Source organism: Saccoglossus kowalevskii, chromosome 22, assembly GCF_978046115.1.
Source record: "Saccoglossus kowalevskii chromosome 22, keSacKowa6.1, whole genome shotgun sequence".
In the NCBI taxonomy this organism is placed as follows: Eukaryota; Metazoa; Hemichordata; class Enteropneusta; family Harrimaniidae; genus Saccoglossus; species Saccoglossus kowalevskii.
In genome coordinates this window covers 14631393-14701806 of record NC_140662.1, presented here as the reverse complement: position 1 = coordinate 14701806, position 70414 = coordinate 14631393, and the positions used below count along the sequence as shown (strand labels likewise).

The 70414-nt window shown below is 36.4% G+C and overlaps 2 protein-coding genes across 2 annotated transcripts; one reads left to right on the top strand and one right to left on the bottom strand.

The window, feature by feature from the left end:
• Positions 1-14096: 14096 nt before the first annotated feature.
• On the bottom strand, positions 14097-61378 carry LOC100372229 (DNA topoisomerase 2-alpha). Its single transcript, XM_085496006.1, has 31 exons — positions 60814-61378; positions 57114-57299; positions 48152-48254; positions 47084-47147; positions 46539-46684; positions 44395-44492; positions 41470-41682; positions 40774-40947; positions 40228-40329; positions 38934-39071; positions 37677-37973; positions 36568-36804; positions 35737-35842; positions 32229-32431; positions 31060-31174; positions 29752-29873; positions 28949-29097; positions 28159-28390; positions 26222-26421; positions 25930-26065; positions 25010-25205; positions 24536-24774; positions 24096-24179; positions 23361-23543; positions 21702-21825; positions 18964-19140; positions 17138-17407; positions 16664-16783; positions 16293-16403; positions 14873-15024; positions 14097-14365 (listed from the first exon to the last, which is right to left on the bottom strand). The coding sequence occupies exons 1-31, from the start codon at positions 60883-60885 to the stop codon at positions 14117-14119; spliced, it is 4998 nt and encodes a 1665-aa protein (XP_085352132.1). The 5' UTR covers positions 60886-61378; the 3' UTR covers positions 14097-14116.
• A 2268-nt stretch (positions 61379-63646) lies between these two features.
• Positions 63647-68817, top strand: LOC100371471 (ubiquitin-conjugating enzyme E2 G2). Its single transcript, XM_002737236.4, has 5 exons — positions 63647-63821; positions 64666-64747; positions 65437-65555; positions 66793-66933; positions 68360-68817. The coding sequence occupies exons 1-5, from the start codon at positions 63779-63781 to the stop codon at positions 68470-68472; spliced, it is 498 nt and encodes a 165-aa protein (XP_002737282.1). The 5' UTR covers positions 63647-63778; the 3' UTR covers positions 68473-68817.
• Positions 68818-70414: the final 1597 nt, after the last annotated feature.

The following is a 70414-nucleotide window of genomic DNA, read 5'->3' as shown; positions in this document are numbered from 1 at the left end:
ACTTTTGAGACCAGAACATGAATACAGACTCGTTTGGGACGCCCCCAGTGGGAGATACTAAATACACATAATACGACCATCGCCGGCAGGCAGCCATAAATCTGCAAAGCACGGTGTAATCAAATAGTAAAAATGTTGACGGGAAAGTGGAATGCTATGTGAGTTAAGAAATAAAATGCAAACTAGAAGAGTGTAAACCGATATGATTGAGTGGTTGTAGTTCAGAGGACGGAGTGGAAGTAACATCGCTACCCCTGTGAAGTACACCATTAGCCGAGAGACGCAGTTACTAGTACTTTACACGACTCCGATTAATGAGCATGGTGTACAGAGGGTGCCTCAATATGAAGCCACCCTACGTCACCACACTGAGATGGTGTCTGTCATAATTATATAACAGTTAAATTATATATTTACAGTAATAACACGATTCATTCAAGTATACTCACAGTAATTTGTTTTCATAGAGCGATGACATTGCAATAATTCATTACACGTGTGTACTGGTGCATGATACTGAAAGTGACGTAATCACACAAGACTCATGCCGATACTACCAGTATATTATATGGAGAAATGTTACACGACTTAACGTTACTGTTACTCCATGATATATGTGGTTCGAGTTATTGAAGTCAAAAGCAAAAAGTACATTTTGTCCAAACCACCAAACACGCGGTGTTGGATTCGAGGGAAACGAGACGGCCTATCAGCCGAGGAGAACGAAAACTATCGACCCCGTGCACTGTTCCAACTGCCAGTGCTCGTTAACGAACTCGTGCAAAGATTTCCCAAAGGGACTGTAATTGCGATGTCCGCTAAACATTCCCGGGTAGGGGTTGCAGGCGTAAAAATGCCTCCGTTACATACTGTAAAATGACTAATTTTCACTGGGTTTAAATTTCGCTGATTTGCCGTTTCAGGCATATTCATTGGATTTTAATTTCACAGTTTTACCATTTAGATAATGTGTTCTATGATCAATTTTACATATTCACTTGTTTTTAATACAGCACATTTTCCAGTCAGCGATATAAGCAAAATTATAACCCAGTGAATTGACACTTTAACAGTAAGTCGTAATTAGTCATGAGTGTCGTATTATTTCAATTTTTCGAGTGTTGATGGCAATCATCAATTCTTCGGTTACGAGCCCCGGTAAAGTTACATATACAAATATATATACGCCCACAATTTCAATTTGTGTTTCTTTATTGGTGTTAGGCGAATTTCTGTCTGCCAGTATGCACATTATTACAAACATTCACAGTCAATGTGTTTTCAATGAAGCGCTTGTTGTGATATTGATATACTGTAAAATAATTTATTTTGGCTAGATTTAATTTTTGCTGAGAGGGCTTTTTTGGTGTTATGTATGGAATTTATTTTCACTGTTTTTTGAAGAGTTGATTGTAAAATATAGGAAAATAGTATATTTGCTGGATTTTATTTTCACTCAATCATCCAAATAGTGAAAATAGCGAAAATTAATTCCAAGCGAAAATAAAAAATTTTACAGTATTACAAATCAACCAGAACGCCGTGTCAGCTTATGAGGAGATTTCTGTCTATTCTTCGTGTTTTTGCATATTCGACTCTTATATCTTCATATATTTTCAAATTGATTCGATTTAATAATTATATTTTCGACTGATTAACCATCGTCGTTATTCAAAGTCCATATCTAAACACTATTGTAACAAAACAGTTGTCTCGTGTTTATATTTGTGCATTGTTAGATCGACGATCATGTTAATAAAACGTAACTGTGTTTAAACATGTATATTTCACTTTCTAAGGTGTGTGTTTTAATATATGCATACTGGAGCAACATATTTCAAGTTTGTTTGGTAACTTGGCCCTTGAAAACTATCAAAGCTTAATATGGGAATATGCAAATTCTAAGTCTGATAACTGAAAATTCGCGGACACGTGACTAGATCAATGCAACAATTATGTAATATATATGTGACATAAAATACTGTTTTAATTGAGAAATAATCTGCTATTCCAAAACAGGAAGTCAGTTTGTGTATCAAAATCAGCGCACAAATCACATTCTGCTCAGGCGTTTTCTTCGTCGACCTTTATTCCATGTAGTATGTCTTTTGAAGTGAATTTCCGATACTCATTATCGATCCATGAAACCGGAACAATACTATTCCAAACATTTATTATGTTCAATTTCGTAAGCAACATGTAGCCTCGTTCGCAGTTCTCCTAACGAATATGCCTACCGTCTCGTGAATACAAACAAATAACAAACACATAGAGAATTGTTGTGGTGTTTCAAATCAAATATTTAGCTGCCATGAAATGGTTTGGTAGATAAATATTTGGAGGACGGTTTTACTGATGCTGTCGCACGATTGTATGCGAACGAGACAGCATATTATGACGTACCCTGACTAAAATTATCGCGTGCTACTGAAACCCAAAAATCATTAACTTAATCTGTTGATTGATAATCGCGTTATGATTGAGTAAAATAAATTTACTCAGGGGTGTTATGATTCAACCAATGCTTAATGAGGGTATATATTAGAGAAGGATTATAGCGATCCATCATGGATTACGTCATGTTGTTTACCGCGATCCAATGACGTACAATGAAGTTAATGATTGACTTTATCTTATCATTCATTGTAATATCTTGTCAATCATGAGCTGGAGTTCATCACTATATGGTTCGTCATCTCATGAGAGAAAGGGGTTCGGGTTTAAGGAAATGGCTGAGATAGGGGAATCTGGCCGATGCATTGCTCTCCAAAAAAAGGCGCATTGCGGGTAAAGAATGTGAATAGACGATGGTCGTTTCTTAGTGCGCGTTCGAATGTATTTTTATGAGCGTTGTGTATGTTACATGGGACCCATTTCGAATAGGACTCGCCTCGAAGACCACTGTCCATTGTACACTGAATGGCTCACTGCCGCAGCGTTCAAACCATGTTCATTATATATTTCAACGTTACGTACACCACAAAGCACAATGTGACAGCGGATATACGTTACCGAGCCGCCCTGTAATAACGTTAACGTGTGTAGGTGTTAGCATAACGTCGTCATTTTCCATTGCATATATATGCAGTAAACATGCAAGGCAGTGCAACTTTTGAATTTGGCGCTAACTACCTTGAACAATTGTTCTATTCTATTCTATTCTCTCAATCGGCCACTGAAAACATACTGTAAACTTTTCTGTTTGATAAGTTTATTGATCCTGATTTGGGGAACAAACTCCGGAATAAATGTCGACAGAAGTGTGTTATAATCGTGTGATTTTTGTCGGTATCGTCGATGAAAGTTGTGATTGACTGATTGATTGATTTGTTGGTTGAATGAAGGATTGATTTATTGATGGATCAATTATAATTAATATTGATCAGATATGGTACACAGTGTTTTAAAATCAGCCAACCTCTTTCCCCGAGGGAAGACTGTTATGCAGCAGGTCAGGAAATCAATATTTGTTCCAAAAATCCATTTTAAAAACACTATAGAGCAAACTGATCCCCCTCATGGACGACCCCTCCCCGTTCGCAAGAGTATGATTACTCAAAAGTGGGTAAGTAAAATCGTGCGTGTCCCAGTTGAGCACTAAAACTTGACTTATCGCCTTCATGTCACTATATTCAATGACAGATTTACGGATTGTCCGTCATTTATACGCTTTCCGCCTCAGATCACGCACTCTGCGAGACCCAAGAGAACCATTTGAAATAGAGAAATGTAAAAGTTGGCAGCTACGGTGTTTTGATTTAGCGGGAAAATAGAGGAAACGTTGGAGGTTAACTTGTGGGCTCAAGGTGTCTGCAAAGTTCGAGGTTAACTTTGAATCATAGGTAGAACATATTCAGTTGAGGTCAATGTTGAGCTTTTTGGATAATAAGCTTTGGTAACATATATTTCCCCTGACAGCAACTTAATCCATAATAATGGGAATAAAGAACTGGCCGCATGAACTAGTTAAAGGTGGCATCGTTGGAACGCGACGTGTTCGATATTGACGTCACATTAGTTAAATGCAAGCTGAGGGTGAGCACTTCTGTTCTGTCGTGACCTTGTGAAACACATAGTTCCAAAAACCGACAGAGTGAAGTAGATTTTGTGCAGATTTTGTGAAATTCTCCGAAAGTGCGGTTTTAGAGAGGACGACCGGCCATGCCACGATTCCTTCGCACGAGTACACCGAAATCACCAAAAATGTTCGTATAGTAATTTACAATATGTATACATGTTATATTTCTGCCAGTGTTTTTTGTTTATATGAAGTTCACAATCAGTGTTTTGACAATTTTCCACACTGTTTCGAACACTGTTTAAAAACTTTATATCGACAACCGGCATGTCTTCGTTTCCTGTGATATGGGTAATTAATCACTGCAGAAAAACATATGGGTAAATTAACATGCATGGGAGTAAAAACAGTTTAATCATATCACAAATGTAACAGCAGAATCATTTCATTTATTTATCTATATGGTTACCAGAAGGATGACAAACAAATGACTTCTGTTGTGTATTTACAACGACAAAGTGTTGAATAAAATCAGTCTAAAACTTGCCGAGCTCAATTTGCACTGTGTCTATTTGGGAATAGAACCGTAGCGTACATGTCGCAACAGAAACACGTTTAATCGGAGTCTGGTCGTGGATTGTTAAAGTATGGTATCAGAGGCCATATTAAATGTGCATGAAATAATTGTTAACATTTGAGCGAAATAAATCTGCAAACATTTATGGTGGACCCAATAAACAATAAAAACCCAACGTCCAACTTTTCATAGCAACAGCCATTAAACATGATTCATTAGTTGGGTACGTTTTACTGCAAAGCTATCAACTCCAGTAATTGGCTCCTATTTTTTAAAAATGTCAAACCTTAGACTAAAATCTTTGGGGTGAACTTAAGTTTACTCGTCGAACTTTGCTGAGTATGGCAACATAACGGTGCAGTCGGACACAGAGCTGTTTTATACCATATGTTTAAAGCAACACCGTCGTGTACGATGCGCGTGAAACAACACAAAATTCAAACATGTATTCATAGCGCAATTTGATTGGCCGGAACTTTTTTCATGAAGAGTGGCAGTGTGCCACGTTAAATGATCCTACCGCAACTGGCGTGAACATCATTCTCCTATAAACAAAGGCCGTACCTGTTTGCAGTCTCACAAAAAAGGATAAAATAAGTTTGAAGCGAACAAGTGATTATACTTTAAATAATTAGTACGTACCAGTATTTAAAAGCGCATGCGTATGGGGGATATTATGTTTGTGAACAACGTGTGCATATTTTAAATACGAAACAATAAGTATTGACCGCAACTGAGAGGTATATACAGAATTGTCTCTTTGGTGTGACAAAATAGACAGAGCGAAATAGACAAATGCTACGCTCATGGTCAATCAATGTGTGTTCGTGATTTCATTCTACGTGACTTGATCCCTTTCAACATCTTGCCGTATCTTCGGGGCCTAGCTACGTCACAGAACGCTCTATGTTGCTAAGGCGCGCACTACTGTAACTTGTATTTCTATGGACTGTCATCTTCGCTAGCCAAGGTCTAAGTTTATTCGGCCAAGCCTATAGGTCGAAGACACGAGGCCGTGCGATTCGAACGATGTGGACTCTGGGCGAGCTACTGTGGAACACCGGTCAAAGACCCGGTGAAAATAGCTAAAGTCGAGAAAACAGCACAAACTCAACTTTAAAGTAATCCTGAGCAACCGGATCTATATATGATCAACTATCCCAAAGTTTTCGACCTTTCTTTTTACCGTAATGGTTTCCAGGCGGTGACAATACCTGGATGTCCGCCCTTCGAGGATAAAATATGAGAGACCACAATCAAAGTTACAAATATTGTCTCCTCAGTAATCAACTCGGACGCCGCGCTTGTTCGGCGTCTGTGCATGTTCGTTTCATATTTCTACACAATCTCACCATTTCAATATCCAGTCTGAACAACTAAGAAATAATTACGACAAATACGATGCGGTCAAGTGCATGGCAAAAAGGAAGCAAGGTGTACATTCAGTGAATGATGCTGATTTATATTCTTTATTGAACTGACACGCATCGAACATCGATAAATTCCAATTCTAAACACCTCGTTAAGATTCAATTACGCAGTTAAAGAGACCAATAAAGCGTTCACACCTGATGTGTTTTAACACAGATTTATGTGTCTGCTAAGTCGATCCAGTATGTATAAATATTCGTTTAACGCCCCCTAGCGACGACGCGATTCACTGTCGCCAAAATGGCGTCGATTGGTGTAAATAATGCCGTTTAAATACGCACCTCTGATTGTCGTTCGTTCGTCATTTAGAATATATAGCAAATCTCTTGGGGTATTTTTTTACGCTTGTGTGTACTCTAATGTATTCATTTGTATAATTTAAAATAAATATTAGGATTAATTTAAAATAAATATTAGGATTAGTCTGCATGTTACACGAAGAACAGCAAGATCTTCAATTTAAGTTGTGTATACTGAGGGGAGGCAAGGGGGTAGCTGGTGCGGTTTTACGGGAAATAAAAAGGGCTTTTCACAATTTACGAAGAAAAAAAAAGACGTTTTTACAGTTTACAGTGTTAACAAATGGAACATTGAATGGTCCGAAGAGCTCTCCGGCTCAAATTCTCCACCATTGCTGCGCCGTGTGAAGAGACGCATGCGCATATTACCCTCGTAATGCTCTTCATTCGGCTAGAGGGCCTTTACGTCTTGACATTCAATTTTGTAGTGAATTGTGTCATCTAGTCGTTTTACAGTTTCTAAAATGTAATTTCCCTGGATTATTCTTTACGATTTTTTTATTTGAATGTGATTTTTTGTACGTACGAGAAAAATGACACATTTTTACAGTGTACGAAAAAATATTTGATTGATTACGTTGTACGTTTAGCCTGTGATTACAGAATTACGGAATTTATTTTTTCTATTTACGTTGTACGAACAAAAAAATATTGCAATTACGTTGAACGAAAATAACCCTTGCCCTCCCTCTATACTTATATGGCATTATATTAAAGCGGCAGGGGGGGGGGGGTCGTCACCCGCGCATGCGTCAGATGGCCATAGCGTGTGACCGCGTTGTGTCGTCACAGGAAGCGCTGTTCCAGCACAGACCTGTGCATTCGCTGGTTCCCGGCGTCCTTTGCGAATGGTAGAGGTAGGACGCTGGCATTGACGCTGCAGTTCAGCGTCTTCTACACAATATGGCGATTACTAGTTACCTTCGTCCCGTTGTGTCGTCACCGGAAGAAGACACAACGGGACGCAGGTAACTAGTAATCGCCATATTGTTCCATTTGGGCCGGTTTTCCGGCCGGAAGGCACGTGACTGAGTGACGTAATTTGAAAACATTCTAAGTTCCGTTCTGCGTAAACATGTCTATAATACTACAATAAAGCCTTGCTCAAACATACTGCCTGCTTAGATTTACACATTTGAGATGTTTCTGACATTCCTCGCTGTTTCTGTGAAAATTTTTAACGAAAGAAACAGTTTTTTATTTACCCAACTTTCGAAAGTAAAAGGAAACCCCTGAACACAGGGAGCCCAGGAACTATAATCAACTGTAGTACGCAGTCTCTATGAGCGCGCGGGGGGGGGGGGGGTTATCGGCTGGTATCGAGTGTAAGAAATAGACAAGGGATGAAGGCTCCAGCCAGCTCACATTTTTTAAACTCGAAAAAACAGACGAAAAGAATGAAAAATAAAATCTAAAAAAAATACCAGGTTGAAGAATATTAGTTGCTCCTTCAAATTTCGCCAAAGCCTTGCCTACATTTTCCCGATATCTGTAGAATAAACCAAGAAAACTACACAAATTGACTCCATTTAGGAATTCCTAACGGTTTGCCCGAACGCGCGGCACAGTTGAAGGCGTGGCCTGTTCAGCATTTGTCAACAACCAATCACAAGACTAGTTACGAGGTCACGACTCGGTTAGCCTTGCTCAACTGGTTCGTAACCATTCTTGTGATTGATTGTTGCCAAATGCTACAGGCCAAACATACTTACAGCAGAAGTACTTAAACTTAAAATGGATGTTCTGACAGCAATGTGTGGAGCCAAGAACTGTAACTTCTGAAGTAACCAACTGGTCCGTTTACCTGGATTTCTCCTGGCACTACCACTGCCCTGGGGCTTCTTTGCTTTCGTATAACTGTTTCGCAAAGTTTTAAGTTTTGTTTTTACCCAATCACCTGAAAAATAAATAAATAAAAACCAAAAAACTTTATATTTAGAGAGAACCTTGTCGACAGCAATGGCATTCTAACAGCAAAGCAAATTAGGGCAAATTAATAAAAATATACAAACATCATTCATACAACTGAAAATGAATTACATAATGACTATGGATTAAAAAAAAAAATTGAAAAAAAAATTAGGAACATTGAGATGAGACTCAATTTTGCTTTTGAAACCTACTTTGTAACCCTGCAAAAAATTGAGATGCGTAAAAATTTCACAAAATTATTACCGGTATTATCTAATTACATAATATACCTGTTTTATTGAGCTTCTCTGCAATTTCAGATACAGCTTGGTTCCTCTTATCCCTATTCTTGAAATTCTTCGACCTTACATCATACAGACAAGGGTAATCCGGCCAAATGTCAACAACACTCTCTTCTCAGAGAGCATCATTCACAAATTCCGAGTCCGTGGGCGCAGCCATTTTGTTGTTATGTAAACATTCGCGACGCATGCGCACTTACGAGTACGCATTAGCTGATAGCTTTCATTTCACCGCACACGGAAAGCATTCTGCCACGAGTGGCGAAATTTATTAAACACAATAGATATTCACCATTTCGCCACGAGTGACTAAAATCTTGCGTAAATTTGCGCGCACACGGAAGATTTTTGCTTAAGCAAACAGCCACGAATGAATTTTGCCTGAGCTGATAGCTCTCGTGTGCGCCAGGCTTAACGCGCATCGAACTGTGCGGAGTTCGAATCGACTATTGACTTCGAAACGTTCGAAGTTTCGAACAAACTCCCGACACACCTTGTGCGATATGCGTCAGATCGGTGTACTTCACTGGTTCCCGGCGTCCTTTGCGAATGGCAAGTAAGTGTGGCTTGGTACGCCATGACACTTGAGGCGGGAACCAGCCAAATCGGTGTAGAAGACGCCGACCTGCAGCGTCAATGGTGCATGGTGTGACTGTTTACAAATAAGCGTCTTTGCGCTTTTAGCGCGTGTTATCGTCGCTTGGAACTCAATTCCAGCGCGTGCGCAGGTGACGACCCTCCCGCTTTAAGCATCATGCAAATTACAATATCTTTATAAATACAATGCAACATGTCCAAATCTAGCCCTGCGTACAGTGCTGTGTGTAAGGGGACGCGTTTGGTTGATAGATGTCCCCACCACAGCCCTGCGTACCTCCATAGACAAAGTCCGGGACTTAGAAAAATATAACTTTTTTATCGAAATAACATGCCCAGGTGCCAAAAATGATGATCAATTACCAGATATATCTAGAACTCCCAGTTCGGAGTCCAGTTGTGGATGAAATCGGCTACTTTGCCCTAAAAACAAACGCATTCTCTCGCGTGAATGAAATTAAAAATGGCGGCGTTTGGTGGATAATTCCTCCGGTTTACAATTTGTCCGTCTTTACTAGTTGTTATTTAAAGACATTTCAGTTTCAGATAACTTTGTAATTTTTGTTATGGATAACCATCGCCATTTCAACCGATTTCGGCTGGGAAACTACTTATTAAAAGTTATTTTTAACTTGCGCACCAATTACGGTGCGCTCCCGGACTTTGTCTATGGAGGTACGCAGGGCTGTGGTGGGGACATCTATCAACCAAACGCGTCCCCGTACACACAGCACTGTACGCAGAGCTAGTCCAAATCGGTCACGTTAAGTTGAGTTCATGAAAAAAATCTGGCGTCAAACACTTCGATGTAACAGTTTAAAAAACAAAACTTTAAAAATTCTCAAAACGCGCACGGACGAAACGTTCGCCCACCGTGACTGTTGCGAAGTACAATCGATGAGGCATCGAGAATCTTACAAATATTCTGTGCCGAGGTGGTCAATTACTTTTTGGTGATAATTGCTAGCTTTTACATGCGCATTACTTACTATTGTTAATCGAACTAGTAAAATAATATGGCGTACAATAGTTTGAATACTAGCTTTGGTAATTTTATCACGCGTTTCTAAATTGCCGTGTCTGGACATATGTCGCCGATCACAATCGTCGGATGGTATTAATGGTCATATGTGGGGTTATGATTCGTGACTGGGTTATATCCAAAATAAGTAAGAAATGCCAGGCTATGCAAACAAATCAATCACAGGAAACGAATACGTAAGTAATAAACGCGTAAGAGTAGGTTATTACATCAATATAGTATATCCACTGATATACCGGAGAATTTACCATAAAGAGATATGTAAACACTGGCGCTGAAATACTTGCGCGTCCTATTTATAGGCTCGGTGGGATTCTGAACCCTAGGAAGGAATGTCCCTCATTGGTCGAAAGTTACCATTATAGAAATGCGTAATAAAGTGGTGTTTTCTATCACGTTCGCACTTGTGTCACCAACATGTTTTTTATAGACGTGGTTCAAAACAAAAATGGTACATGTAATCAAATATATAAAAGTACTCAAACACAGTATTTTAAGAAAACTTCGATAATACAATATTAAATCAGTGTTTTCAATAATAATGATCAAATTGCTTAACACGACATCATAAGTGATAAAACAGACATGGACAATTCGTATAGCTAGGTTAGAAAATAGCATTCGGGTGTATTTAGTCTCTTTGAAGAAATATAAAAAATAATAGGAAGACCAACATGAATACATACTTAGTATATTAAAATGTCTTTCGAGGTTTGCGCACATCGCCGCAAAAATTAATTATTATTTACGATAAGTGGTATAAAGAAAGAAGCAACGAAACACCAGCTGTGTATATACTATAGGCGTGTGTGATATAATGTTACTAAGGGATTTTCGATCACACGTAATCTAACCATGATTCAGCGAAGCCGTAACTGGCGATAATGCAAACTAGCGAGGCTGACAAGTGGTATTCACACATATCGCGCCTGAACAACTTTAAATCAAACTGCATCGATTTCATTGGTCAAGCCACAGTCCCGGGGATAGAGGGACTGTAGTCAAGCTATTCAATTGCAAGTGCACTCTTTAAAAAGATGATTCCTTTGACTCCAGTGATGCATTTGTGCACGGTCAATGTTTTTTTTGTTTTTTTTGTGAATTAAGAAAAAATACTCGGGGCCTGTCCATCATTGAGCGTAACATCCAAAATATTGTCAGAGTAAAAAATATGTAATTTTTCACGAAATTTGGCTCTACATGCGAAATGTTAGCCCGACATGTAGGCGTGAGTAGCGCAATTCACGACGCTCGTCAGGCGAGCGAAATGTCAGCTCTGTTCGAAATTCGCGTTCTGAGTTTCTTTTCCCTGCTTTTTAAAAAAGTTTCTTTACTCAATCTTTCTTTATACATGTATTAGCATGGTATATGGTTCTTCATACCGGATGCATGCATTGAAATACAATAATAGTTTCACTTAGACGATTTTATGTCGCTATCTGGGTCTTAATAATGACTGATATAGTCGCTGTAGCAAGAGCGATACCGATTATACCAGTTCATTGGTAACATTTTGATGGTAACAACATAATATGCCACTGAACAGCAATATTGTCTATCACCGTCTTGCGCTCCACGAAGGTAAAACTGGTCACTTTGTGCACAAGATCAGAGCTTGTTGCATCTGTTTCATTGTACATTCTTTGCAATAAGTGAACACAAATTCCAACTTGCGTCCCTTTCCACTTCTAATGCGAGAATTCCTTTTCAGTGGAATAACTGGGCCTTCCCATCAAATCCCACCATTCAAAATGACACCCTCACAAAAGCTAGGCAAGCAATTGTGCATTAAAAACGTTTTAAGAGTGGTCATTTCAATGATTTTCTTAGCTGAACAAGAAAGCTGGACTAATTTGTACACACTGAATGTGGTGAACAAAGCAACTTACTGACATCTCCATCCCAACTGAACCTGTAATGTGACAATTGCATACCCAGACCCATCTTCTCCAGCCAAGGGCCATTTATTCGGCCTCATCATTAACCCTTGGCAGATTTCACAATGAATTACTGTATGTCGCACGCCCTCAAATGATTATAAGATTCACTAGGGCTTATTTGATTTACCCAATCAGAACTTGCGATATAAACGACATATTACATGGTAAAATCTCAGCGCTAGCTCGGTTGAATATAGAAATCAACATGTTGCAAGCTTTTTCTCTGAACGAGCTTACTGACCATCGAAAGATAATAAAAGTGCTGTTTCTAAGGGAAATGATGTTAGTTGCAACGAAGAACTGTTATCCGTTTCGACAGTTTTTGTCAGTTTACTAAAACACTGTTTGCAGAAACATTCAAACATTCCATAGTCTTCATTCACTTGTCCACAAAAAATTTTCAATGTTGGAATAACAAAAATTGGAAACGTGTCAACGAACAGACCTTCTGTTCTTGACTCTGGTGAATCAACGTAGAGCCTACATGCAGTCATTGTTTTAATCTGTGATGACCCCCAAATTTATGATACAGCATCGCTGATTGGTAGCGCTCACTGATTGGTAGCTCCAGCTTCTTGGCGCGCCCAATTAAATGACTCAATTTAACTGCTGTGAAATACAGCTTTTCCTAACACGATCACGCACGGGTTCGTGGGCCGGTTATGAATAGTCGGCTTTAGCGAAACCATGCAATTCGGACGATGGCCCAGACTCAACCTTGTGATTGGCCCCCACCCCCAAAACAATCCATCAAACGCTAGAACGAAAGCACTGGCGATGGTTTAGAAATTGGCGTCTCGAACAGAATTGCGATCCACTCAACCCCTATACTCCACTGAAAATGTTGCAGTGTAACTTTATTATCTGGCACATGACAAATAAGTTTGTCACCCAGTATAGCAAACAAAGATGCTCAACAGCACATTGAGTGTCAATCAGATTCAGGTATCATTTATTGAACAGGCTGATGAAAGAGAAGACAGAATACAGCAAACAAACGACTCTGTGGTCACTTTTCAACACGTGTCTGACAGAACGATGTAGTTTTTCACTTGCCGATGATTTTTTGTCGATACCAATCAAATTACACACACACACCAAAATTCAGACACCCATTACAGTTGGAAAACAAGAAACAATACTCAGTCAAGTTGATATCTAAAGTGATATAATTGCTGTAAAATTATCTTGCATTTGTTCACATAAATCCCAAGAGACAGGAATAATACAAACCACAGACTCTGAGAAGTTTAGGTCTAAACCCATTGCAATAATTTGAACGAAAACATTATGAAAGATCAATCTTGGTGCATTGCAGTTTTCTTTATTGGGGGTGGGGTGACAATTTTCTGAAGTAAAACCACATCTATTGTGTTGCAAACTCGTGAACATGTACATGTACGTGAGCAAACTGCGAAGAATAAGAGTAGTGAAATATTTACATTACAACAGCTGCTCAAATAGTGTCTGGACATACAAAACACAAACAGCACTGTATGGAATCACAATAATCTTAAAAGAATGTATACAAAACAAAACAATACACATAGAGTTTAAGTTCAAGATAAAATACGCTTGTTTTTATCAATTTTAAAACAGCTTAATACATTTTTCACAGTAAATTTCTAAAATTTTTCGTTTTTTTATTGTTTAACTGGCAGTGATTAAAACAGTAAAAGTTAAAAGATGTAACACGCACACATTCAAAAATAGGAAAACGAGTTCAGTTGGACATGTGGGAGCTTCCAGTACCAAATTGTTATATCATTTGATAGACAATAATTTACTCAGTTTCTAAATGCACCAATTCTATCTTTCTTTCACTGTTATTAAATAGAAAAATTGTGATTGGGTACGATAGTATAAATATATATGTGAGATATATACACCACCTCATTTAAGGTGTCCGTAGAAGGGTACAAGTCTCAAACAGGTTCAATTAAATCAATTCAATCAAGTTGTCCCCCCCCCCCCCCCCCCCCCCCCCCGTTTCAAGGTCTTAGAAGTCGCTATCATCCTCATCGTCGTCACCAAAGTTGTATTTGACGGCAGCTCTGGCTCTTCCTGCACGCTCTCTCGGTGGTGGTGCATGAAAACTATCATCTGAATCATCAATCATAAAGCTATCATCAACTTTTTTACTCTTCTTGGCTTTCGCTTTTGGTTTCGCTTTCACTGGGGAATAGTCCTCTTCATCTGAGTCATCCCATTTGGGAGCTTTCTTTTTAGCTGCAGGCTTGGCTTTTGCCTGCAAGATTGTAATAATCAATATCAGTAAGTTTATGCAAGTTTGGAGAAATTTTTAAATATGCTCTTCTGAGCATGTAATAGAAACGTACTAAATTAAATTCTTTAATAATACTGTAGAATACTTTATTTTCGCTTGGAATTGATTTTCGCTGAAGGAATGATTTCGTGAAAATAAAATCCTGCGAATATATTTTTTCCCATATATTTCACATTAAGCTCATCCAAAATCAGTGAAAATAAATTCCATACAAAACGTCCAAAAAGCCTTTTCAGCAAAAATTAATTCCAGCGAAAATAAAGTATTCCACAGTATTATAATTCATTATTAACAATAATATGCAACTTGTCCAACACATGTCGCCAAGCAATATCCTAACGAACAAAAAAAACAGTGCAAAGGTGCCGCAAATCAATAATAAAATCTTGAAGAAAATTCAGGCTGAAGATCTTTGAGAAACGGTGGGGGGCAGAACGTTATCAGAAAAAACTTGAGATATATTCATACCTTCGAAGCAGCAGGCTTTTTTGTGACCTTTTTGGGGACAAATTCATCTGAGTCCGAATCAGATGCGATCTTTCTCGATGGAAGGGCAGGTGCAATATCCATGTCGGAGTCGGAATCTGAATCAAGTGTAACAACTTTTTTCTTTGGAGCAGCTGTGAAAAAAGGGGGGGAGAGAAAATACCAGTTAGAAATGATACATTACAAGACATGTCAAGTTTTACATTACAACTAAATTTCAACAAGTCATTGTCAATGACACGTTCCGTTCATATTTGAGTGACATACAGTTGTATACATTCAAAGCAGATCATGACCGAAATCTCAGACCACTTTCAGTGGTCTGATTCGAAATGCACCTGCATATTAAGGTCTCATGCCACTAATCAACCAATGGCTGCTCATAGCCCTCAATTTAAATGCCTAGCAAGAACCAACGAAATTTTTTAAATATTTTTTTCTCAGGTGCTCCCTGTTTGAGGGCGTAATCACCTGGGTCAGAGGTGAGACCAACATGTGGTCTTTTGTTTACTACTTAGCGACTGTGTACCTGTGGGTTTATTCTGTGTGTATTTGGATGTTCTAACCTTGGTGTTTTTCCAGTGATTTCTCTTGGTGCAATCCAAATACAGTAGGTGTGTCTTGTTTACCTGAGATTTGCAAGAGTTTGAGCTGGCCAACATGTTAGTTTTTTTCTTATGGTTGATTACTGGCATATTAATTTCCCATTTTTGAGCCATATTTTCAACTTTCTTCGTCATTTTCGTCATATGTTAACATTGTCGTCTATGGAAATTCAATTAGTGGTATGAGCCCTGAACAACACATTGTACTAAATCTGAACAAAATCCATCTATGCATGACTGAGATCGGGTTCCGGAATTGTGAAAATACGTGATTTTGATGCATTTTCGGCCTTAAAATGGCCATCATTCAGCTATTGTTAAGCGGATCATGAAACAAATGCACATATCTATTTGTGACATGATGTACCATGTGTGTGTGAAGTTTGAACTCGATCAATCCAGACATGTGTCAGATACGGATCCAGAACTGAATTCTTTAAAACAAAATGGCCGCCAGTCGGCCATTTCGAACTAGATCCCCCCCAAAAAATTACGTCCATCAAGGTCCTATTATGTTTAATGTATGTACCAAATTTGAATGAAATCCATCCATGTATAACTGAGATCCGGGTCCGGAATGGTGAAAATGTGCGATTTTGATGCATTTTCGGCCTTAAAATGGCCGCTATTCGGCTATCGTTAATCGGATCATGAAAAAAATGCATGTGCATATGTCCCATATAATGTGTGATGTATGAGTGAAGTTTGAACTTAATCGGTCCATGCATGTTCGAGATACAGGTGATCACGGACACACGGACGCACACAGGGCAAACCATAAATGGTCAATTGTTTACCTTTCTTTTTCGGTTTACTCAATTCAGAATCATCGGAATCCGAGTTCTTCTTCCGCTTTGAGGTCTTCTGTTTAGACATAGCAGCAACTATACTCGGCTGGGTTTTCGTTTCTGTGATAGAAAAGAAGATCAATTGCAATAATGCATAGGTATAAGGCAAAATACAATGTACCAAATCATAAAAGTTGATTGGTTTACTGTATGCTACACGAATATATTGCATTGTTTTCTCTATGGAAACACAGATATTCATGTCAGAATCTGAATCAATTGTAACAACTTTTTTCTTTGGGGCAGCTGTGAAAAACGCTGTGTTCTCTTGTGTCTTTAGTTTTCACAGGTTATACTGTGGAATTGCTAAATTAACTTGCCTTTTTTAGAACCAACAGCCACTGGCTTCTTCCCAAGTGTTTTTTTCTTTGCCGGTGCAGGTTTCGCCTTTGGCTTCTCGGGCAAGCTAGAATCACTATCCAATTCTACCACTGAGGGCGCTACACAGGAAAAAGAAAGAATTCATTAATTAGATGTCCTACAGCTGCATAAAACAATTTAAAGTAGTATTATTTTATAAAATTTGGAGCAAAAAATATTCACTTTGATGCTTTAGACACATGAGCAACATCAGTTTTGAAGTATTTTACACTTCATTGCAGAACTTGTAATAGTGCACAACAACTCTGTAATCATTATTATTATTGTTGAATTATGCCAAAATAATTTTTGACTAATTGTATTTTTTATTGGGAACATGTTTTGATCAACAATTTTGACAAATTTAGAAAAACTCAACAAGGTTTTGTTTTTTTCCTTGCCAATTCATATAATCTTAATAAACAAATACTTACGTTTCTTTGATTTGCTTGGTTGCTTCGGTTTTACTGGGACATTCTCTTGCTCGGAACCAGAAGTATCAAATGAGTACTTTTTCTGAACAGGCTCGGGACCAAAACTGTCATCAGAATCTGATGCCACACGAAAAGAATCATCAGATACAGCTCCATTGGGAACACCGGCAGTGACATCGTTGTCATCATCGTCCAAAAACTTTGGTTCTTCACTGATTTTGGAACTGTTGTCGTCGTCACTGAACGTATACTTTTTGACTTTAGCAGCAGCTGTTAAAATAAAACAATATTCTTATATCAATAGACCATTTTCCGTTCACTGCGAGAATCGTGCATTATGCATGAAATCGAATGTAAAAACAGGACAAACAAAGGTCATAGCATCGTAGTGGCATCAAATATCGCGTGGGATTCGACAAACGTGAAAATATTTTGGGGTCATTTCCATGCTTAATAATGTGCTGTACACATTTGATGATAGGCAATTTCTATTAAGATCGGGTGGTCGATGTGAGCTACGAAATAAAGAAATTAGAGTTCAAAATCAAATCGTTCGATTTTTGCGGCAGATGTTCAACGCACGTCTTTCATGCATCTCGCGAGATCTCGCAGTTGAACGGAAAATCATCAATTGCAAGCTTTTCAGCAAACCTTAAATGGAGGTTGTCTTACGAGTTGTGTTTGACATTGGTGTCAGACAGCTTATGCAACATGTGAAATAGAATTTTACATAAAATTTGAATAGCAACGCTCAAGCACACACCAATACAAGTTTAACATTTTCACCACCAGACTTTCTTGCCTAATTTTTCTTCAATATTTCTAGCAATTAAATTATGGAGCCAACACAGACAAAATTTGAGTAAATTTTCAGTTTTTACTCAAAAAATTTAGTTACTTTTGGTTTCAATCTTCTTTAGTAAAGTGCAGACATTAAACGGGACTATTTTGTGAGTTTATGATGAAAAGAGGGAACTGCTGGTGTGAAAGGGTTAATGAAGACGGGTTTCTTGGAGGAAAAAAGATGGCAGCCAGTGAGTTTAAGGTTAATGAAACAAGAAAAAAATGCACAGATCAATGTCTAATCATTGTACAACAGAATCTGTTCAGCAGGAATAACTGAAATGATGTAGAATAGACAGAGCCCAAAATACAAATCCTTGTTTTGGATTTTATTATTTATTTTTTTATTTAACAAACTGTAAATGACAGTACCTATCAATAATTTAAATGTCTTCAACATTTTGAAACTGCGATAAAACTTAAAAGGTTTTGACATACTGTAAAACCATTTATTTTCACTCTTCCTGATGTTTTGAGAAATTTCATTGGGTTTACAGTTTACAAACTTTGCAAGGAATCAGCGATTTCTATTGTTCTTTTTGTTATGTCCACATGGATTTAATTTAGTGAATTTTAATTATCTGTGAAAATAGCAAAATTAAAAACCAGTGAATTATGAATATATTTACAGTAGTAATATTGATTCAGATTCAATGAAACTGGTAGGAATTGGGAGGCAGGATTGGAAGGGGAGGGCATCTTAAAACTGATCTTAGAAAAAGAAAGTGCACTTTGCAAGTTTGATTGAAGCATCTCCAGGTTAAAATTGTAAGCATGCTTTTTTTTTTTTGCATTTACTTTTACCATTCTTGGCTAAATTTCCTCTTGATTACCATTTTAAGAGAAATAAGGCTTTATTTTGTGAATTGCGAAGTTATTGCAAAAAAAAAAAAAAAAGGAGCTAATGGCAACATGGCTGTCCTTTTTTATATCACATAGTAACAAAATAAAATATGAAACTAAAAGAAATATGCTGAACATACCTGTTCTCTTTGAAGTGGTTTCACGCGGTATTACAGGTTGGAAATCCATATCTGAATCAAGATCCGAAACACTGCTTTCCTCGTCAGAGTCAGATTCCCAAGGATTTTTCTTAGATTTTTTCTTGGCAGCAGGCTTGAAGCTAAGAGTGGATTGTTTCTTGGCTGGCTTACTAGCACCTGCAAAAATGCATCACAGAAAAGTCATTGGCAATGAGAATGGAAGTAGACTTCCTGCAAATTTTGAAGTCTTGTGTCAATTACACGTTAAGTAAATTGTACACATAAATGCATGTTGTGATATGCTAATAACTAACACCAGTAACCAGTTTTGCGCAGGATGCAAAGCGACAACTGTCCCATTAACTATTGTGAAAAATACTTTTGCTAAAACAAACATAAAAAGAAAAACATTTCTTAGAATCTTTAGTTCTACACTTTTAGTTTGGAATGACCTCTTAAAGCGCGGTGGTTGTCGCGCAGCGCGTGTTCGAATTTCATGTAAATAAACAATGTATTTTACACGCGTTGTATACGTCGCTATGAGTCCCATATCGAACAGGATGCGGCGCGACGACCACTGCAGTTCAACGGCCAATTAAACAATTTCAGCATTCTCATTCGAACAATTCTGCCACCTAAAAATTGAACTACTTGCTCATGGTCTAATTAATTATGGGACATGAAGTCTAAATAAATTACAGCATCTGAATTTTAGAATTTACATTGATCAGATTAGAGTAGAGTTCCTGAACCTCTGGGGGAAAGCCTGAACATGTACAATTCCTATTAAAGTCGCTGGGTTTATGGGTTTATGAATTCATGACATAACAGCTAGTAGTGGACCAGCCAAGAAACATAACTAAAAGCCTGAGCCAAGGTGGTGGTCAAAGCAAATTTTTGATAAGTCTCTGCAATACAGCATGTGGGTCATCAAATGTGTCATTCACACAAAATGTCAACACACATGGTTGCAAATATCACCGCGCTTGAAAGAGTTACCAATCGGCGTGCACCACATGTTTGAATTACATGTAAACATGTTTCACACACTAAACAATTGTAGCGTTTTAATATCTCTACAACATGATACTGTATTCTTCATAAAATTGCGGAAACTACCTCGTCTGGTTACTCCCAAACAGAGAACAATGCATCAATTGAAGGACTTTCGTCATCTTTATAAAATGTTGTTTTACTGATTGCGTCTTCTCAAGTCCCTATCCAGTCGGTACATTCACCATGCTTACTTCGCACAATGTGATATGATAAGTGCAACAAAACGTTTTGGGTTTCTCACTCAAAACAGTTATTGTTGAATTAAGGGTTTGCTGAAGCTTGGTCGGGGTGTAGCAGGTTACCATATTTCTACACCAATTAACTACTGATGCAGAGTATCATCAAATTATAATAGATTATAGCAACACCATATCACACTTTGGAATACTATATTGATATTTATATTAAGCCAGGAGGAAAACAGCATTCCACAATTAAGCACATTTGATAAACATAACAGGGCAGACATTTAGTTGCTGAGGTAAGAGTTAGTTTATGCAGTTTTCGTTCCATTGAAGAAGAGTTCTACTTTCCCTTAAAGTGGGGGGGGGGGGTCGGTCGGTCGGTCGTCACCTGCGCATGCATCAGATGGCCATAGCATGTCATTGTTTACAAACAAGCGTCTACCCATGAGACTTTGCGTTTTTAAACGCGTGTTGTTATCGTCGCTTGGGACTCAATACCCTCTCGCTTTAATTTGTCCAATACATGATAACCAGTTTTAATTCATACAGAGATATTTATAAACTATTACCGGTAGCTGATAAACACCAGATGGAAATTAAAAATCTTTGTAATTTATAATTTTCTGCACTCAAGCGAGGATGTCATAATAATTTACAATTTTTTTTCTCTGTATATACCTTGATGTAATTTTTTTATTGAATCAACTACACTTAATGAGACTGGTGGCCAGGAGTACTGAATTCAGATAAATATAGAGATATATGAATTTATTGCACTTGTTATTTTGGCCTTAGCTGTGGCAGATGTCACAACTGAAAATCGTGAGCACAAGAAAGGGTGCTGCAATATCCTTATATACAGAATTAAAAAGTTGCAAGAGTGATGGCTGTTGCACGGTTTCAATTTAAGTAATTGGCGTGTGGATGAAATGCAATGTTTATCATGAATGAAATGAACGGTGACATAGTATTTGAACAAAAATGTGGGTCAAATTACAAACACAAATAATCACACACATGATTGTAATGTACGACCACGGCAAATCACCTTGCCACTGTTAGCATTATATGTCTCTACATCTTAATGCATACAACCACATCCCTACAAGAACCAAGATGTTAGACACTTATAAACCACAAATAAGGCTAACCTTGATTGTAAATACCCTATTGTAAACTTAAGATTTAAAACACTCTTGATAAAATACAATTATGTCACGACTAGCCTCAAAAGCTTTAAAATGGGTTGAAACGTTCTTGATAGTTGGAAAGACCGTCCTATGGGGAGATTTGAGTTCCGAACTTTAGTATGTGAGCACGTTGAATAATTCCTACGCTGTATTTTAGATGGAACCCGCTTTACAGAAGATTTAAAAGGCACTGCTTCACAAAAGTTTGGTGCAGTTTGAAAACAATGTAAATCTCTGTAAATTGACCAACATGTACAAGAAGTAGAGTATGTTCTTTTAGAGACCAATTGAAGGAAGCTGTCCGTACCAAGAGTATTTGCTTTGCCTTTCTTGGCAAGTCTTTCAGCCAAACTCAGTGGCTGGCTGCTTTCCAGAGAAGTCTCATCGTTGTTAATCTTGACTTCAGATTTGTCATCTTCAGATTTGATTTTCTGAAAAAATAAAAATTATTTACTATCAGTGCTGTGTATGCGAGAAAAGCAGATATGCATGGTAGAGTGTTGGGTTTGGTATCACTATCATGTATTATTATACATCTGTCACCGTAACGCCATAAGTTATAGCGTGTCGTAATTATGCGGTATTGCACTGGGTATTTTCATCCTACCATATAAGGAAATGCGAATTCCAAATATGGAACGATTACACACGTAACCATTCTCTAATAATAAAAACAAACATAGCATCCCCAGGGTTTGACCGGACTCCACAGAAAGAAGTTCGCTGAATCTGTTCTAAACTTTTTTTGATTTTGGGATTCCCACGATGTATAATAAGGTTATTGCGAGAATACAGCGAAGTATGCACTCGATAGTATGCGCTCGCACCAACCTCCGCTGCCCGTAGGGTCGATACTCCAGCTGTACTGTCTTCGTGCATACTTTTCGGTATCCTCATAATAACCTCATAATATACAGCAAAAAACAAGAACATAATTTACTACAGCAATCACACATACATAATAATAAAACAATTTGAAATACAGTGTAATAATTAGAGCAAACTGCATAATTTTGGTTGGTTGTTTTTTTTCAAAAAAAATTTGGTGATTTATGGCATTTGAGACGTAAAAAATTTCAGAATACGAGGATCCCAGGATATTGTATATTGATTGTGACAAGTCATTGTTAATGACACAGTCCCCATCCAAAATTTTGTGATCTGACATATCAATTTTATACTGATGAAGTCATTGAGATTAGATTGAAATTATTTATAGGAGATGGATTTGTAAACAAAATTATGATTTAGTGCTTTTACACAAGAATTGAACATTGGGCAGTCATATTGAATCAAAATAGAAAAATAATGTTCATGTTGTACAAAATTTAAACAGAAATGTTCATTGCATTCATGCGAAAGTAGGCATGGGTATCATGAAAAATACAAAATGGTTGCCAGTCAGCCATATTTGCTTGAATGACGAAAAAAAAATGACGTGCACCTATAACCCAATATGTATGATCAACATATCAACTTTGGTCTAAATTGGCCGAGTCATCTCTGAGAAACTGCTGCGGACATGTTTAGGTATCAGAAATAGCAAATTTTACATCCAAAATGGTCGCCAGTCGGCCATTTTTGCTCCAATCATAAAGTAATTTGACATGCATATGCAAGACATTATGTATTGTCTTCATGTAAAGTTTGAATGAAATCCGTCAATGGATTTCCGAGATATAGCTCCGGACGTACGGAACGAACCTAAATTAATAGTCCTCGTTTTCAGACTTCGTCTGAACGAGGACTTAAACCATACCACAGACACACTTCTGTCATTTACATAGGCACATTGCATTACTGTAACTGATCCCAGATTTCATACAAATCTTCAAAATATGACAATTTAATCCACAGACTACATTTAACAATCTTAATGAAACGTTCTGCACAAATGCTGAACTTTTAACTGAATTTTGACAAATTTTTGAATCTGCCTCAGTAAAAACCAGTTTATGGTACCAACCTTTCTACCACGTCCTTTACCAGCATCTCCCTTCTTAAGACTGGGATCAATATGTGGTACGACTCTTCTCCCCATGGGGGATGGGCGCGTTTCCTGCTGCACAAACTTCTTGCGTTTTCCCTTCTGTTTGGCAGCTATAGCCCCACCTATCAATTCATCTTCCTTTTCCTGAGCTTCTACTTCCTGGAAAGAAGAACAAATTTTGTTGTTAAACCTCTGAGCCCCAAAGTCAACTTCATGCACCATCCACAAAATAGTTTTATTTGTAGTTTGTTTTTATCTCACAGAAAATGTTGACTAAAATTTCACCTATTTTCATCAACTAAAAGCAATGTTACATTTTGGTCTAAAATTAAGATTAAATTAAAGAAAAGAATTTAATTTACATTTTGAGTGGGGGGGGGGTTGTCGGTCAAAGGGATAAACTGTACAGCGTTGTTGTCGCCTAAGTACATAACAAAACGTATAAAAGATTTATATTCATAGCAACAAATACTTGTATCACATTGTATCAGAAAACTGGTTTTGTTTGTATATACACAAGGCAGAAATAGATACACCGAAAAAGCACAGACATACTAAAAAGGTTCCAGACCTAGTCATTGGCTGCCTAATTTGTCAATACTTGATAGATATAGCAATGCTGGGCCACAAATATAAACCTGAACCAGTTTCAGAAAGAACTCAACTTTCAAAGACTAAGGGGTTGTCAATACATTCAACTAAAATTCTTACTTCTAGTTTTGCACTGAATGCATCCAAATCTTCAATCCAGAGATCAGAAGGAGTTTTATCACGTAGTACTTCCAATTCAGCAGCCTGAAAAATAGTACACATTAGGTACAATCACATGCCGGAGTCTGTAATGTGAACATACTGAATAATCCACTGCAAAGTGTCCCCACACATACAATGGAACATATTCAAAGCATTAACAACACTTGGCACATGCCAGATATGCAGTGACAACTTGCTGATTGGACCTCTGTTAAGTGTCTCCATATGTAATCAGACCTTACTTTTGCTGGGATCTAAAAATGGTACTCCAAACACAGTACCATAAATGATTAGAAAGGGTTTGCTATTAAAATTTCATAACAATGGTATTGATTCGGATATGTGAGTCGAGGTCTGGTGCAATGGAATTTATTCTCTAAATAAGAAAGTCATTTTACCTTGGTATCTCTATTCTTCAGCAATTCATCCTTCCTCTCTTTAGAGAGGCTCCACAACGCCATACCCAACAAGTAATTAAAATCTGGTCCACCGCCAGTAGCCGATGAGTACATGCTGTCGGTATCACTGTCTTCATCTTCATTATTTCTATTCTGGGATTCCTTCCAAGCCTTAATGGGATCAGAGTCGTAACCTCTCTGAACCAGCATGGAGATGAGATCACGTTTGGATTTGTTCTCTGTCGAAATAATTAACATTATTATACATTGGTCACCTGGCATAAGTTACAGCATGTCGTAAATGCATCCTACCATATTGAGAAAAGCAAGCTCCAAAGCTCCCCAATTTGGGCATCACATTTGCTTGATTAATCATTCAGACAAGATTAGGGAACCCAACCATGTGATTGTGTCATAAATACAAGTTAATCGAGTTTCGTCAATAGTGTCAACGTCCAGTTCAAAGTCACCTACCGATGACAATCTTGTTTTCAATCTTCTCAAGAATAAATCTAGCTTGATTGTCAAGTTTATTTGACTCCGCAGCTAGCAGGCCTTCTAGATATTCTTTACGGATACGATATCTCTCAAGTCGCAGTTCGAAGAATTCTTTCAGGATCTCCATTATGTCGTCATACTTTTTAATACATCCATGTGAATCAAATAAAACCTGCAAAAATAAGTGTGTTTCACAAACTATCAAGTTAAAATTGTATGACAACCAATTTCACTAGTCAAAAATTGATGGAGGGATATTCTGAAGACTGGCCGTCTCACATCACTACCATTAACAAAGCAAGTTGGCTTTTGGTCTTCAAATAGAAATTAGCAGTTCACCATTTAAAAGGTATAATTATTCACACCAAACATTTGGCTTAACATTTTCATGTTTTTTTATTTACATTTTCCTCATTTTGAACGAAATGGGCTATAGGACTAGATCGACAATTCTGAAAAAATATGGATCAATTTAAGAAGGTTTATTTTGTGAAAGGAAACAACTTTGGCAGCCAAAGAGTTCAAATAATGATACACCTCGTTGTGATAACTTGGAAGAAAAAAATTGAATACAGTTGAATCAAAGAATACCTATCTGTAAAGTAAAGCTTATCACCTATGGGCAACATGTCACAATGTATTAGAAGTACAAATTTAATCAAGCAAAAGAAAAATCAGAAAAAACATTGTTTTTGTGGATTCACTGTAAAAAAAATATGCTACTTTTACTGCTATAAATTTTCTTGACTTGATAATTTGACTCCTTAGGACGACAGTGAAAGTCTGACTCCCTAGGATCCCGGCAATAGTCACAGACTCACTTTCTCAAAAGGTACTCATAGCAGCTTCCATGAAGGATCAAATCACTGTAAGGGACGTAAAACAATACAACTTACACTATTTGTTACAGAAATGGTATTCTGTAGTTTGAACACTTTATGTAGCCCTTGTTCCTCTGCTTTTAGTAACTTCTCATCAGACATCTTGACCACAATTTTCACCGTTGTATCTGTATGATACTCCTTGTAGTCTCTGTAACCGAACAAGTATGTTAATAAGATTACATTCGTAATAGACCTTTGACAGCAAATGATGCTGAGATCTCATTGAGAGCGAGAGCCGCGACACTCGTTGAGTTTCAAACGTAAATTTTTACATTTTCCTAATCTAAGATTTGCATAAACTTACGTGATTAATGGTTGTACTTTTTCGCTCCCATGAAGCATAGGTTCTAACACAGTCTCTTTGTAAACCTGCGTCCACACTCGAACTGGGAGTTCGGTAATTTCCAGCGTGTTGTTATCAACAATTGCTATCTCACCACTGCAAGCATAACGATTAGCTTCAATTTCCTCAATAGCACCCTTGTAACCCTTGTAAGATGGCAGCTGTGAAGACAAGTACACTTTTAGAAATACTTCTCAAAACTAAACGTTTTAAACCATTCAAAGACTTGCTGTTTTATGTCCATCATTGAAGCACCATTACCCCCCCCCCCCAAATAAACATAGGGCAGCAATTCAGTGCCTAATCTGCCATCTGTTGACAGGGCCTGAACTTAACAGAGCTATCAAAGGCAACTGCTTTGACGACTAACAAGTTTGCTTTGGCGTCCTTTAATATTCCCTATATTATTCCCATAAGCTAAGGCCTTTTACAAATTTTGGGCAAGACAGCAATCATCTAAATGTCAAGAATGATTATGTATCCACACATCTGCAATCACGGGCAGTGTTGGAAATTAACGTCGATCCGTCGGCCTCACGCCGACAGTGGGTGTAAAGGGCCTAGAGCTGTGAAAAAACATCAGTTCTTGTGGCCGACAAACTTATATTTAAAAAAAAAACGTTCCATCATTTAGTATGATTGTAAGACCAAATATAAAATAAATATCAATAGTAACTCCAGAATTGTTTCAAAATTGCGTTTTCTTGCACGTTTGATCAACAAATGGCATCACTCATCGACCTGGGCATACAAGTCATAATTCAAGCTTGCCGAATGATCGCGAAATGCGCCGAACGTGGGAACTGTAACAAACTATCTGATTGGTTGTAGGCCGATCAAGCCTCCGATTCAAACCAATAGAATTCGTGCTTACATTTTATGTTCCGCAATCTTTGATTTGCATCAAACACGCTGAAAACTACACAAGGCGTGACAAACAGCAAGAATACGAACGGTCTAGGCGTAAACCACGCACATTCCAAATTAGCTGGCAGGCGAAGTTCAAAGACTGGTTACTTTTTGATAACAACAAGGTGATGTATTGCCGGCCTTGTCGAGGATCGTGCAGCAGAATTGATCCTTGTAGAAGCTGAGGCTGACGCCAATGATTGTGAACACGATGCAAAATGCATGTCAGATTCAGAGTCGGCCAGTGATCATGACAGTGTTTTTTCTGGAGATTTTGATGAGTTTAGTGACGATGAAAGAGATGATGACCTCTTTGAGGCTGCAGATAATATCTGATTAATTAGTAAATAAAGGTTTTGCAATTGCAAGCTTGTATTATCCGTTTAGTCTTTGTTTGTTAAATATCAGGGCCTACATTTAGCTAGAAGGACCTACAGTTTTAATTTGACATAGGTCCTTCGAGCCTTTTATGATTTTCGGTTAATTTCGAACACTGATCACAGGTCTCTTTTATAGAAAGTGTTCTGAAGATGACAATAGTGAATGGAAACAAAATATATGTTCGGAAAATAAAATTGCATTTTACCTCAAACAAAATTGGTTAAAACTCATTTAGCGACCAGCCATTGCTGGTGCTGTGACAATTCAGTGTTAGGGTTGGCATAGGGGAATAGTGCATTCTATGTACCAAATACAGTACGTGGTGAAGATCAAACATTGCACCACAGACACTACATAAGGCAATTATATTGGTTTCCGTGCCATTGAAATTTTATGGAGATACATTTTTCAACATGAAACATTCTCACAATAAGGAATGTAATACGCAATTTATATGTAAATGACGCTGTCCATGATCTATTTTATATTGTGGAGAACACCGATATAGTGACAAATACGTGATGGAATTACGTTACGAAGAATGTACTTCTCACTGCCCAATGGAGTTGATATTTTCTATAAAACAAAGATTTGAGACATTTATTTACCATTGGCAGTGGTTCTTCCCCATCTATCATCAATCTGATATTAGCAACGATTTCCCGGACATCATAATTGGCAATTTTTGTACTCCATCCCGTACCAATGCCTTCTGCTCCATTGACTAGCACCATTGGAATGATTGGACAGTACCATTCCGGTTCAATACGTTGGTTGTCATCAAATAATTGCGTCAAATTAGGATCATCACTAGCAGGCATAAGTAGACGAGCCAATGGACTGTGAAAGCACGAGAAGGCAAGGGAAAAAACAAAAATCACCATTTTTGGTTAAAACTGTCTTTATGCAATAATAAAATGCAATCATTTGTCGATGCCAGTTTTTCCCATTCATTATGGCCATCTGTGGGAGAAATGTTTTAAAGCCATGTCAATGTTAAAACTGCACATTGATTTCCTCTGGTGTAACAACCAGTTTGCCAGTAAGAACAATTTTCCACTGTTTGCATGTAATATTAATTTATGACAGATGTTTTACATGTCTTCAGCAATTTACTGCTGCCCTGTGGGTTTTCTGTTTTTTATTTAGATCTAAACAGTAAGCCATCAAGTTATTTGGCAGACCCCCTTCCCTCCTAAATCTTTTGCATCCTTGGCTGACTCGCTAAATATAACACTTAGGGACGACGTCAAAAGATCAATGTCGGTTAAAAAACTTATTTGCTTTAGTTTGGGGGTGGGGGGATTAAGTTTGTTATCCTACATTGAACTTTTGATGTTGTCCCTTAGTTACAGCTTAGTTACCAGTATAGAAACGAATAAAGAACAGTTTATTCACCTGAGCATGGTAAAGATGTATCTGGGGCTAGCAGCATCTTTACCACCATGTAGCCTTGTACCAAATTGACCAATGGGCTGGAGTAAGTTCAAGTTGTTACTCCCAACAAAATTCTGCGCCAAATTTATAATTGTTCCCATCAATGAAGCCTGCAAAAAAAGCAAATTTGCATATTATTGTTCTTGGGTTTAACAGCACAATTACAATTTGCATACAGAAATGATGTAACATTGGTACAAATATAACCCAAAATATAATATATCTGTTTTTTGGTCATTTTTGAAATTTTTGTATTTCAAACCTTGCTTGTTATACGCTAATATCGAGAAACTTAAGTTTGAGTGAAATATGAAATATATATTTTTGAAATAGTAGAATCATTGAAAAAGTACTCAGCTTAGTAAACTTTCCAATATTACCAGTATTTGTTTAAAACCTAAACAAATCTTTTAAATTTGTTTTTTTCAAATTTTAGGTACTACGTGTGCAATGAATACTCCTGCTATTAACGTTTTTTCATTGCCATCTGTAAACTCATTAATTATTCACCTGTTTTTAAATTTCGCTGGTAAGTAAATTTTGCTAAATTAAATCTATGTGAACATTTAGTATAACAATAGAACTCATTGTTTCTCTGCCAAGTTTGTGAACTTAAAAAAGCCAGTGAAATCGTTCAAAATATCAAAATAGTGAAATTAAATGCCAGTGAAAATAACAGGAGTTTAACCTACAGCAGTTCTGAGAATTATTCGGACAGTCAGTTAGCATAGTTGTTGGGCTATGTGTTTTCTGCTGATACTTACCTCACCGTGATGATAAGCAGAGTGTTCTGCCACTGAACCAGCGAGCTGAGCCACCTTAACTTCTCTTTTATCATTCCTTTTGAAGCAAGTGAACAAGACTTTTCTCTGACCAGGCTTTAATCCTGTTGTGGAATAGAAAAACAACGTGAATACAAATACTTTGGGTATTGACCTCTACAACAGAATATTACTGTGTTTGCTCTATTAGAAGCACATCTCAAAGCACATGTAAATCAAATATCACATTTGCTACTACTGGTAGTACTGTAATGGAATTTATTTTCGCTGAAAAAACTTTTTGGGCGTTTTGTATGGAATTTCACTGATTTTGAGTTGAATGTAAAAAACATAAAAAAAAAGGCATATTCACTGGATTTTATTTTCACTGAATCATTCATTCAACGAAATAGCGAAAATTAATTCCAAACGAAAATAAAGTATTTTACATTACCCGGACTATCATAAAAATGTTACCCATTTTTACTATGGAAACACCTAATTTTTGTAAGCATGTACAAGACTAATAGAGCAAATACGGTACTGTCCTGGTAAAATTTTAAAGCAACTTAAACACATACATAAGCTGAACCAAAGATTGTAATTGTGATATCCTGCATCAATAGTATTTTAAAGGTTGGTGGTCGCCGTGCAACACGTGTGTGAGATATGGGTATCATATGATCAAAGATGGCGACTTAGACTGTTGCGCAGACCAAGTACAAACTGATACGTTACCAAGTGTAATTAAGTAACTTCTTTGACGATTGGAAGGAGTTGTCGGCGGTAATTAGTACATGTCGCGCTCAGGTCAAAACTAGTTTTGTATTTTCAATTAGAAGAGCACATTGGATTGTGGAAAAATTAATATTTATCAGCACAAATGTGGCACATGTGACAACGGCCACAATTTAACATTTTTTGTGCGATGGGAATGGGGGTGGTTGTCCACTGAAAAGAAATAGAGGAAGCCGTATGCTGTATGTGCTCTATTAATCGTACATAAACTGAAGAAAATGATCAATAATTTTAAAGATCCAGCATACTCAATATTGGATTTGTGGATAATTAATAGACCATATCCTAATTTCAAATTATAGTGCACTATGGTTAGGCCAGGTTGCACGAACAGACAAAGTTTGAGATCGGCAGAGTTGTGTTCAATCATGGTTGGATTTGGTCAAAACTATTCACTATGATTTGGAATTGTGATATGGTCTATAGAGACACGCCTTTAATAAAGCAAATACAGTTTATTGTTTGATGATCAAAAGACAAGATAACGAAAGAAAAGCCAGCTTTAAAACTTACCATCCACCATCGAGGGAATAGATCTCTCGTTGTCCATGTTTGAAAACAAGACCAATTCTTTATTGACAAAGTCATTGTACGAGATATACCTTGTGTCCTTGTTATACAGGTACAACTGAAATCAAATAAATTTCATGCAAAAATTTGTCAATATTGTGATATTCAATGGAATTAACAATTTTATATGTTCCAAAAATTGACAAGCTGCTTTTATCTGTAACTACTCTCCTTATGCAAAGTGTTTATTTTTAGCGGACCATATCACCCATCTATTGGTAATTTTGATGCCTACCGTAAAATCTGTATTAGAAGCCATTTCTCATATGTGTGAATGCTTCAATAGAAGCAGATACAGATTTTACAGTACTGTAAAATACTTTATTATAGCTGAAATTAATTTTTGCTGCAAAGGCTTTTTGTAAATTTTGTATAGAATTTATTTTCATTGATTTTTGACGAGTTGAATGTAAAAATATATGAAAAAGGGTATATTCGCTTGATTTTATTTTCACTGAATCATCCCTTCAGCGAAAATAAATTCTAAGTAAAAATAAAGTATTTTACAGTAATTTTGTAGGAAACAGTAGAGAAGTGATATAAATTCTTTATTAATTTGTGCTCCTTTATTCCAATTCCTTAAGAAATTATTGAATATATATTTTTAAATTAGAGGTCAAAATTAGTTCACACTATAATAGCAATAGAATTAATAGGGGTGGGAGAACGTGCTGTAAAACACCATCAGGTTGTCATAAGATCTTGACTTTATCACAACCATATATGAATGCTCAAAGACCTGGATAAGCTAATTCACTTTTTTGATTGGATAATGTTTAACTTAGTTGTGTAATTTGAATTTTAGATTGGAGATAAATTCTTGAAATTTATGCACAATTATTTTTGGAAACAAGACAACTCATAATTGGAGGAAGTTGCGTCATTCTTTTGGGAAAGAAGTGTATCATTAGTATGCTAATTTTAATTTGTATCCATCAAAACTGTAGTTTCAGACACCTGCCTAATTTACGATGCTCACTTAAATTGCACTTAGAATTACTCTTGATGTTGTATATTTTGGTAAGGGGATCTGCCAAATTTGCAAAGTGGGAATGCAACTTCAAGTCTTTTATTATTTAGAAGGAATATGGTCTTAAAAATAAATTACTTACATCTGACAAACCATCTTCACGTCGTTTCTTTCTCTCCCCTAACCAATCAGTTAGCCACTCTTTCCGTTCGTCAGTCTTCTTCTTGGAAAAGGCAAGGGTGATCGCAGCATCATCTTGAGGGCCAACGTATTTAAATGGTATCCGATGACGAACCATATCACTAAAATACTCCTTCGCCTCCTTGTTGGTGCTGGTACCCAAACCTATATAAACACAAAAACAGTAAGATTTAATGCTAACATTTTTCATCTTTTACATACTGAAAAGTCATTGTCATTACCGTTAAAGTTCTAATATAAACTGCATACGTAATAGTAACCACACCCCCAATTCCGGCTTCAGAATTAAAGAGTGCTTAACAAAAACTGAGAACTTCAAAAGTACCCATTACTAACCGCACACCCAATTCAACAAGACTGTGACCGACTTTGTGACTTTGTTTCAACCAGCTGGTCCAAAGCGGCATTGTTCCTAATTTCATTCATTTGTTTCGACAACGACAATTTCTCGATTAAAAAAAAAAAAAAAAAAAAAAATCGACCAGTTTTTCCATGGAAATCGAAAGCCAAAAGATCACACTACATTTTCAGTAAATCTCTCCAGTGTTGCGTTTACCCTGAGGTAGCTGAACTGTCATTAACATATTTAGATTTTGATCGGTTAATTAGCGACTTGACCTATCCAGTCAATAAACAAGTCTCGTGTGCATTACACAAGCAGCCTGTCGATCGAGATAGCTCCGCTGTTAGCAATGCACATGGCAATTAAAGAACAGAAGATATCATTAGAAAATTAACAAATCTGAGAGAGGTCCACATGTAGTACCTATGTGTATAATATATCAAAGCAATTGGACTTGCGGTTTTCAACAAGAAATTGAAAATATCACTTTTTACCAAAAATATTCACCAAAATTAGAGAATTAAAGATATCATCATGAAATAAACAAATCTGAGAGAGGTCCACATGTAGTACCTATATATGTAATATCAAAGCAATTGGACTTGGGGTTTTTAACAAGAAGTTGAAAATATCACTTTTTACCCAAAATGACAAAAATATTCACCAAAATTAGAGAATTGAAGATATCATGAAATGAACAAATCTGAGAGAGGTACATATACACCAAGTATCAAAGCATTCAGGCTTGTAGTTTTCAAGAAGAAGTCGAAAAAGTAAAACATTGACACGGACGACGAACAATCACTGGCATGATAAGCTCCGCTCGACAAAGTCGACAGCGGAGCTAAAAACATGGCGGATATCCTATGGTATAGACAGTTTACATGTGACTGAAATCAGTCGCTTACCTTGAAACTAAGTTGAATTTTACTTGCATTTCATAACACTTCAACCGATTTATTTTTTGTGCGTTATTATAATAACTACTGAATAATAATCACCAATTTCAACACTTCAAAAACAAGTAAGCTATTCACCTGTGAACCACAGCATGGCCAGATTGCACTATCGTACTGTGATCATTTGCTACTAAGCAGTGCATTCATGTTTGTTTTTATTTCAAACTTGTTAGAATATACTTTTCATTAACAAGAAAATTAAAAAAATAAATGCATACTGTAAAGGGGGTAATTATTCACTGGGTTTTTCAACATTTCGTAACGCCTACTTTAGAACCAAAGTAAGGCCTTTCACTCTTCCCTGACGCCTATTCAAGAAATTGTACGGTGTATTGTTTGTTTTGTGCGAGTGATGTGGGCAAAAAATGACCACGCCCATTTGGTAATTGCAATATGTACGTAATAGAAATCGCACCTTGAATTTGAGCTTTTGATCCCAATTTTTAAATTGAGACAATAGGAAATTCATGACTTACCGTTAAAATCCTATTATAAACCGCGGTTTATATTACAATGTATCAAATAATGTATCAAAGTGTGGGGTGCGGTTTATATTAGGGACATATTGCAATCACTAAATGGGCGTGGTCATTTTTTTTCCCCACATCACTCGCACAAAACAAACAATACACCGTACAATCTTTTGAATATAAGCGTAACTGCAATTTAGATGTCCGGGAAGAGCGATAAGCGTCACGCCACACAACAACTGTTCACATGAAAAAAAAATACTCTGTATATTTAATGTAATATGCATTTTTTTTTTATTTATTTTCTTCATAACGGAAAGTATATTCTGACAGGAGTTTCAAATAAAAAACAAACATTAATGCATTGCTTAGTAGAAAATGATCATGGTACGGCACTAAAAAAGTACGGTACCCTGGGGTACGGTAACGCAATCCGGCCATGCTTCGGCTCACAAGTGAATAACTTACTTGTTTTCAAACTGTTGAAATTGTTGATTATTACTCAGTAGTGATTATAACGCACGAAAAATAAATTCGTTGAATTGTTATCAAATGCAAGTAAAATTCAACTTAGTTTCACCATAAGCGAATTATTTCGGTCACATGTAAACGATCGATGCGACATCCGCCATGTAGTTTGAAGGCACACGAGACATTACTTGACCGGGTAGGTGAAGTCGCTAATTAACCAATCAAAATGCTGGATGGTGCCCACGTGTTCAAATTACCTTAGTTCATTTAAATATGTTAATAACAGGTCACCGACTTCATGGTGAACGAAACCCAGAAGAGATTTACCGATAATGTAGTGCGATCTTTTGGCTTTGATTTTCATGGGAAAACGACACAACTTTTTTTTTTAAATCAAGAAATTAGTTGTTTTCAAAAGATAAACTGATCATTGAAAAAGAATTTAACAGTTTTTCGGTGAGAACAGCTCATTGTCGAAAACTTGCGACACGCGGACGTATTCATAAGGAGTTTTGACAAAAGTTGTCACAAGACAAAATCAGTTTCACTGCGTGTTTGACATCGTAACACTACTGGACAATAAAGAGGTGTGAATATTTTGAGGCACGTTGTCGAAACAAATGAATAGGATTAGGAACAATGTACCAGCTCGTTGAAACAAAGTCGGTCACGGTCTTGTTGAATTGGGGGTGCGGTTACTAATAGGTACTGTTCATGTTTTCAATTTTTGTTGAGAACTCTTCAACACTGAAGCCGAAATCGGGGGTGCGGTTACTATTAGGTATGCGGTTTATAATAGGATTTTAATGGTAGTATATATACATGTATGAGAACATATTTGTGAAAGTTACTGAGCAAAATTTTCACTTTTAGTGATTTTTAATGACTAGCAACAATTTATCTCGCGAAATTTAATTGGTTTACAGTAAATTCACGTTACAAGGAAGAAGAAATGAAATATAAATATGAAGTTACCATACAAAGTCTATGGCTAGAGTATACCCTCAACATTTTGGTGGATGATATAGGATGAAAATATCAAATACACCATCTTAAGAGGTACTTGTTCGTGTCAAAAATTTATATTAGTTCTGGTGGGTTTAGGTCATGAGAACAAAATTACCATTGAAGCTGGTTTCCAGGGCAACACATGCATATAAAATGTGCCCTTATTCAGTCTAAGTTTTTCCACAAAATGGGACAAACCTTTGTAGTACTTTACTCTCCATGTATGATGGTTGGGGGTTTCTTTCTTCCATTCTTCAAACTCTGGTAAACTATAGAATGTAAACACCTCTTTGCCTTTGGTGGCCTAGAAATTGAAATCAACTCCTGTGTCAATCACAATGGTCAATATTCATAGCTATTCATAGCATTTATTACAGTAAAATCGGTATTAGAAGCCACATCTCTAATATAAGTCGCACCCATTTTTTTTGAGCAATTGAGTACCAAACATTCACAATTTCTCATTTGTGTAGATGCTCCAATTGAAGCCGTATCCCTTCTGTTGCATTGTACCATTTTAATAGACGCCGCAACTTTCAATACAGATTTTACAGTACCCCTTATGTTGAATGAATTACAACTATAAACTTTTTAATAGTATAATTTTTCACAGCAAAATTTTGAGTGCTATCGTCAACTTGGAACCATGCTACAAAATGATTGTGTACAGTCTGATTCTTCCCACATGGAATGTTTAGAAAAATAGACAAACCTTTCAGTCAGAAACTAAAAGCAATATCCAAAAATGTTTGTATGGTTCAACATACTGTGATGATATTTAGTGAAAATTTACAAAAAGTGAAAATATTTGCACTTAATTATAGCAGGCAAAATATTCGACATCTGATGCTGGTTTATTTTGTTAAAGGTGACAGAAGTTGACTTGGTTGGCAGTCAGTTTGTACAAATTCAAAAAAAAAGTCATTTAAAAACACTTAAAAATGAATTTTTTTCTGTCACAAAGTAAGGAACATAGAAGCAACTAGGAGTTAGTGCAATAATTTCACATCACAAACAGGACATGCATACCTTGACAATTGGTGTGATAAATTCTTCTAAAAACTTATGTTTGAGTAGACTTGGCCAATTATGATGGATAAAGTTGACCAGTAATCCTTTAATATGAGAGCCATCCTGGTCCTGATCTGTCATGATCATCAGTTTACCGTATCGGAGAGTTTTCAACGCGTCATCTGAATCATAAGATTTTTTGTACTGCAGTCCCATGATTTTAATTACGTTATTTATCTCAGCATTCTCCATTATCTGAAATCAAGAAAATATAAAAGTTTTGAATATGGTATTTGTAGTGAACCAAATTTCAAGGCTAAAAATGTACTTGCTTTATTAGTATAGTAGTACATATACACAAAATGCAAATCTCAAATCTCCATGGTGACACATTTTGGTCTTTTTTTTGATAATTAGAATGCATGGAGTATTTCATTTTTCTATCGCATACAATCCTGAATATTTATAAAATACAATTTAAATGTTTGTTTACTAGTCGGTCAAAATTTAAGCAAAATTAGTTTCCAAAATTTGATGAGAAAGTACATTTCAAACAGTCATGCGGAGACGAATTGTCTATAAAAACTGCTGAAAGTCGTGGGGAAAATAGCCCAAACTCAATTTTGAAGCAATCCTGAACACCCAAATTTGTATATGTTGCACATGTTGAGGTAGGAGTCTCAATAACTAGCCCAAAGTACAGATTTTTTAAAATTGCTTTCACCGCGTGTGGTTGCAAGACAAATGAGACTTCACACTAATTACATGCACCACGACGCATATAAAACATTTTGGGTACAAGGTACACCGGAATATGAATGTGTACTACTTCAGGCTACACAAGTATTTATTGTGCAGCATTTCAGAGAAATTGCATTGATAAATAAGCAAACTAAAAATTATTAAGCACATTAGCCCATATGCTACTGTGAAATATTTTATTTTAGCTGGGATTAATGTTCGCTGAAAAGACATTTTGGCTGTTATGTATGGAATTTATTTTCACTGATTTTTGACAATTTGAATGTAAAATATAGGAAAAAAGGCATATTCGCTGGATTTAATTTTTATGCAATCATTGGCGAAAATAAAGTATTTTACAGTATATGAGAAGTGATAAAACTTGCCTGTTTATGCGTGGCTTCTCGGACATTGAGGAGTTTACCACGAAGCGGGAATACACCGTACTTGTCTCTCCCAACTATAGACAATCCACTAACAGCCAAAGTCTTGGCTGAGTCTCCCTCTGTCAAGATTAAAGTACAGTCCTTGGAGTTCTTTGTCCCGGCATCGTTGGCATCGTCCAGTTTAGGAATACCTCTTAGTTTGGAATGTTTGGCAGCACTGCATTTTTTGTTGAGAAGATTCTGTGCTTTAAATTTCACCCAGTTCATGATACTTTCAACAATTCCGCATGTCAAAGTCTGAAGTGATAACAAAAAACCAAAAGATAGTTCAAGAGGACAACCATGGTTAGACACAGTCATATGTGATTCTAGTGAGTGTTTCTAAGATACACAATTGAAAGCTTCTATGGACACACAGTACAGTGGGATTTGGCTTTTTTCATGGAATATCACATGAATATCATTATTTTCATTAATTTCTATTTATTCTGCATAGTTTTTACCAAATATTATTAATGAAACACATTTAGTTGAATGGCAGTTTTGAGAACAAGCTAAGCCAGTTATGAGCCAACACAATGCTAGCTTAAGTCATGTTACACTCAGATTAATGTATGGTAAGGACACAGTCAGCTGGCACACGTGATAATACAATAAATACGATTATTACTATGTGGGGGACGCCATCTTGAATGCAGCATAAAACTAAACAAGAAAAACGTTGTGAAACGCGTTTTTCAGATTCCTACAAATCATGACAAAAGTACCAATCTTTCACAGAAATACGATCTGTTGGGGTAATATTAAACCAACAGATAACAAAATTCGACCGAATTCCTCGTTTTTGTGTGGAAAAATCCCTTTAATACAAACACCTAATTACACAAAGAACATAGAACACTTTCCTGGGGTATTTGAAACCAAAAAATAAATCATGTGTGCGCCAGCTGACTGTGGGTAAGGACTATCCGTGGTTAGGGCATGCAACACAACATGAAAATAGGTTTATACAAATAGTACTAAACATGTTTGAATCTTTATTATAAAGCCAGGAGAAATGTACATTTAACTCAAGCTTCCATTAAGAGTTACAAACTCAACACTATTTTTTGGTGCATTTTATTCACACACACACACACACACACACACACAGCCAGTAATTGTGCAAGTCAAAAACAAGAATACCATGGCACCAGAAGCAAACATGATATAATATTCAGCCCTCATAACAAAACAAGCAAAGAGGTAGGAACCTACTTGTTTGATGAATTTGTCACTCAATTTACACACTGATCCAAACTTCTTGACCTGTAGTGTCATATTTTCCTTTGTCTGCGAGTCAAATGTGGGATTCTCTACCAAACAGTTTACAAACACCCAAATATGGTTCTTGATCTGTGGAGGAAAGAAAACACAATTTACAAACTTTCTACTTGAAATAAATTAATAAAATTTACTCAATTGTTTTATGCAAATTTAGTCAATTGCGAACATATGTTTTATAGCCTACAATACAGAGCTGCGAATTACTACAGCAAGTCTCAGAAGTATTGGGGCAGCCAATTTGCAAACTCGCTAGCGAATTGGCTAACTGCTTGGGTTTTGACGAAACAGTTGGCTTTCGAATCTCGCTGGGCGAGTCTATATCGCATTAGGGAACATAGTATGCTTTTGCGTAGCCTGGAACATGTCTGGATTCCCCTGAATGGTTTGCTTTGCGAGGCCTGGGAATGGCCAAAGTCAGCTGGCGTACAAGTGATAATATGATAAATGCGATTACTCCACCGACATTTACTATATGGGGTAGCCATCTTGAACACCGATTGAAACTAAATAAAGAGACATGTTGAGAAATAGTTTCCTATAAATCAGGGAGAAATCGGCCGACCCCAACTGTAATATAGATTCATCCAGAGTGGGCGTGACCACAGGACGGCGCCAGCGAGATTCGAAAGCCAACCGTTCAGTCAAAACCAAAGCAGTTAGCCAATTCGCTAGTGAATTTGCAAATTGGCTGCCCCAATACTTCTGAGACTTGCTGTAAGTTGTCATCTAAACAGACAGTGGTGATACTGTACTAAAGTTACTTGTCTTGTAAGCGTATCCGGTATCGCAGTGACAATCACTGACCCCCACTCATAATTAATTGTCAAATTTGCCAAAAACCTGATTTTTAAATAGAGACAGCAAGGCCCATTTGCCTTCACCGTAAATACAAATTACTCAAGATAAATAAAACAAATAAATATATAAAATTTATTTCTGACACTAAAATGTTGCGATTTGTTTTTTTCCTTTCTTTCGTAAAATTATTATTTTTAACATGCAGCTTTTAAACTAAGATGCTTGCTGCCAAATATATGGAGGAACACAGAACGCGAAAGTCAGAGCACTACTATGAAATGATATAGGGATAAGGTACATTGCATAGGAGAATCATCCTACGTCTCAACCACATCAAGAGTGTCATTTTCAACCTTATTTTCATTTGTTGACAACCTGCATTACGCGTAAATAACAAGTTTGCTGATAGAATATTTAATCTGCTCACCTGAAAAGGTCTGATGTTGATACCGCCTTTATTCTTTTTCTTCACGACATCAATGACTTTTTCCACAATGCGATCTACAACGTAGTCAACATGACGGCCACCCTGCCAATGCAAATTACAAATGTAAGAATCTTTTGGTACTAGTCTAGCACTGATTTTAAAAGACAATATCTGGTGATAGAGGTTTAAGATAACCATCAATGTCAGTTTGCTTAGGTACTGTAAATATTCAGCATGTTACACATACCATACATTGCCTTCACTTCCCAGGACTCAATATCAGTAGCCTAATGCACACAGACTACTACGATTGATTGTGAACAATTAGTAGCCTGGAGTAATGTTTTTTTGTTTTGTTTTTCAGCCTCCAAAGAAACTGAAAATTCATGTAATGAAGATTAAAATGTTGGTCATTTGTATTTACTTCCATCCCAAATCACCAATAAATGTTTGCCTTTAAATGTTTGCCTTTAAATGTGCCTTCAAATACATTTTTGTTGATTCAAGCTCAGTTATACTTTCCACTCCGACCCAAGTATATCTTACCTTGGTTGTAGCAATACTATTTACAAAGCTAACTTGGTTGAACCCCTTTTCACTCAATGTGATACACACTTCCCAGCGCTCGTTGCAAATCTCATGGACCACTTTTAATGGCTGATCGTTTTCATCAGTTTTATCCTTTACGTACAAGTCAACATAGTCTTTGAATGACTTCACCTGCAGGCAAGCAAGGAAAGTTTGGAAAGACATTACTAAAGTTCATCTGCTTCATTCTATCATTATTATCACATAACATAACCATAGTGTATATCATTTACAGCCACACATGTGGTGATATGCACGCTAATCATTATCAGACGTGAAAAAAACAACTTGTGTAACACTAGATGCAATGAGGATTTCGGGATGCATAATACTGCAAAATACTTTATTTTACCTGGAATTAATTTTCACTGAATCAAATTTTTGGGTGTTTTTTTCATGGAATTTTATTTTCAGATTCCTTACAACTTGAATATAAATTATGGGAGAAAAAAAGGCACATTTGCTGGATTTTATTTTCACTGAATTATTTCTTCAGCGAAAATTCATAGCAAAAATAAAGTATAACCTTTAAAAGTAGATTTTGCAAAATTTTGAGACCTACAAATGCCCATTGTAAGTTGGCTCCAATATCATTCTTCAAATTATATTTTGAATAATGGCCATGATGCCTATTGAGCAATACATGGAACTTACCGGCAGCCGTTTTCCATTTAAATACACCTTCACACCTTTGTTAATGCCAGCAATGTCATAGGCACGTCTTGTAAGCAGTGCAACTGTATCTTTGTCAAGTTTTTCCATTTTAAATTTGGAGAGATCAGGCTGGAAACTGACTTCAGTAAAATCTTTACCATCAAACGATTTGATGGCAGGCTCACTTGCTTTATCCATGTTATTCTTCCAGACCTGTAATAGATGAAAATTTGTCAGATAAAGCAGGATATGATAGTCTTCAAAAATAGGCCAATGGCCTGTTGCTCAACAGCTATTGTACAAAAGATTAGTGTTGTATATGTCACAACTTTTCGTTTAAATTTGTACTTTTAAATGAAATATCGCCAAACAACCACACAATGTTGTCAATGGAATAATAAACACATGTATGCAGTGTTCTCCCCAGGCCTTTCAAGCACTGCGGGCCCGCGTCGCTTAGACAAACAGCCGCGTCGCTTTTGTTTCGCCCGCGATCCTTGAAATCCTGCCCGCGATGCTTATTCACGTTGTATTGTTTACAAGTGTCAGCCTCGTCTAGCACATCTTTAAAACAATAACATGTATTGATCGAAAGGTAATCTCGCCTTTGTACATAGTTAGCCTTACAAAAACAGTGATAAAAACGGAAGTCTACCAGAAGTTACCAAGTCTATCAAGGGTGCGGAGCAGGCAAACCCAAAATACTAGGGTAGTAATAATTTGCTCATTGCGTCGGGATGGTCTATCCCGAGTTGCTGCACTGCGATTAATTGCGTTTTTACTACTTCATCGCCAGTGACACTAATTACCAAGAATTAAAAAAACAAGTGAAATTAAGTCGCATCGGGGGAAAAAAACTGTAAATAAATCGAAGTAAAAATTATTCAACTGCAGACGAGACGGACAAGGAAAAAACGAACCCTGACCTCTAGAAATACCTCATTCATAGTGCGTCATTACCGAGGAACGCCACCCTAAGGCGACGTAACGCATGTAGTGACATCACAACCAATGCATGCTGGGTTACAGCGGAGATTTCGACTGAGGTAACAAAGATGGCGGCGCAGAGTGCATGTTTTTCCGCGATGTTTAAAAACAACATTTCGTTGGCGATTTTGATGTAATTTCTTAGTTAATCATCAATGAATCGTTTTAATTAAGCAAACATTCTAAGTTTGTGTATTTTTAAACAAAAAAGTCAGGGACCGATGATCGCAACAGCAGCGGTGAATACCCGTTCAATGCAATGCCGTCAGCTGACAATGTTACGGTGATCGTAGCGTTACACAAATAATAGATAGATCAATGAAAAATCGCTGACTTTAGTTTTGAAATGCCGTTGTAGAAAAAAAATGTCATTATTGATTTATTAATTTCTTCATACAGATTTTACAAATTTAACAAACAAATTATGCAAATAAGATGTATTGTTATGTAAATTAGCCGCGATGCTTGGCTTAGAGTCTGGGGAGAACACTGTGTATGCCTAACACCAAAGCATTAGGAATAAGTGGTTAGTTGAAATTCCATTTTTAACCAAAAATGACAAAAATATTTGCCAAAATTAGAAGAATTAAAGATATGGGATGAACAAACCTAGTAGATGTCAACACAAGGTACATACACACCAAGTATCAAAGCATTCAGGCTACCGGATTTGAAGAAGAATGACCATTTTAAAATAGTCTTGAACTGAAATCAGGTCGGGTCATAACAGCCGTTTTTTTCTTTATTTTCGCCTTGAGTTTCTACCTTTCTCCTGTCGATGGGTCCCGAAACTATTTCATCAATTATTTTGAGGGCGATGGTTCGAAATTGGTCTATTTTACGTCGAAAACCGCGGAAAACTACAGCGAAATCCCTGTGTTTGCCGCCAGTTCGATAAAATAGGGTAATCACAAAGGATGGAACTGTAGCTCCATGGTTTCGCCTTAACACCACGACGAACGAAATAACCGACAGCGAAACCAAGTGAGCTACAGAACTGCAGCTAGGTTCAACCACGGTTTTGTTCCACACAACCACACTATTTCGTCGGTCCCAAGAGTTCCACAACATCCATAATCACTTTAGTTCAGTCTTTGGAAGGAATTCAGTCGATTTAACAGGAGAATCGACCTGCCCACACAGACGGAAACAATTTGACTGTCCGACATAGGAACGCACAGACTTAGTCATAAACAAAGTTATTCCAACACCATACTATAGATGGCGCTCTCACTATAGACCGCCACAGTAGAGTTTTGGGGGCTAATTTGCATAATTTTTGGAAGATCCACTTCTCATGAACAAATTACCATCTACACTCATCAAGGCATCCACACACCAAAAATAGAGTCAAATGGTTCGGCGGTTTTTGAGAAGAAGTCATGCACAGACAGATAGACGGACGACAGACGCAGGACAGAAACCCATCCCATAGGCTCAGCGGACCTATGGTTCGTTGAGCCAATCTATATGTATCAATATTCGGTACACAAACTGCATTTCCACATTTTTTCCCCAAAAAATGTACAATGTTTTATTATTCTAGTTTAAAAAGTTTATTCTGGTCACCTATCTATGTTATTTGTTATAAATGACATTTTGTAATTTATCATTCACAATGACATTCGGTTTAGACAGTTGACTGAGTAACCAAAACGTAAATAGAAACGAATATTTATAACTGTTCTGGTGCTGATATATTTTCTAAAGGGCTTTGTTCACGAAATAAACTGAGAAAACAAATCATAGCAAATTAACTTTATCATCCGCAAATTTTGTCATCATTTGATCTCCATCAGACAGACTGTACATCATTCTAGAATCACATCACTTTTATTTTTAGTAAGATATTGTAACCATGACAAACGCTATCAAATAAATTTGAACATGCCAAGACGATCATTTTTTAGTAGTTGATACAACGTATTTGACTTTTACCTGTTTGAATTGTTTGTGGTATTCCATTGACGCAGTTGTCACTGTGAACTTTGAACTAAAAATATTACACAATTTAGCACCATATCCATTACGACCACCTGTGAGAAAAAAAACAATCAATATTATACAATTTTCACTTGTACATCATCAAAATGAAATTGGTGAAGATATAAACCTGTATCTCTCTGTATCTCTCGAGAAGACTATTTGCAAATGGCAATAAGATCTCATAGAAAGCAAGACTGCTTTCGGTCCCAATTAGTGTTTCACTCCGTCAAATCATTGCTTCACTGTTTTGTATATTACCAGGATGCTTTGGAAGAGTGGATATAATGGTGGAAAGCAACATTTGGGAAGCAAAAACAAGCTATGTGGCTCCCTCAATCTCAGAACGATTTTGAAAAAACTATATATTTGAGTTTCATTTCTGACAATTGTCTAAAGTACCGTATTTATCCGGGTATAAGCCCAGGGTCTTGAACATGGAAAATTACCAAAAAGAAGGGGTGGGCGTTTGCCAGGAGATCCCCGGCAAAAAAAACCGAAAATTCGCGAAAATCGGCAACACGCAGTTCGATCGAACTGCGGCAGGAAATAGAACGGCAAATGAAAACATGCAACGGAAATAAATGAACAATATGCAACACTAGAAGTAGAACAAAAATAATGTATTGCTTATAATGTGACAAAAAACCAGAAATAATAAAAATCGACAGTGAGGAATCATTTGAATTAGGATTTTCCCGCCGACAAACACGCATGAAATCAAAATGAATTAAAATGTCAGGGGTTAAACTGCGTAAAATGATTTCCGGTCTCGACAAAATACGCATCAACCGTCATACAAGATCAATAATAATTTACACAGTAAAAATTATAAAAATTCATAGCTGTTTGAAAAAAAATTCTCAGATCTTTATTTGTACGTTCATTGTCATCTTCGTCAAACTTAAAACCCTCAAATGTCCAAGTCTGCGTCACTGTAGCCGTCGAACAAAATCCCTACCACTTATTCCTGAAGTTCGTCGATATCGTCCCACACAATTTGGACTTAGCACTTTTAATCCACGGATTTCGCAGTCTGTCAGCTTGGCACTTTTCATTCATGTCTAATCATAATAAAGAGACAAGAAAAATGGGGTCGCTCTGCTGCGATGGCACACGATGCTTTTGTTTACAGTCTGGCAATCGTCTTTGACCTTTATGCATCTGCTTTACTGATTGGCTAATAATGACATCACTACTAGTATTTCATCATAAAGGTCAAATCGTGACATTGCTTTTTTAACAGACTCAACGCCTATTAATCACGGTGAAAGTTATCATTCAGCAAGTTCCGGCGGTTGGAATGTCTCACTATATGGATATCGCGGCGGACTTGAAATAGGAAGTTTTTTTTATCCAACGACAGAAGAATGTTTTCATGACGGTGATGAAAGATGGTAAAAAAGTTGGCAGTCTTCGGCGTGACATTGCAAAATTGCTGACCCCAGTTATGGATTCGCAAGCTGCTACAAAATATTTTATAAAGCCAAAATAACGTGATTTCAACCACTCTCCAGGTACAGGTTGCTACAATATTGCAACATTGGTTTCATTGTCGACGGCGCTAAAGCGAGTACGACACTTGCGGCTCTCCTTTTACGATTTGCCTGAATCGTTTCTAAATTACTAAGGAAGCACAAACCAAACGGCCGGCCAATTTTAGGGCCACTACATATTTTAAAAAGAGAACTACCGTTTCTGCTTTAATATATATTTGTATAGACTTGCTGACTGTTATGATTCAGAACGCGCTGCCCTGAAGGCAGAAAGCTGTCACAGCTATTTTGCGTTCACCCTTGTTCTACGCAATTAACATTATTTAAAAGTATCACAACAGTCTTCAAGAAAGTCAACTGTTAATACAACCACAATCAACGAATAGAAAATAGATTTTTTTTTTGTGTGTAGAAAAAGACCCCCTGGGCGTGTGTCCGGATATGACCTCAACTCCTTTATTGTGTCAAAAGTTGGGGTGGGCGTTTGCCCAGGCATGGGCTCTTACCCGGATAAGTACGGTAAAAACATGGCATTTACTTTAGATTAAACGGTATGCAAAGCATCTGGTCTGACATTTTGGAGACAATAAAACAAGGTCCTACCTGTAACTTTTCGTTCATCATCGTTATAGTTACTAGATGTCAACAAATGACCAAAAATCAATGTCGGTACAAAAACCTTCTCAGTTTGATGTTCCACAACGGGAATACCTTTACCATTATTCCAAACACTTATTTGATTATTGTCACTGTAAAATGTAAAAAAAAAAGCACGTAAGGGAAACTATTCTGTGCACATTAATTGAAAATTATTTGCAGACAAGAAATGTACATGCTTCGTTACAGCAGTTAAATCTGCTGAAGCAGTTTGTGAGAAACACTCCTATTGTTTATTCAACACCATTCAAGGTGGGTTTTAAGATGAAATCTCAACTTTTTGTATTTGCTAAGAGGGAATACAATTCTAGTATAAAATCTGTATTAGAAACTTCTAATAAAATATTGCAACAGAGGCAGTGCAGTCTTAATTAGAGCATCTAATATGAAAAATGGTGAATTTTGGATTCAATTGTTCAAAAATACCAACTGCTGCATCTAATACAAATTTGTTGGTACTTTAAGAGATAGGCAATGCAATCAGTACTTACGGATCAATAGTAATTTTGATGCAGTCCATCTTGGCATCACGTTGCTTATTGTCAGCAGCATTTACTGTGTGAAAAATATCAAAATACAAATTAAGATTAGTGCAAGTTTACATGTAAAATGTCATTTCCTTCACGTTTTCATTATTATGGGTTCATGCCATTAAGATACTGAAAATAAAGATGGGTCACTGTGTTCAGAATGTCATAAAAATATCAAAATATAAATTAGAGAGGTTTAAGCAAATTGAAGATGTCATTTCCTTTACGCTTTCATTACTATGGGTTCATGCCATTGACCTTTTCACCACCAGTTTTCTCTTTTCCTCAAAAATATAGATTAAGGTCATTTGAAGAGGTTCAAGCCAAATTGATGTCATGTTATGTTTTTTATTATTATATGTTCATGCCATTTAGATAATGGAAAAACAAATTGAAATATCAGTGTCTGAAATATCATGAAAAAATTGTCAAAATTGGCCTTTTTTTCAACTTGTTTCTGAGGTGAAATTGTGTTCTGTAACATGGAATGAAAAAAGCATACATTATTAAAACATTTTTAAAAAATTGTTAAAGTGCTAGTTTACAGTAACAATGAATTCCATCTTGAGATGTGTACAATTTTCACATTTTTCTAATTACTATTCTAAATTACTGTAAATTCTTGATAAACACATTCGTTGTCTGAACAGCACAGTTGAAAAGACATAAAAATGTTCCTGTCAATGCAAGACATAATTTACACAAGTACCCAAAACCACAGTGAGACACTAAATCCATCTGAATCTAAGCTTTCAATAGCCACATACACAACTATGATTGCATGATAGTGAAGAAGAATTTCCTTGATACTGTAAAATACTTCATTTTAAGCTGGAATTAGTTTCGCTGAAAAGACTTTCTGGGTGTTTTGTATGAATTTATTTTCACTGATTATTGATGTGTTGAATGTAAAATACAGAAAAACAAAGGTGAATTCGTTGGATTTTATTTTTTACTGGATCATCCTTTCAGCGACAAAGAATTTCACAGTACAATAGTGAATGCACAATAAAATAGTGAATTTCTTACCCAAAATTTCATCAAAGATTTTATAGAGACCAGGAACAAAAGTAATCTCCCTGTAACATAATCCGCCATTGTCGCCAATATCATTGTCAAAAACCCACATGTTCTGGAGAGGAAACAATGTACTAGAGTAAGTTGTGTACTTTTGAAGTTGTATTCTTGGGAGTATTTGTGTGTGTGAGTATTTATGAATTTGAGAAATCAATATAATATATATATAAAGCAAGATAAAATCTTAATATCAAAAAATGCTGGGCAGTTTATCATAGGACAGTCTAACAGGGGGTTTTCTAGAAAAAAATTACAAAGAGCACTGCAATTCAGCGGCGCCACCAAGTTGATAGGGTTCTCCCTGCTAGGGTGTGGAATTTTTGATAATTCTAAGTTAAAATGGAGGATTCTATGGTTTCCTTGGCAGGGATTGCGTTAACGTGGAATTCAGCGTCCAGGAAGCATAGTTTTTCTGTGGGACGCATGAATTTTTCAACTGGTGAGTCCCTGGGACACATCCGGTGAGCAAACGTCTCGGTCGTATTATGATAGGTCTTGGCATAAAGGCATTGTGTGCGTTTGCGATGCCATTGTCCGGCATACAAAGTTCATAGAGCTTGTAAATTAGCATCTACATTTCACAATGGAAAGTGTGAAGTCTCGTTTGAAGTACGGCGAGACAGTCAATACTGTGACAAGTAGAATGCACTATGACCTGCTAATTTAACCGCCTAAAACTTGCAATGTCACCCAGGGTAATTTTTCTCCAAAAAATCACTTTAACGAACCTGGTACGCGAAATACACTTTTTTATTAAAATTATATTCTAAACAAAGTAAAAACGAACACAACTGCCAAGCAACAAATGATCACGGTTTCGCAATCCAGTCATGCTGCATTCACAATTGTTGATTATTACTCAGTAGTGATTATAATAACGTTCAAAAAAACAAATTTGTTGAATTGTAATGAAATGCAAATAAAATTCAACTTTGTTTCGTCGTAAGCAAATAATTCGCAAATTAACGCTCGACGCTGTTGAGTATCCACCATGTTCCTTGTCTTGCATGGTTGACCTAATAGGTCAAATCTCTAATTAACCAATAAAAATGCTGGATGACGCCAACTTGTTCAAATTACCATAGCTCATTTAAATATGTTAATGTTATTTAACGCAACGCGGAAGAGATTTGCCGATGTTGTAGTACGATCATTTGGTTTGGATTTTTATGGGAAAACGACATGATTTTTTTTTCAAATAAAAAAAATAGTTGTTTTCAAAAGATAAACTGAGCATTTGAAGACTAATTTAACATCATTTACAGTGACAACTCGAACCGAAACGAAGTTTGCACACTCACGCTAGTCACAAAAAACGTACTCTTGAATAAAAACTTACTCTATTTTAGGCGTTAGGAAAGATTGAAATGTTCGAAAAATGACGCCAAAATATTTAAATAACAAATATCAAATAAAATCTGCCGAAAAATCGCCGATTTCTTGGTTCCATTTTATTTTTTTTAAAAACCCAAACTGCCCAGAGGCAAATTTACTGCAGAATCTGGTACTACTGAGTACTAGTATGTACAAATTTTGGGTGTATTGTTTTCTGGGGACAATATTAATCGAAACAATGAATTATTTAATTATATAACACAAAATCACTTTTCTAGAAGCCATGGATCGATTCGTTATTTGCAAGATCGCCTCCCCGGCAGGTTCCATGTGGCCATGTCTTTTCTTGTCAGAATCGTATTAAGTCTAAGTTAAGTCTGACACAAGCTCATTTATCTTGGCTTATGAAGAACTTGAGGGTAAACCCAGTAATAATTTAAATTTTTTACAAGCAGCATTACATTTTAATAACAGTAAAAACAGAAGTAAACCATGTAAATAATGCAGATTGCTGACATGTAAAGGCTGGAATGAACATGTAAATAAAGTACAATATAAATGTGATTAATGCCTGTTTATGTTTATTGTGTAATAGTTCGTGCAAAAAAATATTTTAGAAAAATAAAGTGCGGTAGCAGCAGGGACCCCACATATTTTTACAATCGTTTTCACTAAACATTGGACAATCAGATTGTGGTAAATGTTGATACATCAGAGCAAGTACCTAATAAAATTGCCACTGATTTTATCACTACTAATCAAAACATAACTGTAGCCTAAACATTTTTGATACAATGTATACCTGTCTGAGTCCAAGGCGCCATTCTCTCTTTTATTGTTTGCGCAAGACATTTCGTTTTTTTAGCATGAACAGTGTGAATTCTGACCAGCATTGCTAATTTACAATGATCTTTGGACAATGGCTGAATATCTTTTCAAGCTACATTTTACTTATTACACGGAGGACAGAATTGTTCCCATCTATGTTAAAGAAGACGAGTTTATGTGCATGTCATATCAACATTTTGTTGAATATCCATGCGAACAGATTGCTTTTTTAAGGCGAATGCAGCCTATTTGTCTGCAAATCATCAAGGAAATACAAGTGAATATATATTGTTTTAATACTGGTACAAGTTGACTTCCATTTCAGTTCGTATTGACCAGTTTTTGGCGGAAAGCAAATCACACTTTCTCTATCAAAAATTTGACATGCCCTGGGCGTGATGTGACCAATGGCGTCTGCTATAGCAAACTCAGTAAATCTATAAGAAAATTCCTGGTTTCCCCCCAAATACGATTTTATAGACCGAACACATTGTTCACAGATTATACTGGGGACTGTATGGTGGTTGAAAAATTAGGTGCATTCCTTGCTGGTGTAATAAATGTACCAAATTAGGTTCGACAATCCTGGCGGAATGAAAACCACAATTATCCTTGATTACACAATATCCCGGTGCCAAACAACGATTTCCAACATGGTCTTCTACATTGACTGCTTCAAAGAAAAAGTTCATCATTTCTATAGCATTGGAAGGTCCAACAATGATATCAGATTGTTCGACACCAAATATACTTGTAAGCAGGTTTATTGTGTAATTAATATTAGACGCAAACCGCTGTATTTCTGTCGCCGGTGTACCAATTTCTGCATGCCCGTAACACCAGTTTCCAGTAGACTAAAAATATATACGAATGACAGACGCCTCGTCAAACCAGTGCAGCTGTTCTGGTCTAAAATCAGAAATGTTATCGATAAAATCAAGCATTCGTTGTTCGTTAATGTCAGTCGTTGACTTTGCAGCAATTACAAGGTCGTAGGAAGCAAAAAATACAAGTATTTGGTCTGGCCATCCATCGAGGGCCGTAGGTCCGAGGCGTATGTTGACGTGGGCCTAAGGACCACGTCTGCTAGGGGGATCCGTGGTGGCACACATTATCTTGGCGTAACTTTGACCGAATTTCACGCCGATAAATACTAGGCTGTCGCCGTTTATAAAATTCAATATGCTGTAAAATATTGCCAGTCAAGCATGTTCTGTTATCACGTTTTCGTCCGTGCTTCCCAGCTGAAACATCACTGCTAGTAATAAGTTTAGTGCATATATTATTCGCAGTACTTTTTGACACCCTAGTTTGTTGTGCAAAACTGCAAATTGACAATTTTCTGTCGTACACTAAATTGTGTGTCGAATTATGAGACTGCATTTTTTCACCAAATTACATGTACTCCCGACTTTCCCGCGTTATATGCTCTGGGTGTCTGGACACACTACTGGGACACACACAAACGTAACATTTTATGTAAATGAGTTGAGTACAGACAGTTATACATTGTATCAAACATGTTTAGGCTACAGTTATGATGTTTTGAATAGTAGCAGTGTTTCATCTAGGGCGCGCGATTGCGCGATTCGCGCAAATACTTGAACTCAGCGCCGCCACTCAAAGGAGGACGGGGCGATCATCGCGCAAAATCGATCTTATTACCACTCCCAGCCACTCCCTCAAATGAGACGGAACAAGCGTCTGACACACACTTTTTGGACTGAACCACTTACATAGCACGTATTGGGCACGAGTAATATTGCAAATGCAACATTGTATATCCTACGCGCGGGAAGTTAATTGCTTCCAGGGCAGTAGTGTGCGTGAATGCCACGTGCCTGGAATTGTTTTTGTTACATTTTATGATGTATATTCCATCAACGCTCTTCCAAAAAATGTTGCCTTCCTGGTTGATACTAGTACGTGATGAATAAACTCTTACGTGTGATTGCGTGTGTGTTTTTTGTTGTTACATTTTATCAAGTAGATTCCATCAACGCTCCTTAAAAAACGGTGCTTCCCCTGTTAAATTTGTGATGAATAAACTATTTTGAAATACGATTCCTTAATTATCTGAGGGAGTGAAATCATTGTTTTAATTTTTAATTAAACTTGTGACGTGATTCTGGTTTTCATTGAGCGCCAGTTTCAAATTTACGTTCTGTGTCCTGGTTTTCTGTGCGGCATCCTAGTTATTTACTACGTAAATATCATGAAAAGAGGTCGACTAATAACAACGTTTTTCAAGAAAAACGTCGATGAAAATGAAGACGAAGTCGACGAAAGCAATGATGCAAATAATGCAATGCAAAACGAAGAAACTGACAACGCTGTAGGACCTCTCGATCTGGAGTCATGTGTAGACCCATCGTCGCCACCTGCTAAAAGGGGGAAGCAAAGTAATTTTCAGTCGTCATGGCTCAGTAAACCGGGATGGTCTGAATGGCTGGAACAACCGAAAGATGGCACGGGCATGAAGTGCAGAATATGTCTCAAATCTGGAAAGCGAAACCCATTCACTGACGCCGACGGTTGTAAAAACTACCGCACATCGACTGTTGCACGACACGCCAGCAGCGCTTTGCATTTGGAAGCTGTAAAAGCTACGATAATGCGAGCGGACATGGAAGCAGCCGTCTCTACCGTCCTTACCAAAAAGCAAGACGCCGTTATCACAGCAATGAAAACCGTATATTGGTTAGCTAAAGAGGCTATTGCTACCGATAAATATTCTTCATTATTAGAGTTATTGCGCGAGTCTCTCCCACCACGGCAATGATAGAATCGAAGTACTGATTTGTCATTATGGCGAGACGAAGTACGACAGTCAAGGCAAGCCCTGCGACCCGATCATTGTCCCTGATGAGACCCGACACGAATGGTCCGTTGGGAAAAAGCTCGTCCTACAACAAGCTTATCCACGTGATAACCTATCATTGTTGTGGAAACTCATAAACAACAACCACCGTCAAACAGTGCCAAATTTGATCACCTTAGCGAAGATTGCCGTTACGCTGCCAGTTAACACGGCTATTTGCGAGAGGGGCTTCTCAGCCCAGAATAAAATCAAAACGTGTCTACGCAATAGAATTGAGGAGCGCGCATTGAATCGCCTGATGACCATTCTGATTGAAGGTCCCCCACTCAAGGATTTTGATTATGAGGAATCGCTTCGCCAGTGGAGAATCCAAAAATCGCGGCGCATATTCCTGAAAGAATAAATTTGTTTTGACCGGTTGCGTTGCCAATTCAACGTGCCCAAATTTCTAGTCGGCACGATCAAAAGATAAAATGTTGCAAACTTTTGCGTGTTTACGTTCACCTGTCAATCATTCCAACTATGTTACAGCTCTGTTTTTGTTTGAACCGTTCAGCTCGTTTCGTTCAGTTTGGCTGACTGTTTTTCTCCGCTTCAGAGCATTGATCAAATAAATCAGCACAGCAGTGGTACACAATTGATTGAGTTTCAGTATTTTCACCATGATTAGAAAATTTGCAAATAGAATGATAATCATTTTTGATACAAGATAAATTAGCATATTTCTACCTAGATATTGCAGGCACATAAAAAATCAGTGGTTCAAAAATCTCAAAATATTGTGTCATCACAATTTATATTGTGTTTGCCATACTAATTTAATGAAATTATTTTTATTTGATACAATGAATATAAAATTTTTGACTAATGGTTTATTATTATCCAATTTTTTGTCAGTTAAATAATTTTATAACTTAAGTTGGTCCATGAAAATTGTTCTTAATATGATGACAGCATTATAATTATTACTTGAATAGAAACATTAATATACTTACCCATGATATTCATAATTCCAACATATCCTTTTATGTTTATTGTATATTGTGTAGCAAATATATTTACATTAAGTCACTCTGACTGATAAGGGTGAAAATATTTTATTGACCATGCACAAATTCAATTACTGTTTAGCCATGATGCAGCACAGGAACTGTAGTTATTAGTAACTAATAACTAATAATAATCGTCAGTGCATTTCAGATAGGTTTACTGTATTTGCATATTATAACGTCATTTGGTACAATACAGTATTGTCTTGAATCCACTCTCAGTTTTAGATAGACATGTACAATTATGTCAATAATACTTTGACCGTTATACTCCCAACTTTAATAAAAAATACAATACCCGTAACCTGTGTTAATAGCAAAATCTGTTTTGTCATCAATTTCCATTCCCCCCTTGAAAAAGTGAAGTCCCCCTCAATTGTTACACCAAAGGGGGACAATCCCCCCTCATGGCTTCATCCTAGATGAAACACTGTAGTAGTGATAAAATCACTGGCAATTTCATTAGGTACTTGCTCTGATGTATCAACATTTACCACAATCTGATTGTCCAATGTTTAGTGAAAACGATTGTAAGGGACCCACACATTTTATAAGGGGTGGGTCCCAGGGACTCCACATTATCGAACACTAATGCAACCCCTGCTTGGGGCCAAAATTACTATCAGAAATGTGATCCCTGGTCAATCAGAATTTTATGGTTGCCAGAGGATCTGTTTCCCAGGGTAAGGGGCGCATGGCCATGGCATTAGAGTGCTGTACCCCTGTTCCCATGTTTAAAAAAAAAATCATGGGCTAATTGATCAACAAACATTTAATCCTAAGGCAATCCATAGGTTCAATCAGTTTCTCATTTTGAAAAGACAATTTTGTATTATGTTCAGATTTCAGGGTTGCTAGCAGTGAAACTTTTCAGTTCATCCAGGAATTTACTAAATTCTCTGTAGGTGGCAAATTTGCTGGTATGCAAGACACAGCAAACATCCCAATCATCAACTCCTGTAATAAACTCAAGCACACTTAGTGCTCCCATAAACTTCTTTGCCTATGCCTCACATGTTGCAGAAAGTGTGCTTATGTCCTTTATTCATTAGCAGCAGGGTTCTCCACGAGGGGTTTTTACAAGGCGCCGCGCCCTGTTATCTGAAATTGGCGCCCTGTTTAAATTGTCAGCGCCCTGTTATATTTCCTGTGCGCCCTGCATGGTCCCAGACAAAGAATTGTTTACAAAACAGGCCAACACTCATTGTCTTCTGAAGATGATTCATCGTGCTCAGGGTAACTGGTTCATTATTTTAAGGTGCAACTGTGAAAATTCCGGTTTGTTATCGTAGCAGGTCACCGTGAGGTGATAACACCACCAAACAAAAAGTTACAAGTTTTTTCAACACGATTAAAAATGAACATGCGGCCCAGAAAAGTGCATTACCGTACCCATATTTTTACTGCCAGGGTGACGTCAAATATATAAAATCGTTATCGGTAAAACCATTCGTTAAACATAAGGTCTATGGTTAAAACCAAGTTCACGCCGTGACTAGGTAGCGACAACATCGTCACCGCCGAGTGGAACAAAGGCAGCAACCGGGCAGCTATGCACTTGCATGATCGGTAAACGACCAGCGCAGCCGACGTACCATCACAGACATTGCTGATCACCAAGAAGTCCACATGAATGCTTGCTTGAACATGTAAATGTTTACATTTAAATGTCACTACCGGAATTTAAAGTTGAATTTTCTTTAAATCACGATTTAAAAACCCTGGTAAAACGGCCATGCTTTCAACTCGCATCATAAGTGGAAGAAATAAATTTACTTGTGTTCTTTTGGAACAAATATTCTGATTGGTTGTTTTTCGCGTCAATGCGTGGCTTTGGCCAATCAAAAGCATTGTTACATAGTATCAGGGTGCACACAGTAAAATGAACTGTTTCCGGGTCATAGCTGTTTTCAACGAAGCAGACATCAACAAACTTTCGATTCGAATGAAAATTATTCTTTTAAATATGTATTTTGTTTTTTTATACCTAATTCTATTATTTTTGATAGTAACTGTTAACTGCAGATCGAAAATCTTCTATTGTGTACATTTTATTTCGTTTGATCACCTTGGTTTTTGGTGTCATTCATGCAAGTTTTTTAATGAACCAATTACGAACGTTTTGTGCGACATATATTTTATTTTGCTTCATCCAAATAAATATAAATCATAAATATAAATTTTTGCTAATAATTAAATAAAGCATGTATGTATCTATTTGGGAAAATAAATTAACAAACTTGTTACGTTTTTTTCTGGACGCGATCATTACTTGTAAACAACTGATGTCACCGCTTGAGGAATCGTGCAGCTAAAATCAGCTGATTGTACGTGCTGACGTTTACTTAATAATAGCTCTTCAAAATTCCTATTCATTTTGTAATAATATATATATATTATGCATATGTAATATGTAGATTAATGGATTTTTTGGTTTCCATTTTTCAACATCCTTGCCAATGATGCACGTTACAAATACGCCACGCCCACTTCACATTGGCGTGCCCTGTTTAATTTTCAAACCGTGGAGAACCCTGAGCAGGTAGTCCCATATTGTTATACTATAGGTTTACAAATGTAGCAGTGTGCCCTCTGGCAAAACTGATTTTGTAGAAATCCAAAGTCAAAATGAAATCTCCCAAAATTTAGTTTGTTGGGAAGGTCAGTCTTCAAAACAAAATTCAATTTAATTATAAGTGACTTAGGGAGTGTGTATACAAAGTCGAACCAGAGAAATTTTTCTTTTTATACTGTAAAGGTGCCACCACTACCTGTGGCATTGACAGTTGTCCCATCCCACAATGACCTCTCCACAGAATATGTAGTAAATGTACAAAACAAAAGGAATGAAGACCATCATTTTGGTCTCGTGAAAACTCACCTGCGTCAGCGGTTCAACTGAACCAATGTAAGTGTCTGGACGGAGCAAGATGTGCTCCAACTGTGTTTTTTTCTGGTAAATACGTTCAACAGAAAGACGTTTTCCCGGTTTCTTCTTAGGTGGAGGGACATCCCCGGCTTCCTTGTCATTTGCTGCTGCCTTTTTGTTCATACTATCAAACAGCGTCTACAAACAAGAAAATTTCAAAATGTGTGAATAAATTCAGTATTGTTGACAATTTGTCACCATGATAATTGTTTTTACGGGGTTGCAGGGAGCATTACAAAACCAAAAGCACAAGTTTTTATTTTTCCTTAACATATTTCTAGATGCAGGTGTAACGACCAGGAAATCAAAAAATCTGTCATCTTATTGGCTTATTACAAGTCCACATAAATACAAAAACTAATCCAATAGCTTGACACAGTAAAAGCACTTCGCTCAGCCATCTTGAGTTTTTTTGTGTTTTTTTTAATTTTTTTTTATTTATTTTTTTAAAAAAATGTTTTTGTGCCAGGCGACAGTTCCGGACATTGAATGTCACTGTTGTCTCTCCTGACTTTTTTGTAAGTGCAAATTGCAAGTGCTAGTGCTGACATATAGTGCATTTTGCCACAGAAGTCATTTCCTGTTTGGGACTACATGACAGGGCTGTGTGGCCATCTCCTTATCAAATGGCAATTTTAATGCGCTATCCTGGCGTCAACCAGGCCCAGTCGAACACAAGCACCTGCGGACCTTAACTAAGGTTCCCCCAAAGTCGCATTCATTAGTGAATGAATCTCGGCCAGTGGAATTGGCCTTCCCATTCAGTCTGTGGCACACTCTCCAAGGGTAGGGGTCGACCCTTTGATGTTCAGCTCATGGAAGGTACTAAGGGAAGGAGCCATGACGCCCATCAAGTGGCCACTTAAGCCTCTTAATTGACTTATTTCCTTTTGTTTCAACCCAAATTAATCCTGATAAGGCCATTGTCTAGCTCATCTTTGATGTCCATGATAGTTTGCGATTGTTTACACAAGTAACGAGTTAGCGGAGTATGATACAACCCCGCCATTTTTTTTAATGTGACTATGAAATATATGAAAGTGTCGAGGCATGCTCTTCTTTCGATACTATCTTTTCTGTTGTTGTTCGCCGATGTCTGGTGGTCAAAAATGTTGACAGTTTCGGGCGCCAAACCCACGCACTGACAATGGTACCATTGAATAATGCAATCGTCACAAGCAATCATTAAGTCTCATTACCATTACAAATACAAAATTCACGATATTTCATCAGTTCTTCTTCAATCAATGTTATATCTGACAATTTTCCATTAAAGTTCGCCATTTTCAATATTGTACATGCGAGGTACGACTATCGCTTCCGAACATGCTGAATATTACCGAATGCTCGAGATTAGCATAACCCATTGTACGAAGGTGTTAAAAGCTAACAACAAGACAAACGATCATGGGGTAAAGCTAAAACAATAGCGTTGTGGCTCCTTCCGTTAGTACCTTCCATGTTCAGCCTAAGGTAGGATTTGAACTCAGGTCTACCGATCACGTAGCTGTGGAATCATAGCCCTATGTTGCCGACCGCATTATTTACGTGACTGACTCTGGCCGGCCCATAGGGCTATGGGGCCTTGTGCGACTGAATACCGGTTAAAATCCACATGCCAAATTTGGTCGTCGCGAAAATCACATTTTAAGACCTTCGAAAGCACTCACTATGTTTATTTACTTCCAAACAATGACCAGAACCTATTTGCGCTGTGAAATGATGACGGTGGTCATAAAAAATTGACTTTATTTACCGTACACCGAGTCGCAGAAAAATAACAAGACGAAAGACGCCATTTTGGACTACAGAGTTACGCGAGACCTATAGCAAATTACGCGAGACCTATAATTTTGTACCACGTGACCGAAATCAGTAGATAAATTGCGTTTATGCAACTAGTTTCTATTATTAAACAAAAATCATACAATTATAAATACTGTATGTGATTGCTTTGTTGGAACAATTAGAATAACGAGAAGAGTGAGTTTTATTCTTCCACCACTGTATCACATGACCGCCAAACGAGATTACATTTATTCTGCGCTAGGGAGTGTGGGATGTCAATGGCTGTCGTTTTCTCGTAATTTGCTTGGTTTCCGCGGTAATTGTAAAATATCACAAATTATTGCTTATTTATAAACACAAATTGCAAACAAAAGTTTGTATGTTATCCATCCAGCTATCAATTCACAATAAAGGTATGTCACACCATCGTAATCGAAAGCAAAAGCGATTTAATTTACGTATGCCAGATTTCTGTTTTTAAATGGTGATAGATCTTGTAGCTCTATGTTCGACGTACAACAAAAAAATTTAAAAAAAAGACGTCCAAATGAAATTGTTAGGGCGAAATTCGATTGTAGGTCGCACCAAAGAGCTACGGAACCGCAGCTACCGATCACGAGTCTGATGCGACAACCACTATGGTACTCGTGACCGGACAAGTTTTTATTTTTCCTTAACATATTTCTAGATGCAGGTGGAACGACCAGGAAATCAAAAAATCTGTCATCTTATTGGCTTATTACAAGTCCACATAAATACAAAAACTAATCCAATGGCATGACACAGTAAAAGCACTTCGCTCAGCCATCTTGAGTTCTGACTATTGTTTATTATTATTCAATATGCCTTCGTGTACATATTAAACAAGTCCCACAAAATATGCATCATCAGATTGAATCAGTAACAGTATGATAGTTGAAAAAAAGGTTTGTTACATATTTTTACTTTACAAAAAATGAAACTTTTTGAAAATAATAATCATTTTGACGATATAACAATGGAATCAAATCTATAACTCATTATTTTGACCCAAACTATGAGTTTTGTGTGTACATCCAAGTAAGTATTGCGTGATCTTGTGGTTGGTGCTGCCAGCTGTTTAACAAAATAATCTCTTGAAAAAAAAAAATCAACAAGCCTCAAGTTACTAAACTCTTCGACCCATAATATTAAAAAATAACTTGTATACTACAATACCGAGCCATTGACAAATTGCAACATTTATAGTAAAATTTATTATATATTATAAACATGAACACGCGTTGAAGAAATGGAACTACAACATAAGAAAAACGATCAGATTTGCTAGAGCCACCATACTTTTCACTTTTTTGACAATACTGCGTTCATCCATGGAGCTAAAAAAAGAGCTCTATGGTTCATCTGAGAAACATGTGACAATAACATTGCATGATGAACTCTTTGATCTGTGTAAGATTTGATTGTTCCTACCTTCAACGGGCTATGGTCGTCCATTTTGATCAATTGCCGATGTACGAACAGCGACAACTTGAAGATGAAATCCGCTTTTTTTATAGAAGTTGAACCTTGTTTTTTTAAGTATTGTCACCCAGATCGTTAAAAACCCGTTTTAGAAAACTCAAAACCTCTAAAACGTTTGATACTAAACCCCCAGCGATAAAGGGTTATGGCTTCCCAGCGAGACGATTCAAATTTGAAGTGCAACAAATTAACCAAAATAAAACCCGCCAAAATATTGTCCAATCAAATCATTACAAAAAACATTTACATATTCGCGCTACGCGAATGGCGAGACTTGTGTGTTGTGAGGTTATAGGTCGTATGCACTTTCGACAACACGAGTTGTCATTGGTTTTACGATTTATATATAAAAAAAACTTACCACCCATTTTAATCCACTAACGTCTTCAGATTCGCCTTGGTTATTGCCCGAACCACCACCGGTGAAATCCATTATAAAAGATACTTGGATATTTTAAAATATTCTTTTTCTCAAAATGCACGTTGTCCCATTAAACAGTGGATTATCAGTCAGAGAGCTAAGAATGGTAATGACGCCGACGCCGAACAATAACTTTAACGAATTTTCGCCGATTTCTGATCCAAAATGGTGAATATACAATTGTATGAAGGTCGTCGTTTTTCTCGTTTTGCTTCTAGATATACGATATACCGGCACCGTTTTTGATTGTCTGGACCACTTCAGTCATCTGCACATACATATATACATAGGTCTGTTGTCGGCGACGAATCGATCTTGAATTGTAAATATTCCGCTAGCGATCGCTCCGTTCGATCAAGTATTTTGTCGGAGAGCGAGAAAAACAATACTAAATTGTTCCTATTCTGCAGAAATTATAGGTATACATAGGATCCAAATGCACGGTCAGCAAAATTATTCACCACATAGGGAAATCGAAACAAAGCGAAATGGCTAAACCCCATTGAGACCTTTGCCGTGTGAATTCGTAGTACAAAATTCGTCATACGACCTATCGCGTTGTGAGCAACGCTTTTGTAAGAAAATAAACAAGTTAGGTGGGAGGTGGCAAAAAAGGCTATCCTTCTACAATATGTAATGTATACCCTATTTAAGACTTTAGTTATTTTTATTTACATTTATTATGTGCGATATGAGCCATGTTTTGGCATTGTGAGTGTGTTTTGAGGCTTGAACCTATTAGTATAAAAATATTGCAAAATAGTTCCGCGATTGAATCATATACCTCGACAGGTCCAGCTGTGTATTTTATGGTATTCGTGATAAATCTTTTTTGGCGATCCGCTCCCAGCTAGGATTGCCTTTGTAATCACCAAGTCCCTCCACTTCAAATTGTCTGTCCACGTGCGTATTACATGTTACGCTCCTGCGATTGTTTTTGGCTGGGCCGATCAAAGCTTGACATGCACTTCAGTAAGGCGAACATACTAGTATCTGAAAATAATTATGCCCATCGTTGTCATGGCAACAGCCGAAAACTGGAATTGTGACCGTGGTAAAATAAATTATTGAGTAAATATTTCGGACATATATCAATCTACTCTAGACGAATGTGTCCCTAAAGTTACTGTTTGTTTTTTTAGTCGAGACCAATGCTTCTACGAGTTGACACTATGCATTACACCGATTTTCCGAACGAGAAAATATTTCAACACTTCGTTCATCAAACGTTCAAAGTTTTTAGTCTATGTAAAGCATTAAACTTTAACTTGATAGGTCTTGGAATCAATTCAAGTCTAACAGGCAATATATGTACGTTGTTGTTGTTGTTGTTGTTGTTGTTGTTGTTGTTGTTGTTGTTGTTTGTCTTTGCTTGCGGTTTTTTGTTTTTGTTTTTGTTTGTTTGATTTTTTTATTCAAATTTGTTATGTTTGTTTTTCTTCATATCTTTATTGCATTTTATTCAAAATCCCAATAGGGATACGGACGCAATAAAGAGTATTATTATTACGTATTAACCTTTCTTTGATTTTTTTTCTGTACCAACTTTGTTCAAACTTGATTGGCTGACACAGCTGAACTCTAGCCAAGTGATTGATTTATCGCCAATTAGTCTACCGTCCTGTTTAAATCTTAGTTGAACGCGAAAATATAAAAAATGATCAGGACTAAGCAGTTCCACCATATGACTCCGAGTCATAACATTTTTACTAAATTTTTACTTTTTTTAGTAAAAAATGCAGTTTTTCATTCAAATTTTCCCCCCAGATTTACGCCAGTTTGAAAGTGTGCCTCTTGTGCCCAAAATTGTAAAAATAAAAGAAATAAAGGACAAAAATACTCGTCACTCGTTTGAACATCATGTAACTCAAAACAAATCTTGCGTGTTTGCCCTATTTGAAAAGAAAATGATATTTTGATATTTTTTTATTAGACGCATAAAATCCTTAGGAAAGGATAAAAAGGGTCTTACAGAAAGAAATTAAAAAAAAACTACAATCTAAAAAATAAAACAAAAAATAAAAACTTTTCTAAAAAAAAACAAAACAAGTCAAAAACAAAAAAAGACAATTTGCAGCCAATGGTGAATACAGAATATAGAATGAACACAGAATGTGGCCTAATACACTGATAGTTGTTGCTGTTTTGTTCCATAGCTGTTTTTTAAGAAGACAGCTAAGGCTGGTGCTAGAGTATGGTTTGCCATAATCAAAATGAATTTATTCTGACTATTTTCTTTATCAAAATTTGGAATTTTATTTTGTGCAGTCAGGAATATTTATGCTGATGTGACTGTACAATCCCGCCGAGCACTGAAAACTCGTATGAACACGGGCTATCTGCTTAACTCGGGATTCACCTAAAATAACATTGCATGAGATGTTATCATCAAATACTACATACAAAGTATTAGTGTTCCATTAGCGATGATTTGTTCACGTTTTTTTTTCTTTTTTCCAAAAAAAGTTCATGTTACGAAGTATGGTGCTTCGAATAACGGCAATATTTTTTCTTGTTTCTTTTTATAAAACAGTATTCTATTGGCTGAATCTAAGTAATTACGCTTGTCTCATATTCAACCAAAATTTGTTTCATAAAAACCCGCTAAGAAAAGGAAGAAAACATATATTATAATAACTACCAGTTTTGGTACGAAAAATTATTTGATTTGGCGAGATCTAAACTCATATCTAATTCCGGGCTTTCAGATATCCAGCCAATCAGAAACAATCTTACAAAGGTGTTTGTTGAACCCAAATTCAGTCACCTGATATCGATTAATGACCTTTCGTATGATTTGAGAGACAGCTTTATCTGGAATTCGTGTCATTTTGTCCGTATTTCCCCCGTAACTACTTAAACTGAAGACATTTATTGACATAAGTTCTTCAGAGAACCCGCCAATATGGCTGGATCAGCCTTGAAAAGGCTCATGGCCGAGTACAAACGTAAGTAAACAAAATATGGTGTAAATTCAGTCACATCCAATGGTTGATGTTTACGTATGTTAACGTGTACATTTGTTACGTTTTCGGATTTTCGGTGAGTATCTCTTTCACAGTGCCGTATAACGTAATTTTTGTTTCACATAGACAAACTGAGCGCTGCTAGTAAAAAGTATGAACCACAGCCCCTTTCTCGTGATAGTGAAACTGTAAATATTCGTTTGAAACCGCCGGGTGGGTGACCGGCGTGAAGTGGAGGGCTTGTTTTCATTTTATTAACATGATACCGTGATGGAAATAACACGACTGTGCACTGTATGCAGGATTTGTCACATATACGTTATTCCGAGACTTTTTTTTTCTTAGTTAATTGTACAACCATAGAGCTAACAAGAATATGTGTAATATTAATAATAATCTTTATTGAAACCGTATCCCTGAGTGGGATCTTAGTTAAAAAAAACAAAAAAACAATAAAGTAACAACAACAAAAAAACAAAAACAAAACAAACAAACAACAAAGTGTAACAACAAGACAATCACAGACATTTGAACGTAAAGAAAAGGAAAAATTTGTAAATGTATTTGTTATAATCCAGTGCCGTATTATGACTGATGATCTAAAAAAATTTGAATACATCTTTATTACATAATTATTGAAAAAAAACTTCCCCTATCGGTATTCCAAATATTGTATTTCCTTCAGTAGAAGCTCTCTTTCAATTATTCAGCTTACAATTGTGAATTTTAAATTCCCTGTGAAAATACAGTATTGTATGCAACTAAACATATTTGTTGATATTACATCACTATTGGTTACTAAAAACTGAATGTTCATATCCTACAGAGCTCACACTGAATCCACCAGAAGGAATAGTCGCTGGACCTTCAAATGAGGAAAATTTTTTTGAATGGGAAGCATTGATTGTGTAAGTATTTGAGATTCATTTCTTGAAATTCAACTTATGTGGCAATAATCTCTAAATGTCACACTGGTACTTTCTGGGTGACACATCCTGTTACTTTCTTGTTGACACAATGGGCAACAATTGGGTATAATATTGGAAATTATTGCTGTATAAAGGACAATACCCCAGAAAGTGACAGAATGTGTGACCTTTTGGGGTCATGCATAAAACCTGAATATTTTACTGATTCTAATTTCTCCATCAAACTTATCCAAAACATTATGTACACTAGTACCAAATTTTAAGAATCATGTGTTCCAGAAGATAACATTTATTCTGATGCTTCTGCTGGTATTTATATTATTTGACTGTCATCTCAAAACTATTCAAATCATTTCTTGTTATGCAGGAAAACCAATATGTTCTTTTGTCATTTATACTGCCCCCTGGTGTCAACTTTAAGGAAATGTTGGGGTATTTCAAACATGTTATGTTATTTATTTCCAAAGTCCTAAGGGGACATGTTTCTTAGGCGATGTATTACTGCCCTCTGGTGTTTATGTAAGAAAATGATATTTCAACATGTTGTTTATTTCAGCGGTTCTGAGGGAACATGTTTTGAAAGCGATGTGTTGCTGTCCTCTGTTGTTAAGTGTAATGTAAGGAAATGTAGGAGTTAATCAGATATTTCAACATGTTGTTTATTTCAGCGGTCCTGAGGGAACATGTTTTGAAGGTGGTGTGTTTCCAGCAAAAATAACTTTCCCACCTGACTATCCACTAAGTCCTCCAAAAATGAAGTTTACAAGTGACATGTTCCACCCAAATAGTAAGTGTTCACATTAGCCTAGATAGTGAGTCCACTATACTGTATTGTATTGTTGCACAGAAAGTTATTTTCTGCTGAGATTTGTACTTTTAGGTGGAATTTTTATGTTTATATGCATTATTTTATCGCATGAATTAGTGTGAAATGCAGGGCGTATGTCTTGAGCTTTATTTGATCAAGTCAATGTAAAAGTACATAGGGGATGGCAGGATAAGGGTTAAAATTTCAATGAATTTCAACAAAGGAAAATGTATGTATGCTGTCATTTCAGCTTTCTATGTAAATATTTTTTCAAACTTTCTTCGCAATCATGATCAGCTATTGTTAGACAGTAAATTTGATTGGTTACTGGTATTCACATGATATACGGATATTCTGTGTGCTGCGATTTAATTAGGTAAAGAGTCATTCCCTTACTTCAGCTTGAAGTTAAGACATGTTTGAATAAATTTGCCTAGCTATATGATAAACAGCGGGAGAATTTGAAATTCCTACTTTTGTCTCAACCCTTCAAAAGCCATAAATTTTCCCACTAAAATATATTTTGTACATTTTTCTACATTTTTTTATTACTTTTGGAGCAAATGGACATAATTGCCTATTGGTAACAAGTCCTGATAAAATTTAAAATATTGTTGAGTTTATTATTATGGGGACAAAATAATTTTTCTTTAGTATTCACGTGGTTTAATTTTAAGTGGCAGTTCATTTATTTAAATAAATATACTACATATATTTAATATTTGGTATTCATTTTAAGGACATATTAGATATAGTCTGTGTTTTAGACCAACTTGCATAAATTGTACATTAGTATGGAATTATTGAGCCAGGTAGAATCGTAACGTTTTGTAGCAATAAACATTCCCTATGTACAAAGTGCCTGTGATAGTGAAAAAGCTGTTATCAGATAATTTTTGAACTTAAATATTTTATACAAAAACGCACCCTTGATTGATTTTAATGTATCTGATGAGTATATTGTAAAAGATATACCAGTAATTAAAAGTATGGCCACAATGTCTATGCATTCTCATTGAAAATCCAGTTCTTCAGTGTTTTTAGAACACAAGTGTAATTCCAAAAGTTGTTACATTCTCTGACAACAAGGAGTTACAGATTTCATATTAGCAAACACCCATTACCAAATTACAACAGTTTCTAGCAGCAAAGACTAAAATTTGCATTTTCATATTTGTCATTTTTGATCTGACCAATCACTGCTTCTCATTTACAGTTTACCCAGATGGTCAAGTTTGCATATCAATTTTGCATGCACCTGGTGATGATCCAATGGGATACGAGAGTAGTGCCGAGAGATGGAGTCCCGTACAGAGTGTGGAAAAGATATTACTCTCAGTCGTTAGTATGCTGGCAGGTAAGGTTTATGCATCAAGTTCAACTGTTATGTTCTTCTCTGTACTCTCGATGCTGAAGTGTGCAGAGAAACGAAATACTTTGATGATGGATGGAACATGGCTACATGTAATAAAATATTTTAAAATTTTAAAAGCGAAAGTAAAATGTTTTATCAAATAAATGACAAAGAGCTTGTTTCCGTGCAACAATGATTTTGGATTTTCCTGAACAGCAAACTATACTTTGGTGACCAGATTTGGATTAGAAAATGAGCAAAATACGTACAATTGAGGTTCAGATTTCAAAAACTATGTTTGGATATGATTTTTCGTCAATCTTGCAAATGCCTTGCAAAGAAATTAAAATTTTAGAAAGTTCCCTGACCATCCTTAATTATAGAAATTAATCACACAGTACAGTAATAAAATGTTCATTTATTATACTGTAAAATGACTAATTTTCACTGGGTTTAAATTTCGCTGATTTATCATTTTAGGCATATTCAGTGGGTTTTTATTTCAGTTTTATCATTTAGATAATGTGTTCTATGCTAAATTTTACATATTCACTGGGTTTTAATTTAACGCATTTTTGAGTCAGCGAAATAAGCAAAATTAAAACCCAGTGAATAATTAACCCTTTCACAGTATATATATTTATATATAATTATATACATGTATTATATATAATCCTATGATATTATCTCTTACATTAACATAAGCAGACACAATTGATTACAGTCAGAGTTTTGTATCAATCTAAGCCGCAGGTGAGGATTGACGCTACTCTGGCAGTAATCAAGTGTCGTGGTATCATATATTTATCATATATCTCTCCACATTATGATATAGTGAGTGTTGAGTACAGAGTGTTGACAGTGGAAGTATTGCTGAAATAACACTCAATACAAATATATTATTGTGCATGACTTGTAATAATAATACATACGCATAAAATCTGTATGAAAGGATGAAAAGGGTTACAAAAAGAAAATTAAAATCTATAAACTAAAAAAAAAATCAAAACTTTAGGTTATTTGGAACTTTATTTTGGTCAGTCAGAAATAATTTGTCCCTATGATGACTGTATGCTAATTTTATTAACGATACGATGTTCTATATCATGCAAATGCCTTATGTAGGCTATATGACGATTCTGCTTGTTCATAATATCTGCTCAAATTTGTTAGGATATTTGAAAATTTTCTGGAGGGACTATATAATAATTCTGAAATTACACACATGATCTTGCCAAAATGAACCATTATGGTTTATGACTCATTGCTAAACAGATGATACATGTATCTACTCCAGAATGTAAATTTTGACATGTGACGGAATCATTTTCTCCTGTGCAGCAGACCTGATGATGGTGCCTCTTCAATGTACTTATTTCTATTGTAACTTTTACATAATTTTTGTTGTGTGTGTCTTCCTTGATTTCAGAACCCAACGATGAAAGTGGTGCCAATGTTGATGCATCCAAAATGTGGCGAGACGATAGACAACAGTTTAACAAGATGGCAAGACGACTTGTCAGAAAATCTCTAGGCCTTTAGATGGAGTTTAGGATTGCTGGGTCAAGTGATTCCCTCAACTTACACAAGTATTAACTCCCTTAACATCCAATTTGCCATGTGCAAACTCTTCTGATATTAAACATTTGTACCAGCATGTCATCATGGACTTATTTCAGTTTTCAGTGTCACATGATAGTTTTTTTTCAAGTATTTCATAAAATCAGTCATATTCGTTGCTATAGTTACAACAAGGATTTATTAGATGAAGGTTTACAAATGGTGTGATATGTGATAAGGATCTTGCATGAATTAAGTTAAGAAGTTGTGAAGAAATATGGGTTGAACAATTAACCTACATTTTAATACAAATTAGTGAAAAGAGCAGATTCATGTTTATCTCTGATTATTTTGGTAGTGTCCTCGCTTATTAATTGCAAAGCGTGCAATATGTGTGTTTTTCAACACAATGATAAACGTGCTCATTTCTGTTCTCTCGATTATACCTTGCCAAGCATCCACTGCCTTTCTGTGACACTATTGACTAGAAATAAATTTGATTGACGTGCTCGCAAAGCACGAGAGTTCGCTTCTCCTGAGATCTACATCGCATACATGTTTATGAAAGTTATAAACCCTTATGTTATACATCCTTGGTTAAAATCACTAAAATGGTCCTCCAAGTGTATGTCTGTCATCACACTGTTACTTAGCAACAAGATTTCTTGGAAATGTTAAAGTCACTTATTTAATTTTAACCTTTTCATCACCACTTCCTTCTTTTCATTACAAATTCACAAAATAGTCCCGTTTATAATCTGCATTTTTCTTCAGAAGAGTGGGATAAAATGGCCAAATTTTTTGAGTGAAAATGTTCACATTTAATTTTGTCTAAAAAAAAAAAGGCTAAAGCTCCACAGTCGTTGCACAATAAATACAAGTATTCATATTTTCTGTAAACATGCACTACATTTTACATATGTTGCATGGAACCCATATCAAACACGATACGATACGACACTACTGTAACCCTTTACTGCTGTGGTAACAATGTATACTATTAGGCGATATGGTTTTTGTGCGAGTTTAAATCAGAAGCCTGATACAAAGATTCTCTTTCACCTTGAAAGCTGGTGTGTGCTACATATGTCACAATGCATTTATTTTTGATGCACAGAAATGCATGTTGTAATTTTAAAAGTTAGAATTACTTCCTCTTGGATGGCCCAACCAGCAGGCTGCTAGCCAACCAAGAAATGTGTTACAAATAACTGTTCGACAACCAACCATGAAGCTTCAAATGGGATCATATCGAGCAGTACGATTATGAAGGTTTTATAACCATATTATTTGTGTATAACAATTGTGTGCACATAATGTGAACATAAATTTTTTCAGTATTGAATTTTCTTCAATCTACCTTTGACTAAGGTGTCATTGAAATCAGTTTGACCCATAAAGTTCTTGTCTTCTGTAGTAATTTATCCACTACATCCTGTTTTATTCATGAGATTTTTGTGGTTTGCGATGAGACTACTTTATTATACTTTTAGGAAACATTATACTGTACTAATTTTAACTGATTTTTGACACTGATATTTGAAAACAGGTTTATTCACTGGATTTTATTTTCACTGAATTATTTTTTGAGCTAAAATAGCGAAAAATTAATTCCAAGCAAAAATAAAGTATTTTAAAGTATTGTCGCTATACTATATTATTCAGGAAGTTGTCAAAACTTTGGTCACAGAAAAAAATTTATGCAGAAAATATTGGACGTCACAAACCACGCTTATCGTTAGACACAACTGATGCTGTTGCCTGACCTTGAACTAGATTTGCATGTTCATTCGAAAATTGTTACCGGGGTATTTTATATTTATTAATTCCTAAAAAGCGTTTTATGAACAAATGCATATATCCATTTCTGTATTTCACAGCATTATAAAAATTAAAATTAGATTTTTTTCAGTTTGTTATGAAT

Coding starts and splice junctions, on each gene's coding strand:
- LOC100371471 (XM_002737236.4), top strand. CDS start 63,779: ATGGCTGGATCAGCCTTGAAAAGGCTCATGGCCGAGTACAAAC. Junction 65,556..66,792: donor TGACATGTTCCACCCAAATA/GTAAGTGTTCAC, acceptor TCTCATTTACAG/TTTACCCAGATGGTCAAGTT. Junction 66,934..68,359: donor AGTCGTTAGTATGCTGGCAG/GTAAGGTTTATG, acceptor CCTTGATTTCAG/AACCCAACGATGAAAGTGGT.
- LOC100372229 (XM_085496006.1), bottom strand. CDS start 60,885: ATGGATTTCACCGGTGGTGGTTCGGGCAATAACCAAGGCGAATCTGAA. Junction 32,432..35,736: donor GAGAGTAAAGTACTACAAAG/GTTTGTCCCATT, acceptor GTGTTTATATAG/GTTTGGGTACCAGCACCAAC. Junction 23,544..24,095: donor CATTCAGTGCAAAACTAGAA/GTAAGAATTTTA, acceptor TCTTCTTTCCAG/GAAGTAGAAGCTCAGGAAAA.